General features: G+C 40.1%; 2 protein-coding genes across 2 annotated transcripts; both read right to left on the reverse strand.

Moving 5' to 3' along the window:
• Positions 1-19,919: 19,919 nt before the first annotated feature.
• Positions 19,920-22,883, reverse strand: pomp (proteasome maturation protein). Its single transcript, XM_079259432.1, has 6 exons — positions 22,833-22,883; positions 22,422-22,519; positions 22,202-22,262; positions 20,502-20,603; positions 20,319-20,412; positions 19,920-20,232 (listed from the first exon to the last, which is right to left on the reverse strand). The coding sequence occupies exons 1-6, from the start codon at positions 22,833-22,835 to the stop codon at positions 20,165-20,167; spliced, it is 426 nt and encodes a 141-aa protein (XP_079115558.1). The 5' UTR covers positions 22,836-22,883; the 3' UTR covers positions 19,920-20,164.
• Positions 22,884-24,092: 1,209 nt separating this feature from the next.
• On the reverse strand, positions 24,093-27,387 carry LOC306770702 (protein MFI-like; the record flags this gene model as incomplete). Its single annotated transcript, XM_079259602.1, has 10 exons — positions 24,093-24,119; positions 24,235-24,280; positions 24,387-24,548; positions 25,087-25,149; positions 25,794-25,924; positions 26,069-26,254; positions 26,344-26,397; positions 26,471-26,563; positions 26,640-26,730; positions 27,383-27,387. The coding sequence occupies 10 exons, from the start codon at positions 27,385-27,387 to the stop codon at positions 24,093-24,095; spliced, it is 858 nt and encodes a 285-aa protein (XP_079115728.1).
• Between the last annotated feature and the right edge of the window lie 44,702 nt (positions 27,388-72,089).

The following is a 72,089-nucleotide window of genomic DNA, read 5'->3' on the forward strand; positions in this document are numbered from 1 at the left end:
TATAGAGCGACTCAATCTGGAGTCCCTCCCCTTCACGGAGATTCACATTGGTCCTAAACAAACCGGCCATTCTGATTGGTTGATCTGAGGAGACTCTTGCTCCTTGCCTTGTGTCATCATGTATTCTTCAAAACATTCAGGATAGCCCATGGACATAGCGGGAGTTCGCTTCTTTTTGTCAGAAATGCTGTTAAATTAGCCTGGCAAGCCAAATTCTCTCGCTGTACCAGCGTAGAGTTGCTCTGTATTGAATATATGGGCAAATGGCTTAAACCGAGTCCATTAGATGAACCATGGATAGACTTAGAACAAACATTCTGTGACAATGTGGAAATCTCTAATCTTCCATTCTTCAGCTTCAGTGTAAAAAAGTTAAAGTGCTTCAAAAGCGTCAACATTAGCACCTCTCTGACAGCTTGGTGGGAATTTCTTAAAAAAACAATTCATCAATAATCCCATGTAAACTCACACCTATCTGGAACAACCCTGACATTCTTCTAAACAAAAATATGATCAACTTTAAACAATGGATTAATAAAGGAATTAATTATTTAGAGCATATTATCCATAACAGAAGAATTTTATCTTTTGACACTCTATCATCACAATATGGAATTAATAGTAGCAGATTTCTAGAATATCAGCAACTCAAATCCATTATACTTACGAAATTCCCCCTTCATCAAATAGACTTGGAACTTCCTCCCACAGTAGCAGAATTTATGGAACTTTGTAGCCCAAAGTTACTTTCAAAAATATACAGGTCGATGTCAAAAATAGATGATTCAAATTCCTTGCCAACTTCCAAATGGGAGGCAGACCTATCTATCAGTCTCAGTCAACCTTCTTGGCTGCAAATATGTCTAAATGCTTTTAATAGGTGCTGACAGACAGTTCAAATCTACAACTCATCCAATACAAAATTCTTCATAGAACACATTACACAGGACAAAGAATGTTCAAGATGGGTCTAAATCACTCAGAGATCTGCACACAGTGCACATGTAACGCAGTTGATAATTATTTACATGCTCTATGGCTTTGTCCACCTGTTCAAAATTTTTGGAATAAGGTTTGTGGGGAATTATCAACATGGCTCAGATGCAGCATTCCTGCATGCCCCAAGCTTTGCTTACTGGGAGACCTTAGTGACATCAACATGGACCCCAACAACACACACACTATCCTTGTGGCCCTATGTATAGCAAAAAAAAAACTATCCTATTAAACTGGAAGTCTAAAAGAAGTCTAAGTATTAATCACTACAAAAATCTCCTGTTGGAACACAGAAGTCTTGAGATCACATCTGCTTCCATCAAAAATGATCCGGCCAATGCTCGCTCTCCCTGGACCCTGCTAATTAATCACATCACTTAGTAGGACTGGGGGCTGGGACCTTGGCGGTCCTGGGAGGTGGATTGGGGGGGCTTGGGGTCCTTGGGGCGGGGCGGCTCTCAGGCCGGGGGTCTGGGCGGGTCATTGCTTTGGGCGCTGCTCGCCTGGCCGGCTTGGAGCTCTGGTGGCCCAGAGGCTGGGGTCACTTGGGGGCGGGCCGGGGGGCGGCCGGGAGTTCGGGGTGGCCGGGTTGCTGTTGTGCGGGCTGCGTGGGGGGCCGGGGCCCCCGGGTTTCGGGGCTGCCTCCCTCCGGGATGGGGGGGCCTGGCCTGGACCTGGGGGGCCTTGGTCGCCTGGGGTCACATGCCCTCGGGGTCGCGCTGCAATGGTACCTGGCGGGTTCCCTGGGGATTGTGATGTGTCTGTAGAGGGATGGGGTTTGGTGCGGGTTGGTAGAGGGAGGGGCTGGGGGGAGGGGGGCGTAGGAGGGGGTGGGGCATGGGGGCGCAAAGGAGGTAGGGGGAGGAGGGCGGCGTGGGGGGGGGGGGGGGGGGGGGGGCGGTGTGTGTGTGTGGGGGGGGGGCAGCAGAGGAGGGGGTGGACGGGGGGGGGGCGTGGGAGGGAGGGGGATGGTTGGGAATGGGTGGGGTAAGAATAGGGTCCATGGCGGAGGGGATCCTCCCTCTGTCTCCTCCCGTCGGCAGCAGTCTTGGCGTTGCTGGTGGCACCGGGCCCCGGACCTGGATGGATGTCTGGGTGGGAACCGGGGACTCTCCGGCCCCTGGAGTGTTGGCACTGGGCCGCCGGGGATGGGGGGACAACCGGGGTGCTGCCTCCTGCTCCACTTGGCGGGCCGGGACTTGCCCTTCTGCCCTGGGGCTGTCCCCGTGAGGTGGGGGCACCTACTGCGGCCAGCTGAGGAGCTGGTCGCCCAGGGGAGAAGTCCTTCTCCCCTGGTTGTGCCCCTCCCCATGCCCCCCTCCTCTTCCGCCACCCGACATCATACATACAGCATATAGGGCACGGTGGGGCGGGTGAAGTCGGTGGTCCCGGGAACCCTAAGGGGCATTTTCTGATGGAACCCGGTGACCACCTGCCCCACTAAATTTTAATTGCAACATAGACACCAATATACATTTAGGGTTTTGAGGGGACAGGCGCCTTGGCCATGGGGGGTGGACAGGAGCTACAGCGGTGGCCCTTACCCATCCCCTCCCATTGGGGTCTTTCTCCCCTCGATTTTACTCACAACTTAGACACTATTACATTTACACAAGCAGCACACACACTTAACACACACACACACACAGACACTCACATAAACAAGGGAATGCTGGGGAGGGTGGGTCTGGCTGTCTGGCAGCAGCTAGTCCCACCCCCCCACGACCACCCCTTTTTTTACTTGCACTACAACCACGACCCACCCATGCACACACCACAGAGGCGGGCGGGTGGGGGGCAGGGGTCTTCCTATGTCCCCTCTTCATGGGGAGCACTCGGGGTACGGGGGGCGGGCTTGGTGCTGGCCTGGGGGTTGGGGATGGGGCGCTGCGGGGGGCCCTCTGTCCTGGGCGATGCCTGGGGCGCATGAGGGGGCCGGCAGGGTCTCTGGTTGGCTGCATAAGTGTGTGTGTGGGTGGGTGTGTGAATGTGGGGAGTTCTGCAGTCCTCCGGCTCCGACGGTCGCTGGGGGGGGGGGGGGGGGGATTGGGAGGGAGAGGGAGGATTGAATGGGAGGAGGTGTGTGGGAGGGAGGGGGGGGGGGTTGGAGGAAGGGGGGGGGAGTGTTGAGGACGGTATGGCTTGGGAGGGAGAGGGATGGGGAGGGTGCTGGCGAGGGGTGATAGGAACAGCGGGAGGGTTGTGGGGAGGGGTTGTTGGGGGGATGGTCTACGGACGTGTCCTTGTCCTTGGGGATCCCGCCCCTGGTATCGTGGTGGCGCCGGCCCGCGATGGTTTTGCTCTGGGTGGGCGGGGCCCGCTGGGTCTTGGCCGGGGCTCTGCCGGGGGGAACGGGTGGTCCTGGGGCCTGTGGGCTGCCGGCTCTCTGTGCGGCCCGCGCTTAAGCGCCCGGCACCCGCCGGGCCGGCTTGCCGTCACCCTGTGCTACCCGGTGCTCCTGCCTCGTTGCGCCGAGTGGCGCCTGCCTGGAGGCTTCCACTGCTCTGGGCTCGGGGGACGGAGGCTCTCTTTGCTTTGATTGCCCGGGCTCTGTGCGCGGTGGGCTTGCCGGGCCCTGGGGGCCTTGGCTTCCTCCTCTACACCTCAGGTCGTGCTCTCCTACAAGCACTCAGCTGATCTTTGATTGCATGATCACAGGTTGAACACTCACACGTGCACGCCCACAAAGCGCTCATCTTCCCATCTGCTTCCTACTAAATGTTGCTGATGACTCTCTGTAAGTATGTTTAATAACGGTTGGTATTGTAATTGTTATTTTATTAATTCATTTACTTTTTTTACTTTTATTTATTTTATTTTTTTTGTCTGTTTTTGAATATTGTCACTATCCTACTTATGTCTTGTTGTATTTTTTCAGTACTTTATATTGTTTTGCAAATACTGTAACTTTAGCAGCTTAGATACGCCTTTCTTTTCTCTCTCTCTTTTTCCTCCTTTCATTTCCTCTTTTTTTTCCTCTTTCCCTGCCAGGTCCAGCTCGGCCATATCAAGACTGACAATGATTGCAAAATGATAAAAGGAAAAAAATAAAATAAAATAAATAATTATCATAATAATAAAAATATTCAGATTATCAAGGGCAGCTATATACATGAGATGTCTCCCTTGACAGAGCAAATCTGTCTGGCAAAAATATGGCACGCAAATTGCTGTTCTGTATGCTGAGGTGCTGGACAGGACAGGTTATATAAAAAAAAAGAATATATGGGCACTCTAGTCTGACGTGCCAGGCTAGTACTGCACGGCATATTTATTTTCTTCTGTTGCGTTTGCTCTGCTGAACACTTCCGGACATTGTAGGCTGCTGCTTTACTGATGTTGTGTCCATCATTTTTCTGATTGGTTTACTCTATGCTTGTTTGTCCCGCCATAGAAATCCGTTGATGCAAGCGAGTCCCCAGACTCTACGCTGGTACAGCGAGAGTCTGGCTTCCCAGGCTACCGATTTGGTGGCTTCAAGACTGGGTCTCTACTTTTTGCAGATGATGTGGTTCTGTTGGCTTTATCAGGCCATGATCTTCAGCTCTCGCTCGCGTGATTACAGCTGTATGAAAATCCGCGTCTCCAAATTAGAAACCATGGTCCTCAGCCGGAAAAGGGTGGAGTATCCTCTCCAGGTCAGGGAAGAGGTCCTGCCCCAAGTGGAGGAGTTCAGGTATCGTGGGGTCTCTATGACTGAGGAAAGGATGGAAAAGGAGATTGACATTCAGATCTGCCCATTCTCCTCTGACCTCTGACATCAAGAAGGTACTTTGGTATTCTTCAGACTATTCTCTATAAACCCCACAGATGGTTGTGTGTGAAAATCCCAGAAGATCAGCAGTTTCTGAAACACTCAGACCACTTAAATCTTCTTTCCTCCTCATTCTGATGCTCAGTTCAAACTTCAGCAAGTCATCTTCACCACGTCTACATCACCAAATGCATCGAGTTAGTAATATAGATATTGAAGAGATCGAACAGGTGTAACTAATAAAGTGTTAGTAAATGTAGATCACAAAAGTATGGTGGAAAATCTACCACTGGTGAAATATTATACTGGTGGGACCAGTCGGGTTCCAAGTTGAAATAATTATTTTATCAGATGGAGCAGCATCACTTCAGGCGAAACGTATTTTCCAGAGTGTGAAGGACGTAAACAGGAGGGTGTGTGACCGTGTTTTCTGACTGTGATAAAAGTTCCCCCTGCAAACACACTTCATGGCAACCCGCGGATTTCTGAAGGACAGAAAACAGCAGTGATCCAAGGGTTGGGAGCAGAATCGCACCTCCTGCTGGGGCCCAGAAACACTGCTCTGTGTCATCTGACCAGTTTGGCCTCAAGATTACACAATTTGAGGTTTTATACTTTTTTTAACGTGTCCAACATTATTCCCTGTGTTTGATTACTGGTGTTTGTCATTGTACGCTGAGCTGCCTTCTGTGAGCTGAAGGAAGTTTCTTCAAACTAAGCAACATGCCTTGGGGGAATTCTTGTGTCCTTGAGAGGCATCAAGTGTGACTTTTTCCTCCTCCACTGCCTCATTTGTCTCCTCCTCCTCCTGCCTTTCTCCATCCTGTCTTCTTTCCTCCACCCACTTCTTCCAGGTTGCTGGAGGGGGTCTCGCCACGCTCTGATTGGTTTTATTGGCAGTGGTTCAGTTGTGGAGGATGTCACCATTGCTCTTGATGTTTGTGCTTGATAAGGACGGGTCAGCACATAATGTTGGGGAGAGCAAGTACCTTTCCTTTCCATATCAATAAAAAGAAAGAATTCAGGAACTCCAGCATCAGAAAGATGCATATTAGGTTATTCATCGGTTTACGGGGCTTTATATATAAAAGGCTGGTAGTCAGGCAGTGAGCTTTGAAAATACTTCACAGGTCAGGCGTACCACTGTTATCTCAAATAAATTTAGTTTCTAATAAATTATAACAAAAAAACCCCCCTCTTGCATAAGGTTGCCTGCTCGTTGGCGTCCCTGTAACCAGTTTAAGTTAAGAAAAAGCCTAAATTTGTATGTGAACTAGTCCAGTGTTTGGTCCTGGAGACATTCAGTGCATTGTATGATTTATCGTTTAAAAAAACTAAGCTAATTTTCTTATTTTTCCAGAAATAGTCTACTAAAAGAGCAATCTTCAAAGCTTTTACTGCAGTATGCATTAACAAAATCTAATTCAATCAACTCTGAAACATCATCAGACATGAATGTAAAATCTACGTTATCTAAAAAGTCCGTCTGAGCTCCATTTTGGTTGATTTAATAATGAAACAATGAATGCTTGTGAAGCCGTTTTAATTTAGTTATCATCTAAACAGCATATCTATTTTTCCCCAGTTCCAAATGCACTTTATGTTATGTTCAATTAACTTTTTGAGCGCTACATGTTTCCATTAACATTTATCCTTTCCAAACAGCTTTCTTAATCATATTGGGATTTTGGAAACGGGAAAACAACATTTATAATATTAGTGACAGCACACAGTGTTGACATTTTCTTTGTTTGACTAATTTTGTCTTTCACTTTTTAAAATGTGTTTTTTCTGACAGCAACGAGGACACAGTTTCCATTTAAACTGCAGGGCTGCAGCTACAAGAGACAAAACAAACTAAACAGCAATGAATGATTAATGAAGGTCATCAATGAGCAGCCATTCGGAAGGTTTAATTGAACATTTCAACTGCACTGCCACACTAAAAGTACTGCCACAAAGTTAGAAAAGTTTAGAAATATTGTCACATTGTAGGTTGATAGCCATATTGTAAAAGGAACTACAACAGATGGGTAACCATTAATAGAAGCAAAACAACTGGGACTTGCCCTGTGATGGACTGGTGACCTGTCCAGGGTGTACCCTGCCTCTTGCCCGAAGGCAACTGCGATAGGCTCCAGCTCCCCCGCGACCCTTCATCGGATTAGGCAGTTTAGATAATGAATGAATGAATGAATGACTAGGATTGACTAAGGAAGACATGAACCGGACTGGGAAGAGGAGGAAAGACAAGGATCTGCCAAGAACTGAAAGAAGAGAGGGGACGTATGAGGACTGATTGACGAGCAGGTAAATTCGGTAAACACAACTCAGGTGTACAGGAAGTAGACTGAATTTAATAGCGAAAGGTAGAATCTTTGTATTCTACTGTCATCTAGTAACACTTTTATCCAAAGGGACTTGCATGTAAGAAGCGATCCATTAACCATATAGCAATTAACGTAACATGCAAGTCTTGCGGGTGGGAGGAAGCCGGAGTACCTGGAGAGAATCCACTGCCACTGTTCAAACCACTAGCCGAGGCTCAAACCAGTGACCTTCTTGCTGTGAGTGCTAACCACTACACCATCGTGCTGCCACTTAATAAAACAAGAAACAAAAACAGTGCAGTGGACTGAAGTCAAAACGCTAAAGGACAGACTGGAGCAGAAATCCACCAAGAACCAACATGAGACAGTGTCTCCGACTGTCAGTCATGACCACTGTACTGTTTCCCTCCTAGAACCAATAAAGGCTTCCCAGTGTCAGAAAGTTTTTCTCTGTTCCTTAAAACCTTAAAGTGCTTCGGAATTTCAGCAGATTTTTCTTATTGAAGCAGCCCTATCAATGGGAAAAATATGGTGTCCATGGTGAATCCTGCCTGTACTATGAGCTCTTTTCTGACACTAAGGGTGCATTTACATCAGGACAGTCTGCTAAACTCGGTCCAATTGAGGACTCAGCTCAGTTTTAGGGGGGGAGTGTATCCATGTGTACCAAAATCATGTCCATGCTGCACTTTGGTCAAACGAGCCCAACCATTAGAATAATATATACCCATTCCCACCAAAGGTGGCGCTGCACTAGTATTTAGCAAAAGAGAGGACAAGATCTGCGTGAAAAAGAAAACTAACTAACTAACGAGTTAAACATGAAGACGAAACTAACGCTGTTTTGTTTTGGGTTTTTTTTTGTGTCCTTTGCAAGTATCCTGCAGAAATACACTGCAACAATGGACGTAGTATGAACAACAGACGAGGCAGAGCACCCTAAATGTCATCGCTATTTATTTATCATTGACTGTATATAAAGACATGGGTGGAGCCTCGGTGACGTCACCCATAGGTTTCTGAAGAGCTGAATTGAAGGTCGGTGGGCGGTACCTACCATCGCCATCTTGGCAGAGGCATGCGGGTCATCTCAAAATACAAATATGGGCAAAGAGGTGGAGCTGAGAGGGGGGCTGTGAGCGCCATAGTGGATGATTGACATCGAGCAAACTCTGAGGTGCCAGTAGCTAAGAGCTAACCGAGCTAACCCAGAGATAACAGGAGCTAACCACTAACAGAGGTAAGCGGGCTAAAGCTAAGTCACGTTGTTAACCGGCTAAAATCCGCGGTTGTTCTACGTTCTTCTGACTTGAACCAGGAGATCAGTACCTGTCATTCAAAAGGACACGCCCCTGAATATGCAGAACTTCGAGATTAAATTACTTTTAAACGGGCAAGTTAGAAAAAAATTCACTCCCCCCACAGTTTTCATGAACTATGACCTATTAGCCTAAAATGGATTTTTGAACTGTAATGAAGGCTGTAAACATGTTTATTTCTGCTGTGAAGTTGGTCTTTTTAACATGGGAGTCTATGGGGATTTGCTCTGTTTTGGAGCCCCTAGTGGATGAAAGGGGGAACTGCAATTTTATGCACTTCCGCATTGGCTTCACTTTTCACCGCCGAAGGCTCTGTCCATCTTTCATATACGGTCTATGGCAGAGGTGTCCAGCTCCGGTCCTCAAGGGCCAGAATCCTGCAGGTTTTCTATGTATCCCTGCTCAGACACACCTGATTAAAATTAATTAGTAGTAGAGCTTAATCAGTTGTGCACGTCATTGGCTGTTTGATCCATTTAGTGGAAGCTAGATGTGTTGGAACAGGAATACATGGGAAACCTGCAGGACAGCGGCCCTCGAGGACCGACTTTGGACACCCCTGGTCTATGGTATTTACCCACAACGCAATGCTACGTCAAATGCAGGAAGTGACCTTTTTTTTGTAGTCCGCTTCCTGTATTTCGTCTACTTGAAATGAACTGAGACCTTCCTTTTACTGGCGGACCAAGCCACTTCTTTGATCTTAATCAGAATTCTTTGGCGCGTTCACAGCTCCCCAAACAAAGTGGACTTTACGAGCAAACAAAATCTGATTCGAATCATAAAGGCTGATGTGAATGTGCCCTTAGGTGAATCTTGATGTCTGTTGTGTTTCTACATCAAACCGCAACCTTTCTCTGGGAGGTGGGATAAAATCAGGATAGAAGTAAAATATCAACAAAAGGAATCTCTGTGTTTGTAAAGGGACAAGGCCAAAGGCAAACTGAATGCTGAGACCCATTGCATTTATACCAGACATGATTCTCTACTGGATATCACTGCATGGATTCAAGAAGACTTCCAGAAATAACCATCAAAGTTCACCCTGAAATCCACAGAAGCAGGTTAAAGCTCCATCATGCAAAGAAAAGGCCTTTTTATGAACTATGAATCCAGAAACACTGTCATCTTCTCTGAAACAAGGCTAAAATGATCTGAGGCAAAGTGAAAAACTGTCCTGTGGCCAAATGATTACCATGGCTACTGTGTCCTGCAGACTAAAGAAGAGAGGGAGCATCCAGCGTGCTGATAGGATGGGGTTGCATTAGTGCCGATGGCGTGGGCAGCTTCCACATCTGTGAAGCTCCATCAATGCTGAAAAGCACATGGAGGTTTGAGAACAACGTCTGCTCCAGTTCAGACAACGTCTCTTTCAGGGATGACTTTGCAGATTTCAGCAATGCAGAAGCACATCCTGCATCCATCACAAACAACATAGCTTCACAGGAGAAGAGTCCGGCTGTTGAACTGGTCTGCCTGCAGTCCAGACCTTTCACCAACACAAAACATCTGAAGCATCATGAAACGAAACAAAAAAAATGCTAATCTGATGCAAAAATCCTGCATCAGAATGGGACAACATTCCTCACCTAAAACTCCAGAAACTGGTCTTCTAACTTCTTCTTAGGTGTTTACAGGCAGAGGATGGACGCTGCACGACGGTAAACATCACCGTGTTGCAACTTTGTGTGTGTGGCTGCAACCAAACTCAAAGTGAGCTGATTTTTTCCATGACATGTTAAAATGTCTCAGCTTCAGCAACGTGCATAGCTTTTCCAAACATCTGCACATTTCTCCGTTTGTGGACAGTTTCAGACATGAATCCTGATGCTTTCTTATGTATCTGGCTGCAGCTGTGCAGGACTCAAATCGACGTGGAACAGAATGAAAAGAAGCCTCATATGAGTCACGATGTTTGGAGTGGCCCACGTGCTTTCAGTGGTTGACGAAAGCAGTTTCCAAAGCTCGACTCAGAGGGTGTTTGGTACCTGGCAATAGAGTGGGAGGGGTGTCTGTCCTTTACAAGATGCAGAATCCAGGTACAAATAGTGGTACGACACTAGAGAGATTCCACCACCCACTGAAAGGGAGAGATGAAAAGATAGAGTGGAAAATTTACCACCCACGACAAACTGACGGCTGCCTCCACCGTCGGTCAAAATCTCGCAGAGGGACGACAGGAAGCTTTCAGGTTAGACTGGTGAATGCATCCCGTTTCTCTGCTTATCAAACACTTTGACTTCTAAATCAACCCAAAAGTCCAAATATCTAATTGCCTCAGAAAGGGGAAAATGAAAATAGCTCTGGTTTTCCTGTCAGTGGGGGCTGCTGCAGCTTAGACCATCAATAACAGACTGGGAGCCGGTGTGGAGAATAGCATGCACCACCCACTTATGTTCTAAAGAAAGAGTTATTTCAGTGCAACAGCTACAATCAACCCCTATTTAAAGACTGCAGCCTACAGAGTGTGGGTATGTCTATTACAATGTTCTGCATCACAACCTGTGAATGTGGCATTAAGGAAAATAATCATGCTGAGCATGTCCAGGTAGTTAAACAGAAGATAACACGTATGACTACCAGCCTCAGATTTAAAAGCCTGATAGGAGAGAGGTCTGTTGTTGCTTCATATGACAAATACAAGTTAGTGTATTTTTGGTCATTAGCACTAATTAAGAACAATCACATGAGTTAAAATGCATCTGTGGCCATGGCAACATTCTCCCAAAAGGAGCATGGCGGCAAAGCCCGCTGCCTTCTCCACTTCCCCTGGCAGTCATTGTGATTTGTGGAGCAATTACTACACAGCTAGAGCAAAGAGAGCACTTCAGCTAGACAAGTCGCTGTCCTGCTTAATGTGCGACATCCTCCTGGTGTCGGCTAGCATGCAGGCTCCCTCATGACAGCAACGACCTGTGGAAATTACACCACACATTATGTTTCAGTCGAGGCTGCAAGGAGGTGGAACAATTTACGTTGCGTTACAAGTTATTGCTTCGTGAGTGCGGTGAAAAGAGAGAGCCCCAAAGCTGAGCTGTGAAAGGAAAATCAAGCTGGGAGTGTGATGGTTTGCTTGCCGGCAATTAAAAATGGCAGTGTGGCTGAGTGAGTGGTGCCCCGCGGCAATAGTTAAATCACAGCGGCATCGTCCCTAAACAGCAGACAACCTCCCTCCAAGCTCTAAACAAGATTTTTTTCTCCCCTTTGAACACACTCAGTTGCAACTGAAATCGCTCATAAAGCAGTTATCTCCTGACATCATAACTGTTTGATTAGTAATGTTTCTCTGCAGTGTTGTGACACTTTGGGGAAATGTGTTGTAGGTGGCTAAAAGTTATGCTTCTCAGTAAATATGCATTAAAAAAAGACTCAATACTCCAGACTTTTCAATATATTTAAGCAAGAAGACATTAAAAAGCTTTCCAAAAACACACTAAGCCCCAAAAGCTTTGAGATCCCCTCAAGCAGAAGTGACTTCACCAGTTTTTTAAATCAAATTCTCATAACATGTTCATTTAGTTGTATGTTTGGCTGCTTTAATGCATGTTGTAGCATTAACAGGAGCACAACACATGCGTAAACATACTAAATAAGGCACTCTGCAGTCATTTGGCTGTGACTGTAGAATGCAGTTGCATTCGATTTTATCCAAAGCAACTTACATGTGACAAGTGATCAATTAACCTAACACGCATGTGTTGTGGATGGGTGGAAGCTGGAGTACCCAGAGAGAACCCATACATACATGGGGAGAACATGCAAACTCCACACAGAAAGGTTTGAACCAGCAAACCGGCGGTGAGGTAACCACGACACCGCTGCGCCATGCTAAGGAGCGCTGCACTCTCAGCTGCAAGAGTGTGAACAGCCTGCATTTTCTTTGCAGAAATGAATATTTAATGTTTACTGGGGAGAACTGGGCAACATGATGGTATTGTGGTGAGGCATCACAGCAAGAAGGTTGCTGGTTTGAATCTCGGCTGGGGCGGAATAGTGGTCTTTCCGTATGGAGTTTCATCTATGCGAAGGTTTTCTCCAGGGATTCTGGTTTCATCCCACCAACAAGACATGCATGTTAGGTTCATGGCTATGTTGAAATGATCATCACATGTACAGTAGGGCCGCTCGATTATGACAAAAATTATAATCATGATTATTTTGACTGAAATTGAGATCTCGATTATTAACACAATTATCCAGTATTTTTAAACAACGCTGCGCGTCGTGGTGTTCTTGACCCCGTGTCGCGCATTATAACCGTCTAATGCACGGTTACGAGTTGTTTAATCTGCTTTTACCGCTGATATAGGAACTATTTTACGTTGGCCTCAATGTACGTTTTATGCCAAACAACCGCTGTCAAGCCTCAGCGCGTTCTTCTCATTCACCTGTTAAAAGACAGCTGATCTGAACCAGCTGATTAATGCGTTGCTATGGTAACGCCCCGTAACAGAGGGATATTACAGTGTATGAACTATGTATATGAAAATAGTGCAGCCAGTTTTCACTGACAATGGTATAAACTATGTTTAGGTGAACTTCCACAACCTACTGCAGTTATTCTACATTGACCTGCAGCCGGAGCCGACTGAGACTGGCCGCCTGGGAGTGCTTTAGGACGGGAGAGGCTCCCGCTGCTCCTTCCTTACAGTAACTGCAGAACAATATGTGCCTTCAAGTCAGTCGCCAAAACACCAGAAAAGTCTCTAATAACTCCAATAAAAGTTTGTAGAGTTGTCAGTAGTTGCTTTTAACAAAAAAAGAAAATTGCCATATTTAGCGAGAACAGTGTCTGAATGAAACCAAAGCGGCTGTGGGAGGAGTTTACAGTTCAGCGCTGCAATGCCAGCGATGCTCGATTAGCAGCTGAAGACAGCAGGAGAGGAAACTGCAAAGGGAAAAATTAATCGCACCCTTTTATTTTTATGATCGTTGAAAACCCAGATCGTAATTGAGATTAAAATCCGATTAATTGCCCAGCCCTAACGTACAATAATTCACTTTGGATAAAAGTGTCGGCCGAATGACTAGAACAGAATAGTTTCACACGAACGGCCTAAAACTGACTCAGTCCGGACAAAAACAGACAAGGAGATCGATTTCATCAGTCTGTGAGGCTTTGTTCCCAATGCAGGTCTTCATGGTAATGAACACTTTACCAACACTTTTAGCACTAGCACCCAGCAGATTGGGATGTTGCCTCATGGAGAATGGATGGACATTTTTGTAGAGGAACGCTCTGCTTGTTTTGGTTCTCGATTTCATGGTAATTTGCTGGTTGTGTAGCTTCTCTTTTGTTCCTGTATGACGAGGCAGTAGCCGTCCAACTGGGCTTTGTACAGTTGATAAATTTAATAAATGAAGAGCACTGTGGAAATTCAGTACCAGTGTGTTCGAGAGTTCCTTATCGCCACGTTTTTGCTACGTAGCTACCAAATTAGCTTTCCACCCACACACAACCCATTCCCATTACAATACGTGGTCCTGAAACAGCACACATGCACAGATAAAAACAAGACACGCAGTGCATTGTATTTATGGAAGTAAGTGTGGACTCTTCATGTGTTTTGAAGTACTTGCACAGTCGGAAGTGATAAAATTATGTCCCCTTTATCATGAAGAAAGGAGATTAAAGGTACATTTACATTACACAGAATTGCGCAAAACTAAATATTGCAATAAAAAACAGTAATGGAAATGCCTACATTTCAAAGAAAGTCTTAAATATCGCTAAAAGGTTTTTACGCTCACATGAGATGTTTTATTTTAGGCTTTTCAATATGGAATTATATTGCAAAAGTGGAATGGAAACATTTTTTGCATTTACGTGACGTGAGGTGTCATGACTAGTTCATTTCCAGTAAAGATGGCGCGGCGTGGAACAAACAACAGCAAATTTCAGAGTTTTAGAATATAAAATGAGGGAGAAAAGCTTCAAAAAGCCGGAGCAAATTCTCCGCAGTAAATAGAAACCCGAAAATAATGCTACCTTGCACAAGTTGCAATTTTTGGAAAATCTTGCGAAAGTAACAAGATTTTATGAGACTTGAGGCTAATGTGCTAAACACTGTTCAATGGAAACACCTGCAAATCACAATTGTTGTTTGTCAAAACTTACAAATATTGTTTTTATTTAGCAAAAAAATGTAATGGAAACGTAGCTTAAGACTGATTTGGTGTTGCCCGCTAAACCGCATCCACCAATACAGATTTGTGATTTGTCCACTTCAAACTTATTTAAAAAAAAATCTGCTTCACATATGAGCTAAATCAGATTTGAGCTGCAGTGTGAACGTAGCTGAAGACAGTTAGCCGGTCTCTGACTGTGGCGAACATAAAAACAGACATTTTAAAAAACTTTTTACCCCTTTGGCTTCAGGCCTGTGGTCTGTAAGTAGGGAACTCCATCTTTATCTTGTCAACTGAGCATTTCAACAACCACGAAAGTCTTATGCTTCATATGAGTAAGCTGAGAAAATTTAGCCAGGAGCTTCCCTCGATGGACACCATGGCAAACGTGTTTCATTTTTAGCAAGATGAGTGGTTTACCAAACAAAGAAATATACTGGTTTACAGTGCTCACAACAAGACGAATGGCTCACTTCTAAATTCTGCACAAGCTTCTGCATTTTCTGGGTTAGCATAATAAAAATTTCCCCAGCAGAATTTATTCAACTCCAAAGTCACAGTGTGATGAGTTGGAAGTGAGAACACCGGAAACAGCTTAGCTATTAGCCTAAAGCTAATGTTAGCATCTCAGTTTTCAGTAGAATCCACTTAGTTTTCTTTGCTAACATGCTAACATTAGCCAAAAACTCACCTGTATCAGCTGTTCCATGGAACAGCTGGTAGTGCTATAATGCACCTGTTCACTTGAAAAGACAATAATCAGGTTTCCTAAATGCATTTGCTGCTCTACATAATTAGCCAGCATCAATCCATTCATCCATTTCCTGCCACTTGTCCAGGACAGGATCAAAGGTCAATCAGTAATCAACATCTTCACATTTGGCTGAAATCGCTTTTCGCCATCGTACAGCATCTGCAGTCCACCCGCCAGTCATCCATTAATGAATTACACTCAATTACATTTGTACTCTTTTACTGCAGTGCAACAGTGGAGAGATTTACACTGCAGGAAAAATCCCCACAACCCAGCATTTACAGCACACATCTTCAATATTTTTTTCATCCAGTTAATAGTCTTATTTACACTGAATATCCACAACAGTGATGTTAAAAACGGCTCTTTAATGGCCCCGCCATATATAATAAGACTGCATGTAAATACAAATAGGCAGTAAATATCCTGCATAAACAACTGCTTCATGCTTACAATGAATTTAAGTGGGATCATACTCTTCTATTTAGTCGAAAGCAGCATTAAATCATGCAGTGGTATCACCTCAGTTGACTGCTTATTTTTCTCCAGAGCTCGCCCACAGACTAAACTATTTCTGATTACTCAGTAGAAGTCAGTAAACATACCACATTTGGAATTTGTAATGCAATGTGAAGTTACAATCTTCTCATCCATGTACTGTTATGAAATCATGTTGCATAAATTTGACTCTGTATCACATTCAGTGTGGATATTCCCTCTAGAACATATTATATATATATATATATATATATATATACATATACATATATATATATATATATATATATATATATATATATATATATATATATATATACACATATATATACACATAATATGTTCTAGAGGGAATATCCCCACTGAATGTGATACAGTCAAATTTTTATATATATATATATATATATATATATATATATATATATATATATATATATATATATATATATATATATATATATATATATATATATATATGCATGTATATGTGTGTAAAAGAGGATTAATTGGTGTCCAAGGCAGCATGTTCAACCTTTTGCATCTCCTAGCTTTGCAGCTTTCCTGTCAGGTATGGTGGGAAGTGACACTGTGGCTCCCAGTTGTCTCCTCTGGGTCTAATGGGGAGATGTCCAGCACCGAGTCGTCACCAGAACAGACCTGTTAAAGTATGTTGGATCAGAAAGTAGGTTAGAAGGGGACTGAGGGGCAAATGCAGACAGTATGGATTCACACTGCCATCTTGTGGATGAGGAGTGAATGTAAAAATGGTGATTCTTACTTAAATTCAGGACCACACACAACATCAGGTCAACTCTCTTTGAGAGTTAAAGTGACATAGACTTTGAGTCTTGTTACAGTTATATTTTATCAATATTACCTGAAAGGGTTAGCGTATATGAGTGTGTATTAACGAGGAAAGTCATGCTTTGTTTGAACTTTGTGAATTGTGAGATGAAGACATCGTGAAGATTTCGGACATGAGGAAGTCAGAAGCCAGAGTTACAGACAGGCAGACCCAAGAGGTCTGTGATGGACCTCTTAGGGATAAACCTTATCCAACTAAAGATCAGTTCAAACTGGAATAATAATAAAAATAAAAAAATTAAAAATAAAAAAGTTTTTACATCTTTACTATGATGTCAACCTATTTTAGTTGTTGTTTTTTTTTTCTTTTGTCTTTTGTTTATCTGTTATGAAAAATTAGATAGTCTGACCAAGGCAGTCATCATAGAAATGTGTATTACTCAGTCAGCCAATGATGCAAACAATCATCACATAAATAATCACAAGAAAAAGATCAATATTTGCTGCTGTCAGATGCTGGGATGTGTCTGCTCAAGAGCCCAATTAACACATTTCAGATCAGTTTCTTTACTTCGTCACCTGATTGCTTCCAAGCATGTTAAGCAGCCTTGGTTATGCTACTTCACCATCCTGCAGGTTTCCGTGTTTCCCTGATACAACACACCTGAGACCAGAGTCTCATTAACAGGCAGGTGCAGAAGATGACAACCTTTCCATTTGTATCAAGTGTATTGTTCCAGGGAAACACTAAGAGTTGGAGGATGATAGCTTTCGAGGACTGGAGTTGGTGACCCCTGCTCTGGAGGCTAACTAGCTAGCTAGCAGTGTTAGTTGTTAGCTAGTAATGAAAACAGTCCAGGTTTCCCGTTTTAGAGCAACAAGTTCTCCATCTTTTTCTCACTTACATTAACTATTGTCAAACACTTGAAAAATAAAACCACACTCAGGTGGGCACACCATCTGTTCTGACTTTTTAGTGCTAGTTTATTCTTATTTCATGTATATGACAGAGACTCACATACTAAATCCACAATGAATGATGCTTAGCAACACAATTATTTACCACACTTCCATGATAAAAACTGGTTTATCCTCTGAGAATAGCTGATTTCAAATCTACCCATTTTTTAAGTGATAAAGATATGATGTAATTATTTCCAGTAAAAGTTCATTTTTACTGGTATTTTTTCTAATAATTTCATTTATGTAATAAATTTGTTGGTTGTATCTTTCTTTCTTTTTACAGGTATGTGTTTTTTGTTACCTATTTGCAGATTTATCATTTTATATTATTAGAATATATGTAGGAACCAATAAATATTTTAACCTACAAATTAATAACTGTTAATAAATACAACCCAAATCCCCTATCCCGTTAGCTTGGGAACTGCAACTTTTCAATAAATTCTTGAAATGAACAGACTGTATTCTTTACAACTTCTAGTAATATTTTTTATTTTTATTATTACATTGGGAACTGATGTTATTTGGCTCCGTGATTTATATGGTGACTGTGACAATGAATCCTTTCAATGAGTTTGACATTATTTTTTGTCCAGTCTATTAGGATATTATCTATTCTAAAAGTACAAACAAGAAGGTTTTACTTTGACCTGTACTGTAATTTTAAACTTTACAATCAGAAATCAGAATCAGAAAAACTTACATTGCCATTGTCTTTGAACAATTCACAGACTAGGAAATTGTTTCGGTGATAAGGTGCTGAATAATAAAAATAATAATAAAAACACTGAATTTAAAAACCCATTACAGTTATATTTTAACATTTCTACTTAAACACTGTACTTAATAGCAAAACTGTCCGCAGACACTGGACCATTTTATGACTAAAATCCGTGTAATCCCACTTTGTAAACATCCCACATTGAACATTATCTGAGAGGCGACAGAAAGAAACCACGCATGCGTGCTTCTGGGGTTGGCGCCACTTCTGATCACATGATGGATTTCCCAGCATGCCTAGCAACCTCTGAACGCTTTAAACCTTGTAAAATCCCTTTTTGTAGCCACAATTAAAGGCCGTCTTGTATGCTTATGAATGTATTTTTAAACATGTCTTCGTAGGTTCCATTAATAATTAAAGGACACCATAAGTTAGACAGCAGTGTGAGACCGAGGTTATATATAGTTGTCAGGCAATATCGCATCACCGGCTGGTCCGATGGCGGTGAGATTTCAATTGATTGCTACAGTGAGTTACAGAACCTCCACGTTTCTTCTCTCCCCTCCCTCACCGCCGACCTTGACTAGCCTTTTATTTTTTTAATTAATAAACGCCAATAAGCTCAAATAAATGCATTAGACTGGTATATTATTGCAAATTATTAAATTACAAACCCAGGTATTTATATTTATATTTATTGTGCTTGGAGTAACTCTGGAGCCGCTGGAGCTGATTGTCCAAAGAAGAATGCTGCAGAAGCTGCATTCTGGATGATGGAGGATGGAGGATTCTTCACACACTCTCCACAACACAGTGATGAAACAACAAAGTGTGTTCAGTGAGAGGCTTCTTCAGGTCCGCTGTAAGACAGCAGCCATCAGCCTCTGGAACAAGACCTCCTCTAGTTATTATTATATACTACAATATTGAATTTCCCTTTGGGGATTAATAAAGTATTTTTCATTTCAGAGTTTGTACTGTCATGACGTCACAGGCTTTCACAAACGCACATTTTAATTTGACCAGGCGTTTATAAGCAGATACAAATTAAAATGTACCTTCTTTACTTTTCCTATTTCTGCTAACTTATCAGATTGTTTCTCGCCTGAAAACTCACTTATTTGTAAAGAAATAGACTGAATGTCATATTTCTCACTAGTAGATGTCTACTATTAATAAATTATTGATAGAGGCTGGATTATTGTATTGTTTTGTGTTTATTTCTAAAGAACAAACAGGCTTTTCCCATTGGAATAACAGATGTTCAATCACATTTTTTTAAAATAACAAATAAGCTCAGGTTGTAAATGGTAGGTACTTTATATCACATTAACTAAAAACATGTAACAAAAGGTGATTCAACTTGACTTGCTGGTGTAGATTGCCTGTCTTCCAGGTCATATTAGTCCTAAGATTGAAATGAAGGCTAGTGGAATTCTTTTAGTCTTGAAATAAGAGGATGGAAAGCATAATGTTGGAGGCAAAAAGCTTTTTTCTTTTCATTCAAGCTCTTAAAAACTCATTTATGCACACGAGTTAATAAAATGTCATGTAAAACGGAGCTTGTGACTCCTATTCAGATTAACCACAGCTTCTGATAACCAGATCATGACAAGTTCAACTAAAACTATTAATAAATTGAGAAATGAACTCAGAAGATGAAGATTTATTTATTAGAAATAACCATATTCAATCACACAAAAGCAGCCAAGATGCTGCTTGAGTGACAACAGCAACACTCAGCATCTGTGTGTTTCACATCACCACACACACACAGGCAGGTTCACCTCCTGCACTGACTGAAGCTCTGCAGGCTAACTTGCTAACTTCTGTTGAGGAATGGATAATCAGAAACTGTAACCTAAATATTTGTGTGGTTTTAAAGTCCAGCATCTTTCACAACAATCCCAGTTTGTATTCCACCATCATGTGAGGCTCACCCATCATTTCACTCTGGACTGGATCTGCAGAGACACAAGCGCAGTGTGGTGGTTAGGCTTCATGCTAAAGCACATTTAAATCACTGTGTATAAAAGAAAGGACAACTAACCGTTGAGGATGTCCTCAAAGCCGATGGACTCGTCGCTGCCTCGCAGCGTGTCTAGCGCCAAGTTGGAACTGGGTAAGAACGGCAGACGCTGGATCTGGAGTATGGAAGCAAGAAGAGACATGAAGACAGAGAAACTAAAATAATTAAACGAAATGTGGTGTGAAAGAAGTAAAATCCAGCAACCTGTCTGGCTGCCCTGTACTCCATCTGCAGTTTGAGCGGAGCATGAAGACCTTGGATGTTTCTGAGTGTTGAAAAGTTCATCTTGTCCTGGTTAAGCTGGAACTGGACAGAAACACACAAAACAAATCAGCAGATGGTAAAACATTTTCTATTCAACTTACGGATTTAATTCTTCCACGAATCACATAAACTCATTGATTTTCTATACCGCTTAGTCCAGTTCAAGGTTGTGGAGAAACTGGAGCCCACCCCAGCAACTAATAGTTGCACCATGGACAGGTCAGCAGACCATTACAGGACCAACATAGAGAGGCAAACAACCACTTGCGCTCACTTTCACATGCATGTGTTTGGATGATATGAGGAAGCCGGAGTACACATTTGTACCCCCCAGCCGAGTCTCAAACCAGTGAGGCTGTGGTGCTAACCCCAACACACCACATTTTTACTATAATGATGTCATCATGTGTTCAGCTGTATGTGATGCCATGTAGTAACTTAGCAAAGGATTGGAGAAAACATCCTAATCCCTAAAGCAAGAAAAAACAAGTTGTTCAGTTTACACAAAGTTCAGTTTAATGGGCAACTTCCACTATGCAGATTCAGAGGTTCAGGTTAAATGTAGTACCAGTGGCTGCTGATCCTGGACTGCATCAGAAACCCTCATTTTCTATAAACAAATACTACTTTGTTGTAGTATGAAGTGTGAAGAATTCACATTATGTACTGCGAGAGGATGCCGACCCAAACAGTGCCTACCAGTCATTTCTGACTGCATAGTTTAGTTGTGCTCATATGTATTCATAACCTTTCATTAAAGAAAATGCTGCACTTACAACAGTCCCTTAAATAACTGGAGACTTATAAAACGAACAATAACTGAAAATTTGCAAAAATATCATTTAGTAATATAAGACACTATTTTTTCATTTAATTGAGTTGAAGAAAAAAACAAAACAAAAACAAAAACAAATGTGTCCTGGACAAATTAAGAGACTTTTCTGTTGAACAGTGGGACAAAATACCTGTCAACAGGTGCAGAAGTCTGACTGAGAGGAACAGAAAACACCTGACTGTAGGGGAAACATTAAAGGATTGTTCAACAAAATATTAGTTTATGAGTGATGTAATATGTAATAAATGATCTTATTTGTTTGCTTTTTAAAAATATTTCTATTGAACCAGAATTAGAAAATAATGTAATGATTTTCATAAATTTGTTTATTTATTATTACTTTAGTCAGTTTCAGCTTATTTTACAGGCAGCTGTTGTATTCCTTCTTTAATGAAAGGGTTAAACATTATATTAATTTTGCTGTATGTTCAATCTTTATTTCCTTAAAGCAAGTCCACAGTTGTGGATCTTTGTAGTGTATTGTTCCTTCAGAAAAGCAAACCTCTTTTCCATGTTAATACAGCAGGCTCTCATTTAAAAGGAAATGTCATTTAATAACGTGAGAGATAATAGAATTAGCAGGATAGCATCACTTTTAGCACTAGAAAATAATTTGGCTCTGAGGAGGTAATACCCAGCAACAAACTGTCAGTTTTACTTCATTTCATTCGGTCTAATCACATGTTTATCAGCAATATAACATATGAAATCACATTTTTTAAAATCAGAAATATAACATGAAATCCCATTTTATTAATCATAAATAAAACACATGAAGGAGGAGGGTTTAAGCAAAGAAACTTACATTTTTCTCGGCCAGCTCCAGCGGGTGGCTTGGAAGAAGTTCATTCTTCACACTGGTGAAGCTGGTAAACACAACAACATAGGAAACTATTGGTCATATCTATTAAAGTTACAGTTAAATATATAACTATAGCAGCAGGGACACTTTTTAGATGTGGATTATGTGTTGTTTTAACAGGATTAATTGTGTTTAGTTTATCTTTTATCTGGTAGTTCCTCACCCGCTTCGGAGCGAGTCCTGCACTCCGTAAGCTCCCTGCGGACACAGTCCGGCCACGGGGACGCTGTCTTTCAGCTGAGAGCGGAGTCCTCTGCTGTTCTGTGGCACACAGACAAGACAAGTGTCCTCCATTTACATTTGGTAACAGTAAACATAAAAAAAAAAACCAAATAACTTCATAATATTTAATTTATTTCTACGTAAATTCATAACTTCGATGCTTAGCTGCTAACTAGCATTAGCTCAAGTGACTAATCAAATTCACAAATCCGCTTCACAGTTTGGAACAGACACAATTTCAGAGGGTTGGTAAAAATATATATTACTTATGAGAACAAACAAAGAAGGAAGTACGCCCATAAGTGCAGTTTAGAAGGGGAAAATGTATAATATAAAGTAAAATCCACCTTACCATTTTTATTCGTTTCTTACTTTCCTTTTGAAACACTGAAATATCCGGTTGTGTCGCGTTCAGATGACGTTACCTCCGGTAAAAGCCGCTACGTATATTATCCTTGTAAAACCGTAACCAATCACCCGTATAACACCGTGATGACTGATTTAAGATTACAAGCAGTCATCGATTGTGATTATGTGTCAACATGACATAAAAATAAAGAAAAAAATCCAACGGATCCGCTGTTGACATCTATATGATTAACGTTTTCGGCCTATGTTGTGTATGGGGGTATAGCTCAGTGGTAGAGCATTTGACTGCAGATCAAGAGGTCCCCGGTTCAAATCCGGGTGCCCCCTCTTTTTTGGGTTTCTTTTTTTTTTTCTTTTTTTTTTTTAAACCCAACACTAACAATTTGTCTTACATTTAATCGATATCTCCCGTTATCCCTTAAAATCCAGACGTCTGATAGTCGACGAAAACACATAGTTCAGTGAAAAGTGTTCAATATCCATTGCATCAGGTCACTTTGTCTTTTACTTTAGATTCTGATTTTCATGTTACTGGATATAGTTCTTTTTTTTTTTTTTGTACTGGTATGTGAGTTTAAATGTACAGTCTATAGAAAGTGTCCTTGAAATGTTTTGCCTGTTTGTTTTTTTCATCACATACAAAATCATTTCTCTCTCACATCTGCACAAACAATAAAATTTGTTTGCTGATGTTTATCTCACCTAAAGCCCTATTTGTTAATAAAAAATCTGTCATGAATGAACAAAATGAATAAAACTTTATTGTCATTGTATATTGCACAACAAAATATATATAAAAAAATAGCTTAATTTGAGAGTTTTGTACTTATTTTGTCATAAGTGTGAATATTTAGCTAATTTAAACTTTTTTTCTTTTCCCAGGAAAACTTTTCTGGACGGTAGAGGACTTCTGGTTTGTTTGCTGTTTTGCTTTGAGTTTTAACCACATGTTTTCAATCATGACCATGTTAATCTGATGTCATATTTAATTTCATTCAAATTAATGAAATTATCCGCTCACATTTTAGATTTGTTCATCTGAGATGAAGTCCATCTAATGTAGTTAATCAAATGATGAATTGAACCTTCATCATGTGCTGTAATAACAGATATGACACAAAAAATGGAGAACTTTTATGTTTGCTGTTTCAGAGCAATAATTAAGTTACAGTCTGTACAGTTTTTACGTTGAAGATTTTATTTCGTCCCACACAAGGGCTTCCTACAACCAGATCACATGGATCTAACATGAGAGGACTTCAGTGAAAATCTATGGGGAAGGAGAGGAAGAAGGGACAGAGATGACAAAAGGAAAAAGAGTCATAATCCATAAATAAAAAGACAGCATTAAATCATCTTTAAGGAAGACTTTAACCTCTGCTCACCTCAGACGAGAAACTACAGGCTAGATTGTTCCACTCCTCTATGTACCTGCAAATGCAAACCAGGAAACTATCAAAATACAAAAGATCTAAAACGTCTCTTTGGACTATTTCACCAGAAAAACAAATAGAAAACAAACTTCCAACAAACATACTCATCAAAGTTAAGAGTGTCTGTCCAGGCCAAGAGTTCATCCAGCTCCCAATCCAGTATTTCCTCTTCACCTTTAACCTCGAAGGTGTTCATCACTTCCTGAGCAAAGTTTTCCTCCACTGTCGCCGTGCTTCTCTGTTCTGTAAGGCGTCCCTGGTCGTACCTGGATGAAGGAGAGTGGAGACACACGGTGACGGAACAGGCTTCCTGCGAGCGGCCGAGACTCTCTGAACTTACTGAATTACATCTCAAACTTTACGACAGATGGAAAACATACAAACTCATGTTTCAGTAACAAAGTTTGTAGCTTTCATATAAACAGATGATGGATGATGACTTTGTATTTATTTAGAGAAAGATAAAGTAAGTCTTTTGTTAAAGGGTCTCAAGTTGTTTTACAGGTTTTTCTCACTCCGCTTCTGTTCTTGTCCACAGCCTTGTTACCTCTCGCCTTGACTACTGCAACTCCATTTTGTTTGGTCTCCCTCACAAAACTCTCCATAAACTAGGGCTGGTCCAAAATTCTGCTGCCCGCATCATCACACACACACCCTCCATAAACCACATCACACCGGTCCTCCAACAGCTCCACTGGCTAGCCATCTCACACCGCATCCTCTACAAAATCCTGTTCCTCACATTAAAAGCCATCCACAACCTTGCCCCTCCATACCTGACTGATCTTATTCACATCAGCTCACCTGCCAGCTCCCTCAACTCTTCCTCCTCTCTCCAGCTCTCTGTCCCTCCTGCCCGACTCGCCACTATGGGGAGCAGGGCATTCAGCCGCTCTGCTCCCCAGCTCTGGAACCCCCCCCCCCGAAACACAGATTCACTCACAGACTTCAAATCCAGACTCAAAACTCATCTGTTTAGACAAACCGGCTCACTTCACTCATAATTGTCTTTTAATGTCTGTTTTAATGCTTGTTTTTTCAACTTGTTTTAATGTAATCTTATCATGTGTAATGTAAGGCGACACTGAGTGTCTAGAAAGGTGCCTAACAACTAAAATCTATTATTATTATCATCATTATTATTATTATTATTATCATCGTTATTATAATTATTACTTAACCCATCAGCTGACTGAACTGGATTTAATGGTGGAGGAATTACTGGAAAATGGAGCACTACAACCATAGACTGTATAAAAGTTGTGTAGCGCCTCTGCAACATTTTATATACTGTATACATACACATATACTTATATATATATATATATATATATATATATATATATATATATATATATATATATATATATCAATTTAAATGGAAAATGTTCAGAAAAATCAGGCAGGTGGAAAATTTCTGACAATCAGAAACACACATAAATGGCAACTGATTCTGTAGCTCACAAACTTCTTCCAGTTAGCGTGCATCGCTTACATCGAGTAAAACTCACATCTTCTTCAGCCACTCAATTTTCCTACGTTTCCTCCACTTGGCCACATCCAACCGCCGCTGCAGCGTTGAATAGTGGAAGTCAAGTTTTTTGTCAACACCGATCTCGGCAGGTTTGCATGTGCACACCGCCTGTCAGGAGACAGAAAACAAACAGAAAATAACACCATGAAAAAATCACTACAGCTGTTTAACAGTGGAACTGACTTTAAGTTGTTGATATTTATGGTTCTACTTTTCTCACATGTATGAGAGCAGAAAAAAATTGTTCTCCACCTTGGAAGAGTACAGCCTCCAGCTATTGTTCTCCTTTCGCTGGTACCACTCGGATGGGTCCTGTATAATAGGCCAAACACTGTCAGGTGTCCCCTGCTTTGTGTAGTTCCTTGGGCTGCTTGCGCATAAATCCACAACAGGCCGATAGGTAAAGATCTTATAATAAATATTAGGAGGAAAAGTGACCTGAAAACAAATGTAAAAGCTTGATTTTAGTAAAGCTTGTGAACAGTATCAGTTTTACATACTTGTGGAGTAATTTCCCTAACTCTTACCCCTCCGAGTCGAAATCTGATGAACACTCCAGCAGGTGCATCCAGCAGCTCTGCCTGTAACACATAAACCAGATTTAATTGCTTTTATATATATGTTTTATTTCACTCAGGTAATTATCTGTATTACCTCTCGAGGATTGACGGTTCTCAGGGCTGTTTTGGGATCCTGCTGGCGGTAGTGGCTTATCAATGACTGGACATACCTGAAGACCTCTCTGCACTGTAGTGGGACATGCAGTCTTGGTTTAAGCCTTAATTTTCACACATGCACAGCAGTCTGCAGGAGCTCCACCTACCACGTAACTTCTCCAAGCCTTCTGAATTATTCTGGCTGCGACCTGCTGCAGTATTTCAGTCTGGGACTTCAGGACCTCCTCTTCCTCTAGTCTGGAGGTGCACACAGAAACAAGATGATGAGATGGAAAAAAGAAAGGTTGATTCACAGACAAGTAATCATTGTTTTATGCTACAGGAATTTATGTAATCTCACACCTCTAAAACTGTAAAAATGTCTTTTAACAACACAATGCTGTTAGGCCAGGTAGAATAAGTATATTTACTGAAATAATTTACTATCCTGTGGTACACAAAAATTACCTCTAAGTATTTTAATTTCTTAAAACTAGTTCACTACATTTTCTGGTACTGTATATATGATTTTTAACAATTTTAATCTTAGAAATTGTAAATACTTTTATAAAATAGTTCCATTATATTTCACTGACATCATCCCAAGACATGAATCCGTAGATTTTGGCTTTAACATACTTATTTTTAAATAAACAAATTGCATCTCTCATGGCATTACTTTAGGTTAATAAGATATTCACATTAGACAATGTTTTAATTTTAATGGAAACACAGATGCCATTCACAGGTGGCTAAGTTTGTTTATAAGACATACGTGATAGTTTACTTAGTTTGCTGCATTTTCAGGCCTTAGATAACATCAACGCTCGAATTCAACCTATTACATCGCAAAATATCAACGTAAATGTACAAAACCGACAAAAAAAGTAGTCACAAAACAATAAATTACCCCATGACTTCGTCAGGAGAGACATGCTGTGGCAGTCTCAAATTAAATCAATTGGTCACTAGGCAACGGCGCTGGTGCACGCCGGTGTTCTGTCGGTTTGGCATACCTCGTCGGAATGGCATACCACAAGTTCACATGTATAGGTTTATCAGAGGGTTTTGGCTGCTTTGTCGAAACAGAACACCAATTATGCGTTAACCAAGCGGTTTCCCTAACCCCAAAAACATTACAGAAGACTTTAATGGTCGGAAATTGTCGTAAGTTTCAAACACGTAGTTCGTTGATTTGATGGTACGCATGCGCATTAAGCAACGTATGCTATTTTGATGGGTACGCTCCACAGATAAAACACTGGTGTTCCGACTATTTGACATGTCAGAGCATCTCATCGGTTAAATTAACACGAATATGTGAGGTAGAAACCAGCGATTCTGCGCAGGCGCCAAATTTAATCTTTGTCGCATCGTTTAAACAATAAAATATACCAATCTTATGGTAATTGACAAAGAAAAATGACAATTTTTAAAATAGGCATGGGCAACATATGTTCTTAGATTATTATAATACAGCAATGACAAAGCCAATGTAAATACGGTAAGTGAAAAAGAAAGCTTCCTAGCCCCCGCAAATAAATCTTTATAAGTTATTTAAATATACTTAATTTGGTATTAGTAGTATTAGTACAATAATATGCAATTCAATCCAGGAAATGCAACTGTTTTTGAAAAACTAAAAGATAAAAATCATATATCATTTCTAAGAAGGTGCATGGATCTATGAAATACTTAATGTCTTCAATTGAAAACCAACTTTTGACTCATCATAATAAGATTTGATGGATTTTTTTCCTCCACGCTGGAAAGGTGCAATTAATACGTTTAACTGCTGAGCAGTAGATGGAGCTCTTTAACAACTAACTGGGGCTTCTTTAGTTCTTAAGAAGTGAAGTCATCCCACAGCTGTCTAATCCCTTTATGGTCACAAAATACAAGAAAACACTCATCAACATACACACACTCGGATTCAAATAAGTTTTCAACCTGTTCATATGAAACTTAAATAACAGTAATGTGAATATTGGATGATGTGAAACACACATGTAGCCCTCAAGGCCAAACTTTGGCTGATAAGGAGTGTTTTTTGGCAATAAATATGAGGTTTCTGTTCCAAATCTCAAATGTGGGTTGCAGCTGACAAACAAAAAGCTTCATGGGAGAAAAAAATTATGTTTAAATACAACAAATATTAAGCTGTTTGGCCACAATGACTGAAACTCCTGCTGGCCAAGACACTAATGAGGCGTTTTCACATGAAGAAACATAGTGTCACACTTTGACTTTGGATTTTCTTCCAAATAAGATATGAATCCCAGAATAATCTCTTTATCCACTTGATATGAATGTGTGATTATCGTAGAAAACTTGTTGTTAAATCAGAAGCAGACTTTGTCAGAGCCTCTGGAGTGCATTACATATCTGATGGTGTTAAACAAATCTCTCTAACCATATTTTCCTGTTTACACAGCTGCGTTGTGGGATTCTAATTCCTTAATAACTAACTGGTTGGGAGTTTAAGTGCCAAGAGCAACAAAAAGCAAGACTGTAACAATGAAAGAATGCAAAATAGTGGCGGTCGCAAGGTTCAGATGAAGGAAAACAACACCACAAGTAGTTATTTGTGGTGTTACGCAGGACTTTAGACACACCAAGTCTCATCACAGTTTGCAGAATAATGAAAAAGTGCTTTAATATGGATGTTTTTGCAGTTAACTGCTGTGTTTACTGATATGTTACCCACTCATTTTTAATATGCATGATGAATTAAACATATTCAGGTCTCTGTGTTTTCATTCTTTAAAAAAAAACCTGAAAATTTTAAAGGGAAATATTTAATGAATAATTATCAGCGTCTGTGTATTGACACAAAGGGTTATAATACATATTATGCTGCAGAATTCAGTTAAAATTGGACATTTTTGGGCCTCAGCTACCATTATTTGCATTTTCTTTCACAGCTACATGGCAAAATGTTCAGTTTAGGTCTGCATGTGTTGCTGATTTTAAGATGTGCTTATGAACACCATCCTGCGGAAAAAGATTTCTTCTTTTATTCTTTAGCGTTTTTACTGGTGCTGCTGCTGCTGTGATGTTTGCCTCCAGATTTGGCTGGCTTTTAATTGACATCAAGACCTTTAATTCAACTTATAATAAAGGTCAAAAGACTCCGTAACAGTGTCCCATAATAAACAGGAGGAAGGATAGAAATATGACTCATTCTAGTGTTTCCCCGCCAGAGGCAACACTTCTGTCACATCCTGGCTGGAATCAGACAAAAACACGACTTGGTTTGGAACTACAGGTTCATGGTAAAACGCATTAAGTCAAATGTAAGGATTAAACAACAAAGAGCTGTGTTTTACATGGTTTAAATACCGAAATCAAGAACACCATGATGCAGATATGCTGCAGTATAGAAACTATTTCATGTTGACCTGGTTGTAGTTCTTATGAGAAACAACTGCTGTCAAGCTACAACGAGTTTCTCTCATTCACCTCTCACAAACCAGCTGATCTGATCAGTTGATTAACACATCGCTATGGTGACGCCCATACACGAAAATAATGCACACCAGTTTTCATTAGAATCCTCACTGACCATGGTGTAAAGTAAGATAGTTCCAAACATCTATACTGTTCTTGTTGTCTTGGTTACATGTAAACACAACATGTACATATACCATAGACTGTATATAAAGAGATGGATGTATCCTCTGTGACGTCACCCATTGGTTTCTGAAGAGCTGAATTGAAGCTCGGTGGGCGGTTCCTACCATCGCCATCTTGGCAGCGTCATGCGCATCGTCTCGCCCGGAAAATACAATAATGGGCAAAGAGGTGGCGCTGAGACGGGGGCTGTGAGCGTCATGGTGGATGATTGACATCTAGCGAACTCCGAGCTTTCTGTAGCTAAGAGCTAACCGAGCTAACCCTGAGACAACAGGAGCTAACCAGCTAATGGAGGTAAACGAGCTAATGCCGACTCACGTAATTAACAAGGCTAAGAACTGAGATTGTTCTACATTCTTCTTACTTGAAGCGGGAGATAGGGTACCTGTCAATCAAAAGGACACGTCCCTAAATATGCCGAACATCGAGATTAAATAACTTTTAAATGGGCGAGTTAGAAAAAAAATCACTCCCCCCACAGTTGTCATGAAGGTAAACCTGACCCATTAAACTAAAATTGGATTTTTGAACCAGGCTGTAAACATGTTTATTTCTGCTGTGAAGTTGGTCTTTTTAACATGGGAGTCTATGGAGAGTTGCTCTGTTTTGGAGCCCCTAGTGGATGAAGGGGGAACTGCAGTTTTATGCACTTCCGCATCGACTTCACTTTTAACTACCGGAGGCTCCGTCCATCTTTCATATAGGGTCATATATGGCATATACAGATAAACTTTGGTCACTTCCTATCTGGGTTTGGCCAGTAATTGAGTTTGGTTAGGTGTATTATCACCCTGGATTTCCTCAAACTGTATCACAAGCCCATATTATGATCAATCCACCACCATGCCTAACAAGTGGAGAGTTAATGAAATACTGCACCTTTTGATTTCCAAAAAGCTCCTTATTATCTTCAATAATTCACAAGAATTGTTTCCAAAATTAGTCCTGTGATGGACTGGCGACCTGTCCAAGGTGTACCTGCCTCTCACCCAGTGATTGCTGGGATACACACCAGCTTGCCGTGACTCTGAACTGGACTGAGCTGTTAAGAAAATGGATGAATGGATGTTTTCAAATTGCATAAAATCTGTATAAATGTTCATTTTAGACTTAGACTAGACTTTATTGAGACTAGTTTTTATTTTTTGGTTGGTTTTTATATTTATGATTCTTCTATAGAAGAAAGGAGCCATTTGTGCAGTAAACAGAGCATCACTGATCTAGTTTCTGCTCACCCTTCTGGAGGGTCTGCTCGACCTTCCAGTGAACCATCTGGATGCCCCAGCGTGCTACCATCCGATCACCTCCCTGCTTCCTAATGTCACAACATTTCTTCATGTTAAAGAGCTGCTTGTCCAACAGTTTCCTGCAGCTGTTTCACTTTGCATCAGAGTGAATGTGAATCTCACCACGTGGCACCAGAACCAGCTCCACTAACCGGCCCCTGCCCACTCTGGGCATCCCAGCCTATGAATTATTCCATCAACAGCATCGGGCAGTTTCTTTCTATTACAAATCCAGAAAAGAGGGTTCATGTTTTCATCTCATCTGGACTTCATTACCGCAGAGCTCTTATTTTATGTTTTCTGATGACCCAAGCAGACATGAAACACTCTGGACATGGTTCCTGCGAGAAGTGGACTAGTTAAAGTCCCCTGGGAACAGTTTTCATACCCTTACATAGTCCTTTGTAAGCTGCTTGTTAGTGGGTGTAATTCATTGATTACTGTTACTTTCTCCTTGGTAATCTTATTTATTTGTGTGTGAGAAGGCATTGCATTACCATGCCTCATTATGCGGACCCCACCTGCCACCTGTACATCTGCTCAAGACGGACAAAGTCGCTGTCCTTCCTCATCACACACAAGGGCAAATTACATATTTATACGGCTGCCAGGGCTGCACCTATGTTCATATCAACCCTGCATTTTAAGCAGGTGTGCTGCATCTAGACGGCATGTATGCCACTGAATGTGAAGTCTGCCCCCTCACTCCTCATCAGCCACATACTGGAGCATGTGTCATTGCCTCCTCTGGATACAGATTGCAATGCGCATATCAGTCTCATTGTAAATGACTTTTCCCTCAGGGTCCAGGGGAGACGACAGCCAAGTTGAGATTCTCTTCCAAATGGAAATGCTTTGTCTTTTCCATCAACGCGGGATGAAAAAGACAAAGCATCACACACACACACATTGCAAAGTACTTGCTTGTAGTGATGCAAAAACACGAGCACTTGTGCAGCAACACATGAGGCGAGCCAGCAGACGTCTTCAGGGTTAAACTTAACGCTTGTCAAGTGTGATGGAAAATGAAAGTCATGAGCAAAGCAATGAACTCGTTTCTGCTCTCAGTTACTCATTAGAGTGCTGTGAAAATGTATTAAAGCTCGATGACTCAGGCACGGCAGAAACACTGCACGCATCTCTACAACCTCCTAACTCTTTACAAGCATAGAAAGATTGCTGCGAGTGCATGTGTGCCCACACAGAGGCGCACATGTGAATACTTTGTCCACCCACACACTCTAACACAAGATGCCCTCAGTTAGCTGCCCCATCACCATCTGGAGGATCATCATCTGGTGCCCGACCAAAAACACGTCCTTTCTTGCATATTTACAAAAAAAAAAAAACTTTAAATGAAGCCAAATGAAAGAACAACAGAGAGAATTTATTGCACGTGTGTAAAATCGGAGCTCGTTTGAACGTGATGATTTACAGCACGGTCCAGTTTGAAGCGCTGGATCGCAGCCAGCATGGCCAGCCAGCATCGCCGTGACAACATTCATCACTCAGCGGCTGTTCTCACATTCAACAGGATGTTTAAAAGAGCTGCAGTGACCTTTAACTTCAGCTGATTTATTCTGTCTGCCGGCTCATGTGACTTTCTCAGCTCTTTCTCAACACGTCCATGAAGAGGCAGGACCGTGAGCCGATCATAAGCAAAGGGGAAATCCAGTCACATGAGAGGCAGATCCAGTTTTTAAAGCGATCTGTGATATCATTCCCTTTTCTATCGCTAACTAAACAAAAACAAGCAAAATAGCAGAAATTACTTGTGAAAAACTGCACTTTTCTGCACTATGTCTCATTTAATTGTGGAGGACTTTGGGTCCACTCTTCTTCACCAGGTAGGGCATGATCAGGGACCAGGTCAGGTCAGATGTGATGTGGAGATCCAGGAACTTGCGGTCTACCTGTGTATGACGACAGAGACGTGGAAAAACCGCCTTTTTTGGGTCAGTTCAGACACATTTCCAGCAGTGTTTATTGGTGTTCATTGTCCCTGGTAAATGCAGAAGTTGCAGCAGTTGATGTTTGCAGCACATCTTTCTTAAGATTCACCAACAACACTGGAATGAGCGTCCAAGCTGAGGCCTGTAGAGTCTGAGATGGAGTCTTTGGGTGTTTTGCAGCTCCTCTGGGCTTTACAGTGGAAGATTTCCACTGTAATGATGGACTCCAAACATCCTGGACATGGTCTTATAACCTGTCCCATGTTGATTAGCTGCAAAGTTTCTTCTTTAAAGGGACATTGTGTAAGATTTTTTGTTGTCCACTGACCAAAACTGATTTCTGTATTTATATGTGCGTTATCTTTGGTGTATTATGACCTCCGTTAGAAGCCCGACACATTCACATAAAATGAAATATTTTAGATTTGTTTCTCCATTCAACGGATAAGCCAGCAGGGCGCGCCACGACAGTCTGCAATCGTGAAACTATACAGCCTCCGGGAAGGGACAAACGGCCCCAACGGCGGAATAAATAATCGCCAATTCTTGTTATAAAGCTCCAGATGCGTTCCACTTGTTTAGTTAATCCAAGAACTGCATTTCAAACTTTGACTGGGCTGAAAATTATCAGTGAATTTGCCGTTTTAAAACGCCTAAAGCTGCTAGCACCAACGGCTTGCCGTCAGCGGGGAAAACCGTGTTAAATTGTTATTAACAAAGATGGAGGACCACGGATATGCAGCAGCATCAGGGGAGCCCTGTTCGCCATCGCCAGCGCAAACGGGAACTTAAAAAGCAGCGTGACCAGGAAATACAAAAAACAAGGATCAACATCGGACTAGCTTTCTCCAGGTGGAAGGAGCTGAAGACGGAAAAGGGTTTTAAAAGGGATGCCGAAGTTGCCAACCTTCTTCTCAACAAGTCAAATGCGTTGCCTAAATTGGCCTAAAGAAACGTTTTTCATTCGGTTGTGTTTACCATAGTCATATATTTTTATTTCTCGGTGTTGCCGAGGCTTTTTGATACACGTTGGCTACCGTTGTTACGATGCCTGTTTTTCAGAAAGTGAGGTGCCAGAACGCGCATCCGTTAGAATTGTAGCGACGATTCCGACGTCAGGCGGATGTAAATGTTACACAATGTCCCTTTAAGGTGCATTGCTGATGTCTTTCCTCCTTCGCCTCGTGTTAATTGTCTGAATTCTGCAGATCAGCAAACTGAAAAGAGTCAAACTTGCTGCTGATCATCTATTTAACTGAATTTGTTTAGCAGAACCTTGATGGTATAGGAATCATGATTCAAGTCTCTGTGTCTCCATTCTCCCAGTTTCCCTCTTGTCTGTGTCTACGCACACGACTGTTTCTTTGCACCTTGCTGCTGGCACGCCTGCAGTTCTAATCATCTCCTGCAGCGCATCACCCTTTTCTCCCCTTCCAGTCTTTCCCAGATTACTCCCTCACCCATAATGGTAGCTAATTCCCTTTTCCTGGCTTTGTTCTGTGTTTTATTTGGTTTCACTGTGTGAGGTGTGTGTTGTCCTGCACCTCCTCTTCTCCCTTCCAAACCAGCCGGCTCACTCCATTCACCAGCATGATATCAGCCAATCACATTCCCTTCTGAGTCTCCAGCTGCTTTCCTTCACCTCCCGTCCTCTTGCTCTCCACCTCCGTATCAATCTCTGTTCTTTATCTTCTCTGCCATCAAGTTTAATTTCCAGTTTGAGTTACAACACAATTTAAAAACCATTTTCTGAGCCTGTGTGTTGCATTGGGTCTGCTTGCTGCAACACAGTTGGGTAAGTAGTGAAGGTCTATAAATAATAGCAGTTTTCAGCACGTTCTCATGATTTCCATCCACATCATTTTGTTTTCTGCTAAAGATTTGAGAAAGAAAGAAGGAAAAAAGCTGCATAAGTTGGAAACACTGCATAGCATCCTTTATGTGGCACCAATTAATTACAAACGCCTTGGTGTTATCTCAGTCTTATCTCCTCCACAGACCTCTTCCCTCTTCTTGTCTTCGAGATGCATTTAAATGGATGAGAATGATCCATGATGATGGAGATGAAATAATTTCGGGGTCAAGGAGGAGGTGAGGATGTGTGGAAGCATAAGTTAGTCTGATGAAAAGGATCCAGACTTTAAAAAAATTATAAGGACAGTCATTCCAAATAAAGTTGCTAGAGGTCAAAGGTCGTCACAGACCAAGTGGAAATGGTAAAAGAACCATTACTTTGGCCTACAGAAACCAAGACAAAACATCAAGTCACACTTTTAAAGGAATATTTTTCCTCTGTTGTTGCATTTCTGGTTCTAATCTGAGCGGGAGCTTTCTGTGTGGAGAGTGCATGCTCTCTTTGTCTGTATGGGCTTCCTCTGGGTGCTTCAGCTTCCTGTGGCACAGCAGATTAAGACAAATAAGAAACCAGCGGAGGTCATATCCTCCCTAAAGACTGCTACCGATCTGACCAATGATAAGTCAGGCTGATAATTGATGTGTAGGTGGTGGGAAATGAGAAGCTGAGGCTATTAACAGAGTAAAGCCGGCATTAAGAGAAGTTCATCAGCAGTGAAGTTTGAGAAGAAGTTGTCTCGCGAAATGAATACTTCAAGGTTTAAAAGTGATTCTGACTGAAGAGGAACTTCTGATGACTGCTGAAAATATGAAATTCATACCCAGAACAACATTTTTACAGTGTCTCAAGTTAAGCTTTTGTCTCTCAAGTTAAGTTTTTGTCATTATTTAAAAATTGTTTTCTGTTCAAAACATCCAAGAAATAAAACTGGGAGAGTCTAAAATCTGAATTTTCTTTGACTTATTTAATGTCTTCCATACAAAGAGGAAGGAGGACAGTTTGGGGTCTGAAATGCTGCAACTCTTCAATCTCCAGAAAATGATGCATCAGAGAAACAACATTACTGCTGCAAATAAAATGTACAAATTCAGCTTTTATTCAAACTTCTAGTCACATTTTATTTTCTCTTCCTTTGTGTTCAGGATATATCTGCTTTTATTTAACTCAAGAGTTCTGCTAATTCCCATCCTGCTTGTCTGCACTGGGTGTCTGTAATATGCTGCATGAGGCTCCAATCAATCACAAAGTAACTCAGCTAATCTGGCTGAAGGTCCATGTATGTGCGATGCAAACACAGACATGGAGAATTTCATCTGTCTTCTACATCATTTATGTACGTAGTTTGGTCTGTTTGAGGTCTTTGGGGATCCGTATCCTGATGGAGCAAATTGGGGTAATACCTTCAGAAACCACTGAGGCAGTGTTGAGCAGTATAGCTTTTATGTAACCTGCGAAATAAACGAAGAAGAAACTGTGATGTATTTAAAGACAGCACACTTCTCCACCTGAACTCTGCTCTCCGGTGGATGTAATGGCCAACAGCCATGCTAACATAAGGGACCCTTAAAGTACAGTATGAAGGCAGTGACATTTAAAATGGACATAACAAATAACTTGGGGTAGGACTCAATGAAAATGTAATTAATTACAGGCTTCATAATTGATTATTTTGAAATAATTGCATTTTAATCGCATAATAACATTTGCCCCAAATAGCAACACTTTTTTTTTTTTTTAATAAAAAATTACGTCACTTCACACACAAATATTTTTTCCTGGAGATACACACTCTGTGGCGACTGCACAGAAGCAAAGATATGATGCAATAAGTACCGTATGCTGCAGAAAACACAATTACTGTAAACAGCACATTAAGAACAGACAATCTCTGTATGTACAGTAATACTATTTATAATATCAACCACCAATATGCAGGATCACAAACACTATGCAGCGGTCAGTTACCAACATGCACCCTGTTTGCTTTTCAAGTTTGTGTCCTTTCCAAATTCATGATTAAAATACTGTTTCCAGGACTGCCATTTCCACAGGACATTTTAAGGGGATGACCCAGAAGCTAAAGGCAGAGTTGGGAGACAATGGAGAGGAATCCCAAGGGTCAGGATACTGTAAAGGAAGCACTTTGCAACGCCCCAAAGGCTGCTTTGTTCTTGTTATTAAAAAATATACATAATTAAAGACTCCTCCAGAGGCAATTGTGAATGAAACTGAAAAGAAATGAGAAGGATGCTGGCGCACTGACCTCCAAGATGTAGCTTATACAGAGAAAGTGCTTTATCAGAGCTCTACAGCACTTACTCGTTTAGAGCAATAACTGGAGCAATAGACTCAGCTTCTTCCAAATGACTGTAACAAGAGACAGGAGAGCATCAGTGAGGTTTTCTTGGTTTCCTTTTCCTGTCATTTTGCGGTTTCTGCTTTTAAAACCTTGTTTTCTTACTGTTTCTATCTCTTAAGCTCCCACTCTGCTATCTCCCTGTACAGAAACATCTTTTCACCGCTTCCTCTTTCTAATGTGTCTTTATCCGTCTAAATTCCTTGTAATCTGAGAGTTTCAGTGGTGTGTGGGCTTTGATGGTCACAGGAACTTGCAATTCCTTTTAATCTGGATGTTGAAACTTCCTTCATTTTACCGTTTGTTAATACTTCACCAATTGTATTTATTTAATAGAATATGAATTCAATGTTTCCTCTTTTCCTGATGAAGTAGGAGAGGACAGATCCTGTCAGTCTTCACCTTCTTCATCTACACTGCATTAATCTGGATGTTTGCTCTGTGCCAAGTTATCTGTCGTCTGTTCTTGTGATCCAGTCTGCTTGTTTATTTCCACATTTTCTTTTTCTTGGAACCGGCTGATGACCCCGTCACACTGGGTCTTATCCCAGCTGTTGCTGAATTTGGATTCATATAGTTTCTGGCTTTTTGTAAATCGCTTATTTGCAGTGTTTCTTTAAGCTCTTTAAGCCATTTGTCACCTCCATGATTGTCCCTGGTTCAAGTTGATTAAAAGAATGTTAGTTTATGTTGTTTGTGTTATTTTTATTTATTTATCTGAAAAGAAAGCTGTTGTGGTGTGCCAGTTACCAAACATGTTGTTTTTCAATTCAGTTCTTCTAAGTTCAGTGTTTTACTTCTGCTAAACATTCCTAATATAACTCAAGAAACTCAAATACTAGCTGTTTACATCTGTCTTGTTCTGCAATCTGTATTAATTAAAGACACTTTGCCTAATGGCTGTATAGTTGTATGAATAAACTAATTAAAGAAATGATTGAAAATGAGGGAAGTTGCAGTATTTTTGTAGGTTTGCTTTGAGGGGGGGCAAACTTATGAACTGCAGGAAGAGATTATATGCAGGCATAATTTTCTATGTTGTTACAATAAAGCTAACAAGCGTTAGCTACCTGTTATTAGTTTAATAATGCTAACAACTGTTATCTTTTTCTGCTGTTAGCTTAACACAGCTAGTTGTTAGCTTAACAAAGCTTACGACCACTATTTAGCATACCGTTATGTTGACAGCCTCTTGTTGGCTTATTAAGGCTTATCAAAATTAACCATTTTTATTTTCCTGTTGTCATCTTAATAAAGCTAGCAACCATCATCTACCTTTTGATTAAGTAGTTTCATTGTTAGCTAAATAAAGCTAAAAACTGTTATTTACCTGTTGTCAGCCAGCTTGCAACTGCTACGTAGCCCACCTGTCATTACCATAGACTGTATATAAAAAGATGGACGTAGCCTCCATGACGTCACCCATAGATTTCTGAAGAGCTGAATTGAAGCTCGGTGGCGGTTCCTACCATCGCTATCTTGGCAGGGGCATGCGTGTTGTCTTGCCCCAAAAATACAAATATGGGCAAAGAGGTGGAGATGAAAGGGGGTCTGTGAGAGTCATGGTGGATGATTGACATCGAGTGAACTCCAAGCTGCCTGTTGCTATGAGCTTACCGAGCTAACCTGGAGATAACAGGAGCTAACCAGCTAACGGAGGTAAGCGGGCTAAAGCTAAGTCGCACTGTTAAATGGCTAAAAACCGCGGTTCTACATTCTTCTTACTTGAAGCGGAAGATCAGGTACCTGTCAAACAAAAAGACACGCCCCTAAATATGTTGAAATTCAAGACTAAATTACTTTACTGCCGAAAATTGCCGCTTGGTCATTACGTTAGCAACAGGTTGCTACCTGTCATTAGCTTAACAATTAGCTTTGTTATTGATTAAACAAAGTTATATACAGTAATTAAAGGTCTATTTATACTCTTTATTTATTTGTTTTCCAAAGGTAGCAAGAACAAGAGGAAAGCTTATTCTATTCCTTTATTTCATAGTTCAAAACAGTCCTCCTCCACTGTGTGGTGTGGGATGATGTTTTTTTTTTTCTTTTTCTTTATTTTTTTTGTTTTTTTAGAAAAAAGACAAAATTCTCTTTTCTTGCAGTGCATCTACAAGCCTATTTATACATTATTTTCTTAAGGGTCAAATGAGCTTTTTCTCTTTTTTACATTGCCTTTTGAAACAAATCCTTTCACCTTGTCTGGACAAACCCATTATTAAGGAAAAGTCACAAATTAAATGAAATATGGTTAAGGTCGGCGGTAAGATTTCATGAGTGTGATACCACAGATGGATTCATATTGATTAACTTTAAAATTATCCAACCAGCCATAAAATTACACTACAGCAAAAAAAAACAACAACAACAACAAAAAAAACATCTTAAAATAAAATCTGAATGAAATAAGGAGCATCAGATGTCTTATATTATCTGCCCCCTTTTTACCCAAACATCAGTACAGTATGTAACCAAACCAACCAAAAATTATACAAGATGGACATAATAATTCTACAGAACTTTATCAGGTACATGACATCCCACAAACTACCCCCCCTTTTCAATCAACTTTGATTTTTATGGCAACCATATGAAATGAAAAAGACAATAATTCGAACATTTTTACTTTATTTTGATTTACTTTTTCTCAGTTATTATTCATTTATGTTCTCATTTGTTCATTCTGAGTGTTTGTATATGTGCATCTTTCTCACATGAATATTAGGTAATATAAATAAAAGCTAGTGGAACAAAACTGAAGAATTATAAGTAATGTTTAAAAAACAACACAAAAGAATTATAATAGTTCAAAAACAAAAGTCCACAAAAACTAGCATTTCTTGACTTCTATTTATGGTGACTTGTCTAAAATTGAGGAAATAACTATGGGACGTGTTTAGAAATTCTTTGCATGGCACGGTTCAGCACAGAATATTAGGAAAAATTCCAGTTTTATGTCCCAGCATTTTAAAAATATTGATGGAAGATGCCATCTGTCGGAACAAAAGCTAGTCTGAAAGTGAGGCCTTCATTTATCTTTTTGCTCTTGCTGTTCAAAGGCAGATAAAGTTTCACTTGCGTTCCACTTAAAATATTCATTCTCTGTATGGATCTAATCCTGGCTTGAAAAATAATTTGGAGAAGCATCGTGTCATGGTGCGTCTTTGTATTCCAATCAGGCAGGGGTTTGTGTAATCAGGACAAAGTTTATCAGAATTGTACACATGAATACCGACAAGCCTGAATAGTCACACAGCGACATACATGCAGCGGATCCCAAATCACAAGACGCCTGTGTGTGACTGCACCCTTTTTTGTCTTGCTGTTATAATTCATTTAAGTGGGAGCCTGCGAGGATTTGTGGCTTCATTAGGCAAAGCCTTCCTGTTTTCCATCAGAATGTAATCGAATGCAAACAAATACTGTTGAACAAAATGGCCTCTGGGAGTCTCCATTATCCCTTCCTTAAATAACTACTAACAATGTAATATATTCACTTCTTTCTTTAGTGTGTGAAACATATAAACTTGTAGTTTATTGAAAATTTACAACATAGAATATAAAATGCAGAGATAAATATAGCAGTCTTAGAGAATCCTGTGGGTTTGTGAAAGTGGGCGCAGAGCAGAGATTCTCAATACGCTTATAATGATAAGAGATTTAACAGAATTGTTTTCAGGTTTCTTTGTCACGTATGCAGTGCAGATGGCAGAGAACTGTTCTATAGCTGTACCCTGAATTATGGAATATGTTTCCTGTCTGTTGCTGATTGTATAGCTTGTTTCACAGCGGATGCAGCCTTGAGTCTTTCATGCTACATGTTTTTTACACCGTAATTTGTTTTTCTGACACTTTTCTCTACAGACCCTCTTCAGCTTTGTCCAGTTAGAGGGGAAAATGTTGGTGGAAGGCCATTTACAGGGTCTCTCCAGATATGTTTAGTTAGGTGTAAGTAGGTTTCTACATCCTGGTTCTCAGGACCTCCTGTCCTGCGTGTTATAGATGTTCTGTACTTTCACAAACCAAACTGAAATGAATAGTTAATTAGCAGGCCTGCAAAGCAGTTCAGTTAATCTGAATCAGTTGTGATGGAGGTGGAAACACTTAAAACATGCAGGGCAGGGGGTCCCAGGTTCCAGGATTGAGAAACACTGGTTTAAGTCAGGATTTTGACTGGATCTTTGGCAGCATTGTTCCTGTGAGGGACCGAGCCGAAAAACCAGAGAAGCACAGGGAATGTTTTTAGAAAAATATAATGTCTACATTTATTTAACAAAAATAACAAAATAAATCTTTCAGTGCAATAACTTTGGGTCCACAAAAGAGGTCAAAGAAAGCAAACGTCAACCTAGGTATTAACATAAAGAACTCAAACACTAACTGACCTACCTACCTGACACACAAGGGACACATATATACTGGCTGATCAGGCCATTTTGACACACAAGGGGGGGAGACAATACAATACTATATACCAACTGTAACAAACTTAACTTATCAAAAAGTGTTACATATAATCAGTTAAGACAATAAACTAAACAATCTGAAATGCCTAAATAATGCAAACCAACTGACAAACAATCAATAGAAAACCCTAAACCCCTCCTATACTTCCCTCCTATAAAAAAAAAGATGGTTCTGCCCAATTAGGCCTCAGCCTGATTTAAGGAGCTCCAGTGCAGCCAGGACTCTTCTTTAGCAGGCTTGGGAACACCAAGGAACTGGCAACTCAAAAGGAAAGTATATTAACTGAAAGCAAAGCAAATTGATAAGGTGACAAAATAAACCAAATGAACAAGGTGACAATATAAGTTAACTAAGGCTGTGCACCCAGTCGGTTAACCCCTGTCAACCCAGCTAATAAAAATATGAAAAATGATAGAGTATCTTTAAAATGTTTACATAAGAAAAAAAAAGAAAGTTACCAGACCTTTACTGTGTGGCAGCTCATGCTGCCCTCACAGTTCCCAAGACACTCTTGCATTGTTTTGACTGTGTGCTTTTGGTAGTTGCAATGTTAGAGTATTAACTTTTTTGGTCTAGTTTTTCCATCCAGGAAAGTTGCACAAAATACCCTGACAGCATGATACTGCCACCACCATGCTTTGCTGTTTGGATAGTAATGAGTAAGTGATGAGCGGAGCCAGGTTTCCTTCTCACAGTGCTTTAAAACGATCATTTACCATTATACACTTCTTGGAATTTTTGCAATCTTTCAGTAATAATGTCCTGAATTAATGTACTTTTTTCATTTCATGTGACATGGGAGGAGTTTTTCTTTGGCTACATGGAATATTGCATTCCAAGAAGTTGTGAAGAGTTCAACAAAAGTCTATAAACACCCTTCTCACACCTGCTCATGTTTTATATGTGTTTAACAGCTTTAGAGCAGACTTAGGGCATTAAGCATCCAGATGTGATGACAAAAGTCCAGGAAATACATTAATCAGTTAAGGTCCTCACAAAGACACCACTGCTAGTGTGTGCTAAGAATGGGAACAGGTGTTTCCTCCATTTACAGCTTTTTTTTTTACACTGACCTTTCCTCTTAAGAAAATAACTTCACTTGCTCCGATATCAATAGCACACATACTCAGGTTTGGTATTTAACTTATTTTTAGTTGCTTGACTCATGGCTCTGTCTATTGTTTAGGATAACACTCGGTCGAAGATGTTTATTACATGTCTAATAAAGTTTTAAAACCAGAAATAATATGCATCTGGGCCAGAGATATTGTGCTATTTTAACACGGCCTTAACGAGGACAATGAACAATGATTTCTTTCCCTCTGTGACCAATTTGAAGGTTTTAATGGAGATGTTGATTGTGTCGAGTTTTCCTACTGTGCTAATTGATAAGTTGAAAACTAATAGTTTTACAGGATGTTTCGGGACAAACGGGATTCATTATCACATGCAATCAGAAAAACAAGACACTTTAGAGCATATAGCGAATAAAACCTTTAAATCAACCAGTAATATTAGCAGATCCATTGACTGTGCATTCAAACTAAAGAAGCTAAACTTCACTGGATAAGTTGCATCTGTTAGCCATCACTTTTGGCACATATTGTAGGAATTTCCACAGGATGAGTGACTCTATGCTAGCACGTGCAGGACAGCACTAAATCCTAGCTGCTGAAAGCTTCCCAGTCTGTCCCAGACTTCCCAGAATGATCTCCCAGCCAGCACAGAAAACAGATTTAAAAAAAACACACACACACACACAACCAGCTGCTACACCTGTAAAGAAATAACATCCTACGGCCTCTGCAAGGAAACTAAGCTGACAATCATCGGGAGCATCAATGAAAAAAAAAAGAAAACAGAAGAGCTGAGAAAAACACGAGTCACAACAACTAAATAACTTTAGTTTGAATATTACACTGCCAAAAAAAAAAGAAGTAATACTTAAAGATCAAGAGGAGCCTTATGTCCATAAAGCTCCTCCTAGCATTCTGCTTGCCATGATGTTGGACATGATAAGGTAAAAATAAAAAACAGCAAATAAAAAAGACAGGAAGACAAGTGGGCTCTGCAGAGGGCTAATATAGGCGGAAACAGGAACACAGTTTTGCAAAGCTCCAGGTGGTTGGAGCATTAATGGTCCACAGTCTGATTATCTTTTCTGCCAACTTAGTTAAGAGACTGAAATATATCCTGTATCTTACGGAAGAGGAAGCTGTTAGGGGTTATTTATGACCTCCATAGGAACAGGAGGACTGATGCACATCCGAGAACAAATGAAAGACAAATTGGAAACTTTCTGCGTTGTCGTCAAGCCCCAAAATAAAAGATAATTGCCCGAAGATGGGATTTAAAGTATTAACTGCTTATGTTTTACTGGGCACATGTCCAAAGCTAACATGAACTTCATTGTGGATGCATCTAGAGGCTGACTCCAGCGTTAGGCAAAGCAGATGCCTTCAGCCCCAAACCACCCAGTGATACAAATTACAGATTATATTATTTTATTTACTTTATCATTGCTATGTAACTGAATGTTTGTGTTTTGAGATTGTTAGATGGTTCAAGGTAATGCAAACAGTGCAAAAAAATGGAGGAAGTGGTTGCAGAGTCGAAAGTTTTCTGACGAGGTAAAGCCCAGTAATGAACCCAAACAAGCTGCTCTGGAGAACAGGAGTGTTAGCATCGCTAATGCTAATAAAGACAAATTTCCTGTTGATGTCATTCATGCTAAAAGAAGTTGCTCAAAAAGGGCATATCGATACTCCAGAATCAATACTTCAATATTTGCCTGTTCGAGTATTGTGTTCTACACTTTTTTTTAAATATATGTGTCCATACAAAACATGCTACTTTTTTCATTTATTGAACTTTTTAAGCAATAAAATTACATATGAAAAACCAGCCTCATGTCACATAATTGTGGTAGCTCGTGTCGTCATGATGATGATCATGATGTTAGGGGCGATGTTTTTAGAATTCATTGGTTTACTGCAGATAAAGCATGATGTTCTTTTACTTTAATAAATTAGATTAATTTCACAATGATTTCTAAATTAATTCTATTATAATTTTTAAAATATATATGTATTTTAATCCTGAGGAAACTGTAAAATGTTAATGCTTTTGTCTTTCTTTCTCCAAACTTCTTTAAATGGTGTCACAACATAAATTTTATCCACTATCTGCTTAGTCCATTTAAGACTCACAGGCAAGCTAGAAGCCTTTACATTAAATTCTAAATTAGTCGATATTTTCTGATTAGTGGAGATGCTGAAAACATTTAGACAGATTTAACATTTGCTTGTATTTTCAGCTTCTCAGCAAATTAGGGATTTTATTCCAGTAAACATTTCCGTTGCCAGTTTGGTGATGGGACACCTGGCTTATTAAAATCTCCGCTCCACAAGCTTGCTCATTTCTATTTCACAACACACTGTTATCTCTCATGTTCAGGCGGTGTTGGTTTAACTGTGATGCACATGAATTATATTTTATCCTCAGCTAATGACTGTGCAGCTCTGGATACACAGAAACACAAAAGTCTCACAAAAAATACAGGAAATTTGTTCTATAAAAAACCTGAAAGACCCAAAAAAGTCTGATTAAATCTTCATTAAGTAACCTAGACCAGTTTCTTTTTTGTTTTATCATGACCACAGATCTCTAAGCACACAAAGACATTAATTAAATCTGATTTAAAAGCTCTGAAGGGTACATTTGAAATTGAAACATCTACAACTTGATTGTCTGAATGGTTGATTTTCAATTAGGAAAAAAGCCTGAAGATATTGAATCTTTCGGACATGGTGTTTAATAAGTGAGAAATATTTCCAAAACTGTTTAATTCAGATTATTGTCATTGTCTTCTGGTGGCACCTAAATTATGCTTCCTCTGAGGTTTATTAAAATCTGGAGCACCGTGGCTGACTGGCGGAAAGACAACAGACATGCAATCATCCTGATTATGACGCTGCTTGGCTGGATGAGAGCTGGTTGTCCTGCTCTCAGCGCTCTTTATGTGATAGAAGACGATCATTTGCTCCTGTTAGATCTGTTTTTAGCCTCTTTATACTGGTCGACATGCTGAAAGTAGCTCCACATAAAAGAAACAATGTGGGCAGATGAGGAATTTAATCCTCAATCTTGCCGGAATATGTTCATTTTGATTAAAAAAGAAAGAAGGCAGTCTTGAGGAAAGGGCTTCACGTCGAATGCACCAAAGCTTGATTGACTTCAAACCCTTCATTAGGGCATGAAGCGATGGAAATAGATCCACAGTGGGAGGTTCTGCCAATCATTGTGTTAGGATAATTATAACTTTCTGTAAAGTTCTAATGGATTGGCTTTAACCCTCCTGATCTGAATCTTAGAGGTCATTAAAGTCCATCAAATCCTGCTCTTTGAGTTCGTCTCTGTAAAACACATTGTCCTTTTCGGTCCATTTCTATTGAGATAAAGATGAAAGCTTAATTTATCCAAGAAGTTACTTGAGGTGTGATGTTTAAAACTTAGTGTCCTTCAGTATAACTTAAGCTAAGACTTTCATCTCTTCTTCTGGCATTACCTCAGAAGTCCATTTTCTACAATAGGGAAAATTCTGCATTGTGCTGCTTTGCCTTGGTCATTGGTTAATTCACTCCCTCACTTCTTTTTTTTTTTTTTCACTAACCTTGGAAAAGCTTTTGAAGATACAGCAGGAAAAAGCACAGATAATATTAACATTTGCCCTGCAGACTGGGTAAAGTGGCAATTTTCCTTGAGAATATACGCTGCAGACAGATCTGAAGATATGCACATGGCAGTGATGTCCTTTCTGGAAAATATAAGCTCGCTCGGTTACTTCCATGGTAGTTGTAAGGCTTTAGTTTTTTTATTTGTGACATTCAGATGCAAATAATGTCTTCCCTGTTGTGGAATCCTTCTTTGAAACTGAGATTGACAATATCTGGATTGAGACACAGACAGCTATGCTACTGTTAGCTAACAGGCTAGCTAACAGGCTAATGGCTAATGCAGGTGCACAGCTTTGTAGATGTAGACTGAAATTGATCTCTTTTGTTAGCAATGTTTTTAATCATGCAACTAGCACTTTAATAACTTTTATCTGATGATGGTTTGACTGGAAAGTGGACACAGAGAGGGCCTGAAATGCAATGGATGACCCAAAGTCAGTTCTCATTTCCTGGCCAGTTGCATGGTGAAACCCCAGCTTTAATCAGGAACCCTCCCAACCTGCTGAGGTGCTTCTTTTATCATAAATTTGATTAAATCCTAAAGTTTCTAACATAATGGGCTGGAGTTATTGTAAAATATGACAGCTCTGGAAGCATTTGATTCTGGTGCTCATATTTGTTACTTTATGCCTAAATTATTGCCAACTGTATTACCAACTATTCATTCATTCATTTTCTGAACCGCTTAATCCAATTCAGGGTCGCGGGGAAGCTGGAGCCTATCCCAGCTGGCTTTGGGCAACAGGCAGGGTACACCCTGGACAGCTCGCCAGTCCATCGCAGGGCCATTACTGACTAGTAATCCATTAATCCATGCAGTTTCTTATAATAAATTGGATTAATTCCCAAGCCGATGTAAAACTAATGTTTGCATTGATTCTAAATAAATACAGGCCTTGAACTATCGCAAAAATGTTCTGATTAGAATCCATTCAGATGGCATACCTGACCAGATCAAAGTTTTTATATGAATATTATTTAGTAAAAAACTATAATTATGATGAAAATATAAACTAGGATTTCATCATCCTAAAGATGGAATATTTTTCTTGAGCTGAGCCCAGAGGGGAGGGACACCATCTTGTCATCTAGTATAGGCCTGTCGGCATTCATATGTGTCTAATCTCCCTCACACACACGAGTACAACTCCTTACCATGATAATCCCACCTGTGGCTGTGTTTCCAGATGTGTTTTCTTCATTTTTGTCACTCATTTTTGTTTCTTTTGCATCACTGTAAAGTCTCAATCTTTTGGAAATACCTTGCATTCAGTTATGTCATCATTCTATTTAAATCAGGTGAGTTGGAGCAGAGAAACATCTACAACCTGCTGGAGAGTGGTCCTTGATAAGTAGAGTTTAAGTTCACTTGTTTAGACACGTTAGCTGCATGTAAGCTTCATATTTGAAAATAAAGCAGATTCAAAAGCCATGTTTTTATGAATCAGACATAATTATCCAGATAAAGCATTAAAAGCAGACATAAACCTGAATTAAATCAGTCAATGTATTGGTTTAATTGCTTAATTGTCTGTTCCCCCCCCCCCTAAAAACTCCCTGCATTTTGTTTAGTTCACTGGAAAACTGACCTTTTAGAAATATTAAGATTATTATAATTTATAATAGATTCTTAATTGAATTATATCATCTGCATTGTCATTTACATCTCATCTTATGTTGCATCTTCGTACCAAGTTTGAAATTAGTTCAAGCTAATGAGGAATGTGTAGGGTATTGTTTTAAATTAAATGACTTAGGTAGGAAATATGGGGTGATATTATACAAGTCTTACAGAGTCTGTTGCTGCTTCTCGTTGCAGATATCACTTTGCATGCCTGACATTTCTGAGCTTTCATGTCCCTCCTTGAATTCAAAACAGCTTCCTCATCTTCCTCCCTTTTTATCAACTTCAAAGTTGCATTGTCTGCTGCTTTGATGCTGCTCGGAGAACTGATGTATGGAGCTGGGTGCAGCTGCTCCAGCCTGCACACAAACCTCCTGCAGTTGGCGAAGCACATCTTCACCAGCTGCTCTCTGAATCCCTCATGCGGCTTTCGTCAGTGACACATGGACAGCTACGAGAAGCACACCTGCCAGTGGTTTCTGCAGATGTCTCGCCACAACTTTGTGGATCGGAAATGGGGAAATATATGACTGTCAAATCCCTCCTGAATCCAAGCTCTCTTCTGGATCATATTTCTGAATATTTGGTTCAATCATATTTTTGGTTTTAAGGTTGAGTTGGAATCCATGGTTCTGGACTGTTCTGGAGTAGTACATTTAAGCTTTTATAGACTATAAACTAAAGAAGGGTTATGGTGTTATTGCATCAATTTAAGCTTTTGATGGTGTAAACCAAAGTCTGTCCTTAAATGCCGCTGTCCTGCAGGTTTTCTATGTATCCCTGTTCCAACCAAGCGGCAACCTCCGGTGGTTGAAAGTGAAGCCTATGCAGAAGTGCATAAAACTGCAGTTCCCCCTTCATCCACTAGGGGCTCCAAAACAGAGCAAATCCCCATAGACTCCCATGTTAAAAAGGCCAACTTCACAGCAGAAATAAACATGTTTACTGCCTGGTTCCAAAATCCATTTTTGGTTTAATAGGTCAGGTTTACCTTCATGACAACTGTGGGGGGAGTGAATTTTTTTCTAACTCGCCCGTTTTAAAGTAATTTCTTCTCGAAGTTCGGAATATTTAGGGGCATGTCCTTTTGATTGACAGGTACCAATCTCCGGCTTCAAGTAAGAAAAACGTAGAACAACTGCGGTTTTTAGCCGGTTAACAACGTGACTTAACTTTAGCCCGCTTACCTCCGTTCGCTGGTTATCTCCCGTTATCTCGGGGTTAGCTCGGTTAGCTCTTAGCTACAGAAAGCTCGGAGTTCGCTCGATGTCAATCATCCACCATGACGCTCACGGCTCCCCTCTCAGCTCCACCTCTTTGCCCATATATGTACTTTCCGTGCGAGATGACGCGCATGCCTCTGCCAAGATGGCGATGGTAGAAACCGCCCACCGAGCTTCAATTCCGCTCTTCAGAAACCTATGGGTGACGTCACAGAGGCTCCATCCATCTCTTTATATACAGTCTATGGTTCCAACACACCTGGCTCAAACTAATCCGTCATTCTGCAGAACTTTATTGGCTGTTGGGTCCATTTAATGGCAGCCAGGCGTGTTGAAACACCGATGCATGCAAAACCTGCAGGACAGTGACACCTTTGGGCATCACAGGGGTATACACTTACTGGCCCCTGTATCAGGTCTAACCGTCCACTTACTTGTTAAGACAAAAATCAGTTTCTTAGTATATTTAGTCATGCAGACATGCTGAAGACAACTTGCTGATGTTTAAACTGAGCATCTGAATGAGGAAGAAAAGAGATTTGAGTGATTTTGAAGGTGACTCTTTTAGAAACTGCTGATCTGCTGGGATGTTCACACACAAGCATCTCTAGGATTTACAGAGAATGGTCCAAAGAAGAGAAAATAATGAATGAGCAGCAGTTTTCTGGTTGCTGATGTCAGAGCAGCATTGGGATGTGGTGGAACGGGAGCTTCTCATCATGAATGTCCAGCAACTGTGTGGTGCTTCATGTCAGTATGGAGCAAAATCTCTCAGGAATGTTTCTAACTTCTTGTTGAATCTATGACACCAAAATTTAAAGCGGTTTTGAAGGCAAAAAAGGGGTCCAACCCATAGCTTGTATCTAAAAGATGGACAGATCTCTCTGATGTAGGTGTCTGAAGAGCTGAACTGAAGCTCATTGGACGGTTCCCACCGTCGCCATCTTGGCAGCGTCATACGTTGTCTCTCCCAGAAAATACAAAAGTAGGAAAAGAGGTGGAGCTGAGAGGGGGGCTGTGAGAGTGGGGGTGGATGATTAATATCTATCAAACTCCGACCTACCTGTAGCTAAGAGTTAACCAAGCTAACATGCTAATGGAGGTTAGCAGGCTAAAGCTAAGTCACGCTGTTAACTGCTATGTCCTCCTTTTTGCAGTGGGATATTGGGTACCTGTGAATCAAATACACATGACCCTAATTATGCTGAATTTCTAGATAAAGTTGCTTAGAAACGGATTAATTCTAAAGAAATTCACTCCCTCCACAGTTGTCATGAAGGTAAACCTGACTTGCTAAACGTGAAATGGATTTTTGTACCAGGCTGTAAACGTGTTTATTTCTGCTGCGAAGTCTTTTTAACATGGGAGTCTATGGGGGTTCGCTCTGTTTTGGAGCCCCTAGTGGATGAAGGGGGAACTGCACTGTTTGGCACGTCTGCATCAAATCTAATACTAGCAACGTGTAGTTCAGTTTTCCCAACCTGGGGGTCCCGGAGGCTTTGACTGTTTAGAGCCAGTGTGATTAAAACGACGACCATGTCCACACGGATGAGTTTAGCAGGTGTAGCCGCTCAAGTGTTTGTTTTTTTTGTTTTTTAATATAATTTTAATATTCATTCACTTGGAAAATAATTTGGGGGCCTAAAAACAAACTTCTGAAACCAGGTTGCAAATGAGGATCATCAATATGGTGGTCAAAAATATAAAGAGCAAAATACAGGTACAGTACATTTACTGTTTCGCATGTGCACTGAGGTTAGTGGAGCTGTGGTGGAGAAGTAGCTCATGTCTATAACACGGATTGTTCCTGCATCATTTCACTCATGACACACGTCTGAGAAACGCAGCAGAGCAAATGATTCCTCCCTATCAAACTACAAACAAAAGGTAATTTTTTATTTTCATCGGACAGGACAGGACTCAGCTAGATGGCATCATTTATGGTGGGAAGCTAGCTGATGAAAGCACAGGTGGGGGTCCACAGGCTTTTTGGTCTTCAAGGAAAACAGGTTGACAATGCGGCTGGTGAGTTCAACCAGCTGCATCTGCAGCAACACACCAGCCATCAGCTGATGGAAGGAACACAGTGGGTGGTTGATATCACTTGCATGTCTACATTTTACTGTTGATTGTGTGAGCAGAATGTGAAGAAACAGATGGATTATGTTGCATAGAGGACATAAGGTAGAAAAAACCTTAACCTAATCTTTCTTTTAGCCGACAGTACAGGTGATAAAATAACTAGATGTGGGAACTCTACCAGGACAAAAGATTAAAATCAGCTGTCAGAGGAAAGAAAAGAGAAACTATGATAATTAGGTGAACTATGGAGGACCATTTACTAAGTCTTAGGAGCCTATAGGAGTACTTGAATAGGTACAAAAGTGGTAGCACTTGCACTCCATCTCTGAGTAACAACAGCTTTTATTCCTTTGTTCGAACAGCCTGATGTGCAGCCTTGAGGTTGTTGCTTTCAGCTCATACGGGGTTACAGAGAGAGAAAGCCCTTCAGCAAGCCTCTTTGTCAGACTGTCTACAGCATTGAGCTGCCTTGGCAGAGTTTTACACTTTGACTAATGCCGTTTATTGATCTGCAGCCGCTTTTGGATTTCAGCCTGTCGGCCTTTGCCCCTTTGAACTTGTCTGCGTCCACATTTCGCCTGAGTGTTGCAGAAATTCGTTTTGATAATGAAGTTCTGATTTAGTGTCAGAATAAATAAAGTCCTCCTGCACTCTGCTTGTCGGCTTCCATCTTCAAGTTATGGCTAAATATAAGGAGTTTATCGGCAGCGGGGTTTGGTCAACCCCAGGGTGGGCCGTGGAGACGGCTGTTTGTGCCTGACCCCTTATTGTACGTGGTGCTCACTTGGTGATCGACATACTGCCTTTTTAATGCAGAACATGAGTTGAGCCACCCAAAACAAATACAGACTAAGGGAAGCATGGCGAGGATGTCAGACCACCTGGGTGGGTTGGTATGGGGTGACTGAGGGCCCAATATAACTGATGCCATTGCCAGAATCATACCAACACTGCACATAATATCTTATTTTTAAGCACCTGAGGGCTGCCTTTTACATCTATCTACATTTATTTATTTGAATGGTGAATTATTATTAATTTTGTTATTATTGAATATTTCTAAAAGACATTTTTGATTCCTAAGTATTTATTTATGATTACATTTTATACATATACATACTCAACAAAGGAATGCTGCGTTATGTTTATATAATACTTAAAATTTAAAACAAAATTTGGCAAATCTTCTCTTTCGAAATAATTCCTTGCTTTCACTTCTTCTGACATTTCCTCTTTTCTTTCTTTGTCATTCACAAATGCAAATAAGCAATAAATATTTAATGGCAACCAAAAATATCTTGAAATGGTGACAAAACAATATTTATCTTTTTCTTTGACATAAGTGAAGCAGCTTTGCAATGGATTGGCGACCTGTACAGGGTGTACCTGCCTCTCGCCCAATGATTGGTGGGATAAGCTTCAGCTTCTCGAACTCTGAATTGGACTAAACTGTTAAGAAAACAGGTGGATGGATGGATGAATGGATGGATGGATGGATGAATGGATGGATGGATGAATGGTGTTGGAGAAATTATTATGGGTTTTGGTTTGAATTAAGTATTAGACATATATGCATTGATTTGCTGTGATCCTGCTGTGTTTTGTGTCAATGCACAAAGCTTTCTTTAAGTTATATGATCCTTGTCTGGAATGTGCAGACAAAGTCTGAGACAGGAAGAGTTTCCTGCAGCGTATCTGTTTTTGTCAACTGCTTGGTTGACCAGTTGCTTAAGGTTAAAGGTCAGGAAGAGAATGATTGTTTTCTGTGGTCTGCCCAGCAACTAGGAGGAGTTAAGCATGGTTTATAATCGGGTGTTACTTCAGCATCTGCAGAGAGAGTTCTCTCTCCAAGCTCCAGCGTGTGCTTGTATTAGTTTATAATAAAATGTTCATTGTAAGAAGACAGTTGAGTATTTTCCACCACAATGGATGATTGAAGTACTTGTCAGACAAACTGAACGATGTTTGCAGCTCATAATAAAAGGTTTTCTGCTAAAACAGACCAGAATACCAACCCTACATTCTCTAAAAACCATAAGCTGAAAAGGTCTTGAGCCACCTCTCATTCCTGTTCATTTTGCTTCAAAGAAGCCACAACTATGTACAAATATCCAGATTTTCTGAGGCTTTTTCATTCATTTTCAGCCACAGCCTTACCAAGCGCTTTTAAAGAAATGTATCTTCCACTTAATACAAACCTACAAAATGACAAAATGCAGAGAAAAGCTCCTCACTCACCAGATGAACCAGTGCTGTTGACAGAAAACAGAGAACCAGTTTTAAATGGGATATTTTGTCTCCTTGTTAAATGAAACATCATTTGTTCCCATTTATTTAGCTGCAGTCATAGAAAAAAAAAAAAAAAAAACAGTTTGAGAGAAATAAAATAGGATTTTAGCAACAACATGATTTCTAAAGCAATATCAGCTAAAAAGTTGCATGTCTCTGCATGTCTGCTCGTCAATGTCCTTAACCTTTAATGTTCACACTAAGCAAAAAGCTACAGGATTTCTACATTTGTTATTTTTCCCCGCTTCTTATAATATGAATACGAATACGAAGAGGAAGTTTTAGCTTTTAAACAATTGGCAGAAATGACTGTTACTAGAGCATCTACTGAATCAGTGCAAACAGTTCCGAGATTATAAACACTTCTGGTGTTATTCATCCAAAATAAAGAGGCAAAATGACTCAAGTAGGTTTATGTCTACAATTCTTTTAACCCTTTAAGACCCCATCCAAGACAAAGAAAAGTCTTTTTTAGTCCTTTTAATACAATGTTTGAGAAAAAAGTATCATGTTAACATTTATTTTAGGGATATTCACCATTTAATACCATTCATTATGTCAAAATTCTTATGCTGACATTTTCTGCTTTCATTAAGGGGCTGAAAACAGGAATCAGATTTTACTCAACAAGATTTTGCGCAAAGTTTTCACCACATAGTGAGGCCAAATGTCTCAGAAGCTGTTTGTATTATATATATGTATTATATATATATATCTTATAGGTTCATTTTAGTCTCTGAAAATGTTGGTTTTACCAAACAGCAGAGCAAACTGTTGACAGCAAACAGGAACAAAACCAGTGAAGACCCGACACCAGACCTGACAGATGCATAGGGACCGTTGGCTGATCGTCTGCTGGCTGAAGCCTCATCAGAAATGGTCTCAATGGAAGGTTAGTTGTCAAGAACCCTTCTTTAGGAGGGGGAAGGAGGAGAAAAAAGCTGATGTTTGTATGCTACAAATCCTCCCCAGAGCCTGGACCTCAGCTTATTGAAGCACTTTGGGATCATCTGGAGCAAAGAACAAAACAAAAAAGGCAGAAAACATCTAAAGAAGAGCTTTGGAAACCCTTCAAAAAGATCTATTCCTGTAGACTTCTGAAGGGAATTAACATGTCTAAGAAGGTTCAGACTGGGCTGAGACCAAATATTCACTTCCAAGCTCCTTAAATATGGAAATTTAGGTTTAAATAAGTTCCCTGTCCCTTGTTTTGCTAGAAGTACACAGAGAAAGAAAAGAGGGGCGGCTCAAGACTTCTGCACACCCCAGCAGCTTTAACTGATCGTGACGGCTTCAGTGGACAATGAATCTGTTGTGGTTAAACACTCTGAACAATCACAGGACCGTTGGAGCAGCGATTCATCAGTGTTAGCGTGCGAGTCAATACAATCCAACACAACACGGACTGCCGCCTCATTTGGCAGCATAGACGCTCTGCAGCGTGTTGGCACAGAAAACCCTTCAAGCGGTGATTGTTTTCCCCAGTGTGAAGAAATCGAGCGATCCAGAGAGCCGGTTAGCAAGCGTTAAATCCATTTGGAGAATAACAGCAGAAACTAACAGCAGAAACCTGTTATATAAACTCCAGACATGATACTCTGTCACATATTTACTGTGGGAAGAAATGCTGATGTGTTTAGGCAGGGATCCCCAATCTTGGGCTTGGAGGACCAGTTTCCTGCAGGTTTTCCAAGTGTTCCTGCTGCAACACACCTGATTCAAATCAATGTGTATTTAGCAGACATGTGCAGAGCTTGTCTGAGTCTGAGTCAGGTGTGTTCCAGCAGGTAAACCTGCAGGACACCGGTCCTTGAAGACCACGGTTGGGGATCTCTGCGCTTAAAGATGTGTGAAAAGTTGGTAACTGTATATTTTAAGCCTGATTGCTGTTGATGAGGACCGACGATGCTCCATACTGTTTGATGCATTCGGCTTAAAGAACCAAACGTCTAATAAAGAGAGCATTACAATATTTCAGGACATTTACAGCCACCACTGGTGTAAAACTGGAGGATACAAGCAGCTTTATGTGGTAATAGTTGAAGTGATAATGTATGACTGCCTCTAGACAGTTTGTAATAGGATTTCATGCATTTTTTCTTATGTAGAACCAACATGTCAGCACTAACATTTGAGCACTTCAGGATTATTACCAGGGAGCTGGGACTTTATATTTGCATACATTTGTGCAGAAAAGCTGATTCAGCTTATTTAGAAACACAAATAATGGCAATAATAATGTTGTGATGATGCCTGCTGGATGGTATGTATGAATGTGCACCTGGTTGCGAGTGGAAAACGTAATGGCACAATGAAGATAATAATCTTACACTGTGAGCAGTTCTTGCTGGAGCATTCACGAGGAAGATTGTAACCCATCTGTCTCTTGCATGATTTCAGAGCTCTTTTAATTGACATGTCAGAGTAAGGCTAGTTACACTGTGTGCATGTGGAAGCAAAAACTGCTGGAGGGTTCATTTAAATATATTTTTACTGACAAACAGTTCAAGCAAGCTGATCTTTCTGACCTATTTTTCTCTATTTAACAAATTGAGGATTTCAGGGCCAGAACTTGTTTAATGCTGGGTGTGCACCATGAATCTAAACTGCAACACAAACATGCTATTAGAATCCCGCTTTCACCACAGATTCAATCATGCAGCAGATAAACATGGAAATTACTATAATGCACTGCCAAAACTAAGACCCAGTGTCAACTTATAGCATGCAAATGAAAAGCTGCTCTACATGTCCTTCACATTGAAAACTGCTGACGGCATCATTTTTTCTGCCACTGAACATTAATAAATGCACTCAGACAATAAGCTTCTTAATGTGCATTGTGAAACATAAAAATAACATCTGGGTTCAACAATAAACTGTATGTGGAGTGGACAAAAGAAGCTTCTGTATGGGACAAATTTCTCTTGAACACTGTTATCTTCCTTAAAGCAGCTCTATGATGAAGTCCAGGTCTACTCTTCTGTCACAGAGACCATAGGAAATGCAAGGAAACTGAATAAATACTGAACTAATAAACAATAAAACCTCAATAAAGCTGAGAATAAAACATTAAGATGCATTCAGAAACTGGTTAACACTTTATAATAACTACACGCTCTGAAGCATTTGTTAAGCATTGGTTAATTACTAATAAATACTGAATTCATTTACAAAGCATATTTCTGACAGTACAACTCATTTGTATACGGTTTATAAGAACAGTTGTAGATGTTGTAATGATCAATATTTACTCACCACTACCACACACCTTAACCCTGTAAGCATGCATTAAAACAAGTAATAACTGGTCGGTAAATTATTTAATACGAGGTTTTGAAATGATGTATCCATATTATTCAGTATGAAAATGTCATTAAATATATTGTAGTTGAGATCATCAACAAAGAGTACAACATTCATAAATGTGTTTAATACTCATTGATAGATACTTTATAATGTCAGAATAAATTAATAAATGAATAAATGATTAATTCAGGAATTTTGAACTCCTAACTAATGTGCTTTTCAATGACGAAAAACATCTAAAACTGTTCTTACAAATCATATGAGTTTTACTGTCAGAAATATGCTTTATAAATGATTAATTCAGTATTTATTAATGAGCAACCAATGCTTAACAAATGCTTCAATGTGTGTATCTATAATAAAGTGTTACCAGAAACTTTAATGACAACTTATTCTAAGTGATGTGTTTTTTCCTAAAAAATGCAGTTGGAAAAATGTCCCCTCAGACCCACCTTCTTTAGATTAATTTACATTTGTCAAGCTTAATAAGTGAAATGGCCACCCTCTTATTATTGCTAGTTTTAATGACATATTACTGATTACAGATTTCCCTAGAGACACGCCCCCTAACGACAGCTTACATGGCAACCATTTTATATCCTGCCAGTACTGTGAGCTCCCTCCAGTGTGTAAAAACTAGTCTGATGTTGAGTCATTTAATCTCTTGCTTTGTCCTGTTCTGTGTCTCTTTTACTCACTTTTTCAATCTTAGATACAACGCTTATCTTTGATAAGTGGTGCAAGTCCGCAACGGCAACTGGACAGCGCTGATATCCAGTTGCTGGTGTGTGTCGTTCTGCTGTAAAGCAAAATACGGAGATAATGCTTTGGACAGGAATACCATAGTTGAGAGGTATGGTTTCTCAGGAGGCTGCAGTACAATGATGGATGACTTTTACTGGCAGGAGAGAGCTCTGAGAAGAGACGGGATGCAAGACGAATGCTGAATTAGCCTTTGTTACAGGACACCAAGTAGTGCTGCTTTAGCATTAATAAGGTAAAAATAAGGTGGAGAGGTGGGACGATGGCGCTGAACATGTAACTTAAACTACTACTATTTTCCTAAATCTCACCCAGTCTGTTAAACATTGTTCATCACTGCAAATGTAAACATCTTCATTATAAAGCTCACAATGTCAGGGTGCATGGAGGGTGAAAAGGCAAGTATACGTAAGAGATAAGAACTTTTAGGAAAAAGGTATATATACTAAAAATAATAAAATGGGCCAATAAGCAAAAGCAGAAAACAGACCAGGAAAACAAAGGAAATCAACAAGGAGACAACAACAAGGATCTGGCAACAAATAAAGGTAGCCAGTGGGTATATAAGCACTGAGATATAACAACCAAATGAAGAGCAGGTGTAACAATCAAGAACAGGTGTGGTGAGCAGGAAATACATGCAAAAAATGACCCTACAAAATAAAGCAGAAAACAACAACAGCAATGGAGGGACAAACAAAAAATGGCAAAACCAAAACAACTAGACCTCAACATGCAAGCTTTATGGAGCTCATTTAAGAATAATATCTCAACTACCATGAGGCTAAAATGCAAGTTAGAATAAACACAGAACTGTTTTGATGTGCTGATAGTTGCCAGACTTCAGGGGACCCACATCAACTCAGCTTGTTGAAAGGTGAATTAATAGGAGGCTGGTTTGAGTCAAGTAATAGAATGACTGAAATAAATAAATCCAAGCATTTATTATAATAAACTGCATGTCAGATGTGTGGCATTTGCATAATATATATTATACACATACACACACACATACATATGGATATGTCATCCATTACACCTAGACTTGCGCCAAAACTAAATATGACAATAGAAAAAACATTAATGGAAACACCTACATTAAAAAAGTCTCAAATATTGCTCAAAGGTTTTTATGCTCTCAAAGTGGTTTTTCAGATGTTTCAATATATTGCATAAGTGTCATCGAAACACTTGTTGCATTTATGTGTCCCAGGATGTGACTGGTCACGACCAGTTAATTTTCGGTAAAGATGGCGTGGTGTGAAACAAACAACAGCCAATTTCAGAGTTTTAGAAAAGTAAATGAGGGAGAAAAGCTTTGAAAAGTCATAAAAAATTCTTTGCAGCAAGTAGAAAATCCCAAAATAACGCTATGTTGCATAAGCTGCAATTCTCAGAAAATCTTGTTAACTGGAGGCTTATGCACTAAACACTGTTCAATGAAAACACCTGCAAATTGCAATAGTTTGTCAAAACCTACAAATAGCACTTTTAATTTGTGAAAATATTAACTGTAAACACGGCTACTGCTTAGCAACACAGCCTGGGTCCCTACAGTATCCACTGCCAGCTCGCTATTTATGATACACAACACAAAATGTTGCAACAAATGAGGAACATGACTGAAAAGCTGCAGCAACTCAATTGAAACAGCCTTTCTTACACACCTGCTGTGATTTTTATTGGCATCTATAAAACACTGTTAATCTCTTTCTCAGACGGCCTCTGCACCCAGATTCAGTAGTCAAGTACAACACATGGTCATGTAGGGGACCTGTCCACACTGGGAGCTAGCAAAGCCAACGCTAGCGCAGTTAGCTCTTCACTACAGGCAGGTCTGAATTTGACAGATGTCAATCATCCACCCCCACATTTGCAACCCCCTCTCAGCTGGTACTCATCACACTGTCAAGATGGTGACAGTAGGAACCGCCCACCGAGCTTCAGTTCAGCTCTTCAGAAACCTAAAAGTGACGTCACGGAGTCTTTGTCCACCTTTTATATACAGTCTTTGGTAGAAACACACATTTTCTGGCTATGACTTGACTCATTTTCCAAGTCTTGACTCAACTTTCAATACAAACATGTGTGTTGTATCCATCTTCCTCCCTTCCTTCATGCACTAGCTTTACTCCAACAATCACCGTCGTCTCTCCTTTTCTTTGTGCCACCCTGGCATGACGTTCCCTCCATCTTCCATTCTCTGCTGCGTTTCCACATGTCTTCTGTTTCCTGCGTCTCCTCACCGCCTCCTGCATGCAACATCCTGCCTCCTAATCCCATCTTCTGATGCTTCTTGTTTCCTGACTGAGCGGCAGTCTCAATGGATCCAGCAAGAATCCCCTTAATCCAATTACTTCTCTTCATAATGCTCGCATCCTCTGAGGCCAAAAGCGAGATCTATCAGTGGAAAATGAAGTCAGGCAGCAGTGAAGGACACTGGAGATGACCTGAAATGAACAGTTACCTCGGCGGTGTGTGCGTGATGGAGTATATAATGTATACTGCAGTTAATATGAAGACAAAAGAGGCTGTGGCTCCACAAGCTACAGGCAGTGAAATAAATAAATGGCTTCCACCATGATATGCAACACTTCTGATGCGCCTGGGCAGCTCCTGTGCATAAATCACAAGATTTTTGTGTTGTGTTGATGAGAGCAGACAGTCTGATGCTGGTTACAGCATAATTACTAAAGCTGAGGAATAATTTGGTGAGGGTTTACACTGCCAAGCATCTGTCATAATTATGCTAGGCTTCAGAGGAGGTTTCACTCCCACAGGTGAGAGCTCCAGAGAGGCTGAAAAGAATCGCACAAAGAAAGTCCTCTAATTATCAAAACACAGTGGACAGGAGCTCTTTTTATGTTATAACAGACTTCACAAGCTTGTCTTGGCTCTTTTAGTTTTATACCTGATCTAATATAAGGAAAAAAAAAATTCTTTACCTCATTAGAATATTAAAAAGTGCTTAACAAGGCTTTTAACCCAGCTTGACGTTAGGCTACGGTTACATGATGTCTTTTAATTCGGAATTAATCATGAGGAATTAAATAATTCTGAATTACGGGAGTGAGGTCCTGCCTCAAGTGGAGGAGTTTAAATATCTCGGGGTCTTGTTCACGAGTGAGGGAAGGATGGAGTGTGAGATTGACAGACGGATTGGTGCGGCGTCTGCAGTAATGTGGACTCTGCGCCGGTCTGTCGTGGTGAAGAAGGAGCTGAGCCAGAAGGCGAAGCTCTCGATTTACCAGTCGATCTACGTTCCTACCCTCACCTATGGTCATGAGCTGTGGGTCGTGACCATAGACTGTATATAAGAAGATGGATGGAGCCTCTGTGACATCACCCATAGGTTTCTGAAGAGCTTAATTGAAGCTTGGTGGGCGGTTCCTTCCATCGCTATCTGGGTAGGGGTGTGTCGTCTTGCCCGGAAAATACAAATATGGGCAAAGAGGTGGAGCTAAGTGGGGCGCAAAGCGTCATGGTGGATGACTGACATAGAGCGAACTCCGAGTTAACGGGAGCTAACTAACTAACGGAGGTAAGCAGGCTAAAGCTAAGTCACGTTGTTAACCAGCTAAAAACCGCGGTTGTTCTACGTTCTTCTGACTTGAACCAGGAGATCGGGTACCTGTCAATCAAAAGGACATGCCCTTGAATGTGCCGAATTTTGAGATTATGTTACTTTTAAATGGGCGAGTTAGAAAAAAATTCACTCCCCCCCAACAGTTGTCATGAAGGTAAACCTGACCTATGAACCGAAAATGGATTTTTGAACCAGACTGTAAACATGTTTATTTCTGCCGTGAAGTTGGTCTTTTTAACATGAGAGTCTATGGGAATTTGCTCTGTTTTGGAGCCCCTAGTGGATGAAGGGGGAACTGCAGTTTTATGCACTTCTGATACACTGAGCTTCTTTCTTTTTCTCTTTATCTCTCTCTTTTATCCCCCCCCCAATAACAGTGTTGCATCATTAACATGTATGTCTCCTGTCTCAGCAGGTCTCCCTGGCCGGGAGTAGCAGTTCCTGTTGTCTGTTGTCTTTCTGTCCTCTTCCCCCCACACAGCAGAGGCAGATGGCTGCCTGTCCTTGAACTGGGTTCTACAGGAAGTTAAACTCCCTTTTAACTTCCTGTTGAAAGGGAGTTTTTTCCTTCCCACTGTCCCCAGTGTGCTTGCTCAGGATAGGAGATTGAGTTGGTACTCCAACTCAAATCTGTTGGTTTCCTTATATAGGCTGTTATGAATTGGCTTTCATTATGTTTTCCTCTCTGTCTGTAAAGCGTCTTGAGATGGCATTGCTGTGATTTGATGCTATATAAATAAAGTTGAATTGAACTTCCGCATCGGCTTCACTTTTAACTGCCAGAGGTTGCCACTTGGTGGTGACCGAAACAAAGAGATCTCGTATACAGGCGGCTGAAATGAGTTTCCTCCACAGGGTGGCCGGGCTCTCCCTTAGAGATAGGGTGAGGAGCTCAGTCATCCGGGAGGGCCTCAGAGTAGAGCCGCTGCTCCTCCGCATTGAGAGGAACCAGTTGAGGTGGCTCGGGCATCTGGTCAGGATGCCTCCTGGACCTCCCTGGTGAGGTGTTCCAGGCACGTCCCTCTGGAAAGGAGACCCCGGGGAAGACCCAGGACACGCTGGAGGGAATATATCTCTCGGCTGGCCTGGGAACGCCTTGGGATCTCCCCCGTAGAATTGCCTCCACAGTGGCGTTGGGAGAGGGAAGTCTGGGCTTCCCTGCTTAGGCTGCTGTCCCCGTGACCCGACCCCGGATAAGCGGCAGAAGATGGATGGATGGAATGGAAACGTATTCTCCTATGAGTTTACATGAAAATAATAACTCCGAATGGAAGTGTACATAAAACACGTCCTTAATTCTTCTTTAGAGCGGCGGGTTGGAAAGGGTTCTGATTGGACAGAGGGTGCACGTGACGTATGATGTATACCGGAAATAAACAAAGTTGACTCCCTTCTTCTCCTCTTTTCAGTCATAATGTGTAAAATCTACTTAATAAGTATCAGTTTTGCCGCTATTTTTATCATAATTTTGAAGTACCAGCTCAACACAAGCATGCTACTTCACTTTTTGCAGCAACTGAGAAGGAGAAGAAAGATAGACCACTGAACACGGGAGACAAAACAACGCGTGTCATCAGGACAAGGTAATGAGCATGCTCAGAACGACCGGAATTAACTTAGAGCGGAATTAAGGTTTACATGACAGAAGAATTAAATAGATCGGAATTAAAATGCGAAAAAACCAGACACTTACATCGGAATTAAATTTAATTCCAAATAGAAATTTGCATTAGGAATTTACATGGTCTTTTTTCATGAGTTTAAAGTGGAATTAACTTATTTTGGAATTAAACAGGAATTTTAAAAAAATCCCATGTAAACGTAGCCATAGGTTTACCTGACAAAAAGTTTAACTCCAAGCCATTTATGTTTTACTGTTTTTCACACATCTGGCTTTTTTTAAATGCACAAATAAAGGACTTCAATGCAACAATTGCAGCAAATCAATTATAAAAAAATTTACAAATTTAATTGTGCAACTTTTGTCAGTGCTCAGTTTCCTGGTACACTGATGCACTCGTTAGACTTCAGCTCAATCTTAGCAACTTTGGTGCCACATTTATCCATTTTTCCAACTCTTCTGATGACTAAAGAAAAAAGCAACCAGCAACTATTCTGGAAACTATTGTTGAGTAGCATGAAAGGATGTATAGTTTACTCTACTCTGTAAGCTGCAGTAGTCAGTGTGTCAGCTCCTTCTCCATCCTGCAAGAGGCTTGGTCTCATGCAGCATCCAGCTTCAAGCTGCAGTCAGAGCAGGAGGTGATCACCGAGACTGCAGGACCAGACTGAAACCACAACACAGTCTGGTTTACAGTTAGATATTAATATATTTTAATGAAGAGTGTGAACAAAAACAATGAAAAGTTAAAAATCCTGCATGTTGTTGACTGGAGCTGTTATTTAAATTACTTAAAATTACATTTTCATTTTAGTTTTGTTCAGTTTTGGCTCGAAATATTCCCTTTTTTTCTACTGCTTTGAATAGAAATGAAATTAAATCGATATTTCCAGACATCAAAAGAAACTAAGTTTAAAATATCAATTTCTGTGTCTATTATTTGATTCAGCCATCCAACTAAATCCATTTAAATTTAACAAATGTTGTCTTTTAGGGTATATATTGTTACTAAAATGTGATTATTGAGATAGTTAACTACAAACCCTGTAATTAATAAGAATTTTTTTTAATGAAGTCCTACCCTTCGTAAAATACACGTATAAGAGCTCAACCACAAGAAGCACAGTCAACATGCAGACGGTATGTTTATGAAAAGGACTGCTGCCTCATATTATGAGGCTAAAATGATGTAAAATGAATGTATCATTAACACCACTAAGACCAAACAAAAAGAAAATTATTACCAACAGGACTTTGAGGAAATAACAAAACACCGGCCCTGACCAAATCTTCTCTCGTCTGCTTGTTGTTCTCTCAAGTCTTGGCTTTCAGGAGAAGAAATATCGGCATCAACACAAACTATTTACATATTTACTCTTTTTCTTTTAGGTATTTTTGGTATCTACAGTAACTTTTGTTGTAATTTACCTACAAAACTTAACTAAACCAGTTCCAGCTTTTTGCATCAGAAACGTCTTCTTGCTTTATTCCAGTCACAACTAAAACATCTTTTAATCTGATGTATCCTCATATATGTTATCACAGACATCTGCACCCCATTACCTGAACAAAAACTAGCGTTTTAAGGTTTCATTTTTGATCATTAGATTTTATTCATATAAAACACAGAGATGTGGATTAGGTTTCTGTTTTTCTCTTCTGTTATTCTTTTCTACAGTCATTTAGCAGAGACTTTTCTCCAACGTGACATCTGAGAGTGAGAACACCACAAGCCACATCAAACAGCAGGGGACGTCCGGTGCTAGTTAGACCGCGGTGAGTCCAGTTTAACACCGGTGTAGTGCTAGAGGCACTGCAGTTTTTTTCTTTTTTCCCCCTCCCTTCCTTAGTCCCCTTGTTATAATATGAGAAATGTTTTAGCCCACAGTGTCATCTTAGGCGAGTGTTTCATCTGCTTCAATGAGCCAATTTAAGTGCAACATCATTAACCTGCTGTGATCTGATTAATATAGTTACACAGGCAATAGAGGTTTTGTTATTGAGTCAGAATCCCAAGATGTCATGTTGCCATGATCACCTGCAGCTAATTAATAAAACCGCCTGAGACTTTTTGTGGATCAAAATTAATCTCACCTTTCTTCCCTGTCTTGTTGTTGTGTCCACTTCAGTGTTCACAAAATAAAAGACAGGGACGTGACATGCAGTTAAATCTGACCTCTTTCTGTCACTCCTGTTAGCCGCTGTCCCAAACATCGTACCTCACTGCGTTTTCTTGTGGATGGAAAGCTTCAGGTGCAGGAGATGCGTGGAAATGCCTCCTGACGTGTCAGTCTGATGACACACTTGACATCTGAAACATTTGACAACTAGTTTGACCCTTCAGGTGTTTATGAGCAGAACCTGAGCAGAATTAAATCTACAGGTTGTCCTCTGCTTGGATAAGCAGCACTCCTAGTTTTGCAAATGGAAACTGACAGCAGCGTGGCTTTTATTACCTCCGACAAGCTGGAGGTCATGTTGACGTTGGTTTCTCTGTTAGAAACATAAAAGTGATGGACGGATTTTGATCAAATTTTCAGGAAATGGAATAAGAAAGAAGTGATTTTATTTTGTGGATGATCCGGAGCGCTGCATGGATCTCAAAGTCTTGAGGGAGGTCTGCGCTCTCTGAAAGCTTCTAGTTATGAATAATGTTTCTCCTGCCAGAATAGGAATGAGCAGGAAAGCCTCTGAGAAGCAGCAGAGTCCTGTGGGACCTTTAAAATAATCACTCTAATGACATTAATTAAAGTGACTGAGCAGCTTCGTAAAGCAGGGCGAAGCAGCATAGGGTGATTAAATCCACCCACACTATCGGGGTGAATGCCAATAAATTCCTGATTACAAGGTGATTTAAAACACCTGTGCAACCTAAGTGTGTTTTGCAATAAATTATGCAAGTGTGATTGAAAAGATTTACAAGCTGCTTTTTATCCATCCCAGATTTTTCTGACGCATTTGTGACTCGGATGTCGCTAAACGCAGCTCTAGTTTAGATTTTCTCTCATTTCTTAATGATGTGCCTCCCATTAAACACGGAAAATAAACATCTGTCACTGAAATAAGTTTAAAGAAAATGGTGACATTTCTTTGTAATTGTGGTTCAACAGAAATAAAAAAAAAAAAAATAAAAAAAAGGAAACATTAAGTAATATTGTTTAAATCACTTAAACATCTTGTTGAACCTTGGAGGCGATCTGCAGTCTGAACACTTGTCGACAGGTGTTTTAGCTCGCTGCTAATCTGCCTAGCGCTCTGATTTGTCCACGACTGTTCTGTTTGATTTTTTATTTTTATTTTCAACTCAACAGCAATGTCTAATTTTACTGAATTATAATTTATCAAATTTTGTATTTATCACCACTTTAAGTCTCCAGTTAGTTTTGTGAAGAGTTTAAATTTGGCTTTTTTTTCAATGAAAATGGAAAGAATAAATTTAAAGATTACTTTCTATTTGTAAATGAAATATTACATATTAAACATTTTGTGTGAAGAAAAAGTCCCGTCACTATGACTAACCTCCACCTGCAGCTCTCACGGACGAGTAAACAGTGAAAAAGTTTTTAGTCTACATGTTGACCTCATGTAACCAACCTGGTTATAATTAAAAGGCTGGACATGAAATAAGGACAGAGTGGATCTGCAATGTGAGCAGGCTTATTTACGAAACTTTAAGTTAAAATGAGTCAAGTTTAACTAATAGAGCACAACAATCCACAGCATTAAACAGGATATTTAGGTCTATTTAAACCCTAACGTGATTTATCCTTGAAAAAAGATAAAAACCAGCAGAATGAGAGACTGATAAGCATCAAAATGGTGTAAAACAGCAGTGGACAGTCTATAACAAGAAATAATAAAAAAAGAAACTTAAATGACTCAGTATGGTAGTAAGCAACACATCCGTTTTGCTGAGCAGGTTTCCATACTGGAAGGTAGAACTGGTCTCGAACCTTTCTGCTTTATCTGCTCACAACACAATCCTGACCTCAGTGCTGGAGAGAGCAATCTCCATTATATGACAGTTTTGGTCTCTTTCATGTTCTTTCACATCATGCTTAAAAACTCCACTGAAAACACACACTTTCCCACTGTAATGTGTTAGGTCTGTAGACTAGAGCAGGGCAGATCGATCCCAATCCCAAGGCTTGTATCGGTCGCTACTGATCCATATTATATGGTGTGTGTTTTTAAATTAATGTTCAAAAACTCACAGTAACAGAAAACCTCTATTATTACTGAAAAATGCAATAAAACCCTCAGATAGAAGCAAGTTAAGCAGCTGTTTATCTGTGTTGTGTTTTCAGATTAAGTTTGCCGAGGCTCTAATAACTGGCCTTTACTGACAACGGCCCCCTCAGGCTAAGGCCACCTGCAGTGAGTCCAGTTCACATTAACATTTCATTTCCTGCATCCTCTACCTTCATACTGTCAGAAAAATGTCCCCTGGTTTGCAGCGTTTGTCACTGTGTGGCAGTTTTATCACCTGTTTTATGTAACTGCTGCATCATGCAGTCTTGTTAGATACAATGAAGATACTGTGTAAATGCACTGGTCTTTACGAAAAGCAGTACACATTGAGGAAATATGCAGAGCAGTGATCATTAGTTTCAAGACATAAGCAATGACTTGGTTTCATTTACTGAAGCCACTGGTAGCGTGTTTAATAAAAAACAAGGAAAAGATTGTTGTCTTTTTTTTTTAAAAGAAAAAAAACCTGCAATCAATAAGTTTTAAAGAGCAGCAAAATAGTAGAGAGAAGCAAGATGTTAAATGAAATTAAGCAAAGGTACATATTAAACCTTGGCTTTAAGTTATTTAGCTACAGTAGCAACATTAGCACATAGCTAACAACGTGTAATATTAGATTAACCTTAAATCACCAGTTTGGATCAATTAGCTGCATGTTAGTCAACTAAAATGTTTGTTATTTCTTAAGGATTTGTAAATTGTTTGTGCAACCCTGTAAATTTGGTCGCAACTTGTTTAACTTTCTGCAGATGACAGGCGTTGCTTGTACAAAGGTTAACACTGTTTTTTTACACCGTCATGTATGTTCATTCTTTTCTTACATCACTTATTATAGAGAATATCCGTACTATAGTCGCTTAAAGTTTTCGTTTCATGATACGCATGGTGGACAATGAAAGGTAAAAACAAAATCAGTGTTTGGACTTAATATTATTGGATGCACGTAATCTTAGTGATTGAAACGTGTCAATTAGGTGTTCCTGCAGCAGCACTTCAGGCACATCATGTTTAGGCTTCGCACCTTTACACTGTTAAACCGTTAATTAAGATGCTTATTGTTTCACTTTCTGCCTTTTTGAGTCCCATTGTCCATTATCCAGGTTCCCTATAACCCCCTTTCCTCCAGATAAATTTTAGGCTACAAGGTTACACGGACACTGCAGGACTTAATGCTCAATTCAGATTTTTTTATTTTCCTCTGTTGTTCGCATAATTTAAAAGGGACCTCCATCAGACAGAATGTAAACAGTCTATGACCCTGCAAACGACGCGACGTCACATGCAGCACAGTGTGTTTACAGTAAACATTGATGCCACACATGTCAGAGTGTGAGTGTCAGTTTGGAAGTTGTTGTGGAGTCAACATTATGATTTATAATGTTGTGTCCAGTCGATCTGACTGCGTCCCGCCTCCTCCGGTGCTGCTTGCAACGTCTGTCTCGCTTCAGTGACATAAAAGTGGGGTGAAATGTGACAAAAATAGAGTGAGATCCATATCTGTTGAAAAACGACAGATCAATTACCACAGATGAAAGTGGTCTGGGTCGGATTTACCAAAGTATCTTTCTATTGAGGCTGTGATAAAAAGAAATGAGATGAAAAATATGAACAAAGAAAGTCAGATTAACCTGCAGTGTGAACATTTTAATGTCTTCCCTCAGGCTTAATGTTGATTCTTTTGTTTTATCCACAGAATAAAAAAATCCTGCAGTGAAACTAAAATGAAGTGAATAGAAATGACAGATGCAACATTTAGCAATATGAAAAGTAAACTTTAAAAAGGTTTTATCTGCAAATATCACAAAGCAAATACACTCAGTCTGAACTCTCTGTTTGATACGTCAATACAGGTTACAAAAAAGTCCACTGCAGCTGTAATGCCTCATCAAAGCCAAATAATTATGATTCTTTTTTTTTTTTTTTTTGTTAAAAAAAGCAAACGAGCAGTTTTCAGCCAGGAGTTGGCTGCATTGGCTGGAAGAAATTTAGATAAAAGCTTGAGCATTACCTCCCACACAAAACACTGAAACTGAAAAACTTCAGTTGTTTTGTCTGTCTTACCTTTGGTGTTAGTTTTATAGGCTCGAGTGTACCCTCCTATTATATTAAACTGCAATTGGCTTGATGGTTTGGACTTTGGGTCTTTTGGTCTTTTCCGTTTTTTGTTTTGTTTTCCCTGAAGTTGTGGTTTCTGTCCTGCCTTATTTACCATTAAGTTCACCTGGACTCTGTTAGCCTGTTCAATACACCTGTGTCTTGTTCTGTTTCAGTCTGTATTTATAGCCCTTGATTACTTGTTGCCGGTTCATTGTGTGTTAACTTATTCGTAGTTGCCTGTTTTGCCTCCGTCCTGTTTTCTGTTAAGTTTATTTTTACAATTAAAATCTGTTCCCACAACTCGTCTGCCGCATGCCACTAATTTTCTTCTGGATCCTAACTGCTGATGAATTTGGCCACTCAGCCCTCATTTGTCCTGACTGGTTGGTTGGTAGAGTTGTCACTTATCAAAATGGAACAACAAATTGTCAGCGGTCTCTAAATCCCCAGTAGAAAAGCGCTAGTCTAAATCAGTAGCTGCGTTTTTTAACCCTCAGAACTGCGCCAAATCCAATTATCACAACAAAAAACACCTACATTTAGAAAATCCTATAAAATATCTCGAATAAGTTTTTATGCTGTAATAAGGTGATTTTTTAGACATGTTAAAACAGAAATATAATAGCAAATGTAATGAAATTGCACGTTTTCCATTTATACTTCACCAGCACAGACTATGTAAAAAGATGGACGTAGCCTCCGTGACGTCACCCATAGGTTTCTGAAGAGCTGAATTGAAGCTCGGTGGGCGGTTCCTACCATCGCCATCTTGGTAGGGGCATGCGTGTCGTCTCGCCCGAAAAATACAAATTTTTGCTGAGAGGGGGGCTGTGAGCGTCATGGTGGATAATTGACATCTAGCGAACTCTGAGCTTTCTGTAGCTAAAAGCTAACCGAGCTAACCCGGAGCTAACAGGAACTAACCAGCTAACAGAAGTAAACGGGCTAAAGTTAAGTCACGTTGTTAACCGGCTAAAAACCGCGGTTGTTCTATGTTCTTCTGACTCGAAGCGGGAGATTGGTACTTGTCAATCAAAATGACACGCCCCTAAATATGCCAAATTTTGAGATTAAATTACTTTTAAATGGGCGAGTTAGAAAAAATTCGCTACCCCCCACAGTTGTCATGATAGGTAAACCTGACCTATAAACCTAAAATGGATTTTTGAACCAGACTGTAAACATGTTTATTTCTGCCGTGAAGTTGGTCTTTGTAACGTGGGAGTCTATGGGGGATTTGCTCTGTTTTGCAGCCCCTAGTGGATGAAGGAGGAACAGCAGTTTTATGCACCTCCGCATAGGCTTCCCTTTTTACCGCTGGAGGTTGCCGCTTGGTCACTAGATGTGAAATGGGGATCACGTGACCAGTTCTTTTCAGTGCTTCTGAAGGATCTATTTCCTCTTCTGATGACAGTGGCAGGAGCAGTGTGGGCAACTGAAGCAACTGCTCCAAAACGCAAAAAGTTTTGTATCTCCTTCCTTCAAAAGTGAATTTTATGAGTATTATGGCTTATGCACTAAAAACAAACAGTGTAAAATGTAAATTGATGGAAAATTGCCAAAACTTGCAGTTCCCTGCTCACCCACTAGGGGCTTGAATCACCAAAGACCACCATGTTAAAAGGACCAATTTTACAGTAGAAATAAATGTGTTCCCAACCTGGTACAAAAAGCCTCTCAATTTTTTAATAAGGCAAGTTTACCGACATGACAACTGTGGGGGGAAGGGAATTTTTTTTTATAACTCATCCTTTTAAATGTTATTTAATCTTGAAATTCAGCATAGTTAGGGGTGTGGTTTTTCTTTTTTTTGACAATTTTTTTGATTGACTTCCAAGAAGACAGTGTAGCACAAACACAGTTTTTAGCTGGCTAACAATGCGCCTTAGCTTGAGCCTGCTACCTCCATTAGCTGGTCAGCTCACACTGTGTTAGCTTGATTAGCTCTTAGCTACAGAAAGCTTGGATTCTGATAGATGTAATATATCCACCCATACGCTCACAGCCCCCCTCTCAGCCCCACCTCTTTGCTCATCTTTGTATTTTCTGGGAGAAACGGCCCGCATGATGCTTCCAAGATGGCAACGGTGGGAGCCGCCCGCCGAGTTCAATTCAGCTCTTCAGATACTTGACATCATGGAGGCTCCGCTCATCTTTTTATATACAGTCTGTGATTAAACACCATTCAGGTAATACTGACAAACCACAAATATGGTTTATATTATGCAAAAATCTGTATACACAACTATGAATAGTTTTAATAGGTTGAAATCAGCTGATGTAAACAATAACAGCTTTGTATCATTTTATCTCTGCTTCATTGTTTTTGCCTGAGCATAATTTAAACTTTAAAGTCAAATGAATGAAAAAAAAAGATATACATATATATATATATATATATATATATATATATATATATATATATATATATATATATATACATCATTCTATATTTTTAGTTAGTTTTTCCATTTAACACAGTTTC

The sequence above is a fragment of the Telmatherina bonti genome, assembly GCF_933228915.1.
Source record: "Telmatherina bonti genome assembly, chromosome: 20".
NCBI classification, from domain to species: Eukaryota; Metazoa; Chordata; class Actinopteri; order Atheriniformes; family Telmatherinidae; genus Telmatherina; species Telmatherina bonti.

What these genes read in the sequence shown, in the direction of transcription:
- pomp (XM_079259432.1), bottom strand. An exon ending in CAGGACTCGCTCCGAAGCGG is followed by an intron (nt 22,263 to 22,421) that starts GTGAGGAACTAC and finishes TGTGTTTACCAG; the next exon opens with CTTCACCAGTGTGAAGAATG. An exon ending in TGGAGCTGGCCGAGAAAAAT is followed by an intron (nt 20,604 to 22,201) that starts GTAAGTTTCTTT and finishes GTTTCTGTCCAG; the next exon opens with TTCCAGCTTAACCAGGACAA.